We start from the raw sequence: 72089 nt of genomic DNA on the forward strand, positions 1-72089 counted from the left end.
CATTACTCCATGTACGATGGATAAGTTATTATAAATCTTAATGGTGAAACACACATACATAACACTGACGCTAAAATGCCATAAGGCAAATGATTTGAATTCCACTTATTTGTGGAACCGCCATTTAGGTCATGTTAGAAAGGAACGCATGAAGGAACTCCATGCAAATGGATTTTTGGAGTCATTCGATTTTTGAATCGTTTGGTGCTTGCAAATCTTTTCTAAAGAGAATGACTGAAATACCGTTCATAGGCCAAGAGTTGAATGGGCAACTAACTTAGTGGAAATATACATGATGATGTATGTGGTTCACTGGGCATAGTTGTGTGCGGGAGATTCTTCTACTTCATGAAAACTTCCAACAATAAATTGAGTATATAAATGTGGATATATTCGATAAGGAAGAAGTTTGAAACATTTGAATGGATTCAAATAAAATTCAGCATGAAGTGGAAATCATCGTATAGAAAAGTCAAATATCTATGATTGGATCATGGTGGAAAATATTTGAATTACGAGTTTTAGCGAACATCTAAGAGAGTTATGAAATTGTTCTACAACTCACGTTTCTTGGAGTATCATAATGATGATGGAGTATACAAGAGATGTATCCAAACCTTGTTGGATCAATGATGAGATAAAATATTGATGCCATTATATTTTTGTGAATTATGCTTTAGAGACTACCGCTTTTACACTGAATAGAGCATCATCATGATCCGTTGAAATGACACCATACGAGTTATGGCATGGGTATGAACCCTAATAGTCCTTTCTTAAATTTTGGAATGCATAAGCATAAAGTAAATAAGTTTACAACCAAAATCGGATGAATGTCTTTGTTGGTTATCCCAAAGAATTGATTGGGAATTCTTTTCACTATAAAGTAAAAGACAAAAGTGTTTGTTAATGTTACTTGCTTATTTCCAAGAAATTGTTTTCTAAGCGAAGTTTTTGAGTGGGAGGACAATAGAACTTGATAAGGTTTATGAACCTGAGCATAATGATCAGAGTAGCGCAGCATCGGAAATTGATTCCGGAAGCGGCCACGGCGATCATGGCTTCCATGACTACAAAGTGTTTTAGCCATGGAGATTGAAGTACATATTGAACCTTGTAGGTATGGTTTACTTTGTGATCAAATAAATGATTTGTGGACAAAGGATTGATTTTGAACAATGATAAACCAACTACAAACAAAGAAGTTATGATGGGCCCTGACTCCGTTAAAATGGCTATATGCCATGAAATCCAAGATAGATGAATACTTTTTGAAAGTAAATGGATCTATAAAATTGATGGACTTGGATGGAATATCCTTGAATAAGCTCGACTTGTCGAAAAGTTGTTTACGACAAAGTTCAAAGAGTTGACTACGATAAGATTAGATCTTCCGTAGCAATGCTTATAGTCTATGTGGATTATTCTAGTAATCACTAAATATTTCTTTTATGAGATATGTTAGTAGGATGGCAAAATATATTACTTAACAGAAGTGTGTATTAAAGGTGTATACAAGATACAACCAAGAGTTTTGCTAGTTCGTAAAATACTAGATAGGAATACAAACTTCAATTGGATGAAGTGAGTATTGCGGAGTTGGAATCTTCACAGGATGAAATGATCAAAGAGTTACGATTTCATCAGAGATGATGAAGAGGCTTGCATTTGCAAGAAATTAAGTGGGAGCGCTGAGACATATTTGTAATACTTTATGTAAGTGACATATCATTGATTATAAATAATGTAATTATATAATTGATTAAAAAGGTTTCATTGAGAATTAAACTTCAATGAAAGGATATGAACTGAAACATATTTAGTGTCAAGATCTATGAAGATGGATTGAAACACATAAAAGTTTAAGTTAAAAAGTACATAGAATGAATATTGAAGTAGTTCAATATAAAGAAGGTGTTCTTTTCATGTGAAGGTTTTACAAGACTTGAGTGTATTTGACACTCAATGAGTAAAAACACATGAGTGATTTTAGATCACGAATAATATGTACAATATCAGATGTCCTATGCTCTAAATGGTTAAGAGCATATACCAGAATAATTCATGTGATGATCATTGGATAAACAGTAAGAATATCCCTGAGTGCTTTAGAAGAACCAAGGATATATAGTTTTGTATGAATAATGACAAACAAATCGCTGTAAGGTGTTGCACCGATATTAGTTTGGTCACATATAAAAAATAAAATTTCAATCTCAAATTAGGCTAAGTGTTGTTTAAAAGGTAGCACAATGAGCTAGAAGTTGTCTATGCTAGATTTAGATGAGATCTAAATGTTGTGACGGATTCTACAAACGAAGGCAGAATATGTCATTGTTTTGACAATGACTGAGGATGTTAAGTCAAGAGGTTCTTTGAGAACTTGGTGTAGTTCCGATAGTGTCAGAACTTTGAAGCTATATTGTGTGTGACAATATTAGTGACATATTTCAGACCGCGGAATTAAGGTTCCACCAGAAGACCAAACATATTTAATGCCGACTCATTTGGAAATGAGTGATGCGTTGAGACGCAAATGAATTACAAAATACATACGTTTCTGAGAGTGTCAGATCCGTTGACTAAAACCTCTCCCGTGAGCAAAACATGATAAAGCACCGGAAGGCCAAGGTGTTATATCTTTACATATGTAAACTAGATTATTGACTCTAGTGCAAGTGGGAGACTGTTGGAGATATGCCCAAGAGGCAATAATAAAATGGTTATTATAATATATCTTTGTGTTTATGATAATGTTTACATACCATGCTATAATTGTATTAACCGAAACATTGATACATGTGTGTTATGTGAACAACAAGGAGTCCCTAGTAAACCTCTTGTATAAGTAGCTTGTTGATTAATAGATGATCATGGTTTCGTGATCATGTGGATGTTATTAATAACAAGGTTATGTCATTATATGAATGATGTAATGGACACACCCAATTAAGCGTAGCATAAGATCACGTCATTAAGTTATTTGCTATAAGATTTCGATACATAGTTACCTAGTCCTATTCGACCATGAGATCATGTAAATCACTTATACCGGAAAGGTACTTTGATTACATCAAACACCACTGCGTAAATGGGTGGTTATAAAGGTGGGATTAAGTATCCGGAAAGTATGAGTTGAGGCATATGGATCAACAGTGGGATTTGTCCATCCCGATGACGGATAGATATACTCTGGGCCCTCTCGGTGGAATGTCGTCTAATGTCTTGCAAGCATATGAATAAGTTCATAAGAGACCACATACCATGGTACGAGTAAAGAGTACTTGTCAGGAGACGAGGTTGAACAAGGTATAGAGTGATACCGATGATCAAACCTCGGACAAGTAAAATATCGCGTGACAAAGGGAATTGGTATCGTATGTGAATGGTTCATTCGATCACTAAGTCATCATTGAATATGTGGGAGCCATTATGGATCTCCAGATCCCGCTATTGGTTATTGGTCGGAGAGAGTACTCAACCATGTCCACATAGTTCACGAACCGTAGGGTGACACACTTAAGGTTTGATGTTGAAATGGTAGTATTTGAATATGGAATGGAGTTCAAAGATTTGTTCGAAGTCCCGGATGAGATCCCGGACATCACGAGGAGTTCCGGAATGGTCCGGAGAATAAGATTCATATATAGGAAGTCATTTTATGTGTTTGAAAATGATCTGGTGCATTTATGGAAGGTTCTAGAAGGTTCTAGAATATTCCGGAAGAAAGTCACTTTGGAAGGCGGAGTCCCGAAGGGACTCCACCACCATGGCCGGCCAACCCTAAGGGGTGGAGTCCCAGGTGGACTCCACCTAAGGTGGTCGGCCACCCCCTCCCAAGGGAAGGTGGGAATCCCACCTCTAGTGGGAGTCCTAGCTTGGGTAGGTTTCATGTCATATGGAAGGTTTTGATTTGGGGTCTTATTCGAAGACTTGTAGACCAACTCTTGGGTGTTCCACCTATATAATGAGGACCAAGGGGAGGGGGCCGGCCACCCTAACACAACAAGGTGGCCGCACCACCTAGATGGCCGGCGCCCCCCTCTCCCCAAACCCTAGCCGCCCCACTCCTCCTTCTTCCCCGCACGCTTAGCGAAGCTCCGCCGGGATTCTCCACCGCCACCGACACCACGCCGTCGTGATGTCGGATTCAAGAGGAGCTACTACTTCTGCTGCCCGCTGGAACGGGAGGTGGACGTCGTCTTCATCAACAACCGAACGTGTGACCGAGTACGGAGGTGCTGCCCGTTCGTGGCGCCGTGATCAAGATCTTGTACGCGCTTTTGCAAGCGGCAAGTGAACGTCTGCCGCAGCAACAAGAGCCTCATCTTGTAGGCTTTGGAAATCTTCAAGGGTGAGTCTCGATCATCCCCTCATTGCTACCGTCTTCTAGATTGCATCTTGGCTTGGATTGCGTGTTCGAGGTAGGATTTTTTTTGTTTTATATGCAACGTTATCCTACAGGAGGCGTAAAAAAGTAAAAACAGGAAGTGTAGGATAACGTTGCATAGAAAACAAAATTTTTCCTACCGCGAACACGCAATCCAAGCCAAGATGCAATCTAGAAGACGGTAGCAACGAGGGGGTATCGAGTCTCACCCTTGAAGAGATTCCAAAGCCTACAAGATGAGGCTCTTGTTGCTGCGGTAGACGTTCACTTGCCGCTTGCAAAAGCGCGTAGAAGATCTTGATCACGATCGGTTCCGGCGCCACGAACGGGCAGCACCTCCGTACTCGGTCACACGTTCGGTTGTTGATGAAGACGACGTCCACCTCCCCGTTCCAGCGGGCAGCGGAAGTAGTAGCTCCTCTTGAATCCGACAGCACGACGGCGTGGTGTCGGTGGCGGTGGAGAACTCTGGCGGAGCTTCGCTAAAGCTACGCGGGAGATATGGAGGAGAGGGGGGCGGTTAGGGTTTGGGAGGGGGTGGCCGGCCTCAAGGGGGTGCGGCCAACTTGTGGCTTTGTGGTGGCAGGCCCCCTCCCCTATGCCCCTCATTATATAGGTGGATCCCCAAGTGTTGGTGTCCAAGTCTTCGAATAAGACCCGAACCAAAAACCTTCCATATGAGGGGGAAACCTAGCCAAGCTAGGACTCCCACTAGAGGTGGGAGTTCCACCTCCCATATGGGGGGGTTGGCCGGCCCCCTAAGGGGGAGTCCACTTGGGACTCCTCCCCCACTAGGGTTGGCCGGCCATGGAGGTGGAGTCCCATGTGGACTCCACCTTCCTTGGTGGTTTCTTCCGGACTTTTCTAGAACCTTCTAGAACCTTCCATAGAACCTTCCGCGGCATTTTAATTCACATAAAATGACATTCTATATATGAATCTTATTCTCCGGACCATTCCGGAACTCCTCGTGATGTCCGGGATCTCATCCGGGACTCCGAACAAATATTCGAACTCCATTCCATATTCAAGTTCTACCATTTCAACATCCAACTTTAAGTGTGTCACCCTACGGTTCGTGAACTATGCGGACATGGTTGAGTACTCACTTCGACCAATAACCAATAGCGGGATCTGGAGATCCATAATGGCTCCCACATATTCAACGATGACTTTAGTGATCGAATGAACCATTCACATACGATACCAATTCCCTTTGTCTCGCGATATTTTACTTGTCCGAGGTTTGATCTTCGGTATCACTCTATACCTTGTTCAACCTCGTCTCCTGACAAGTACTCTTTACTCGTACCGTGGTATGTGGTCTCTTATGAACTCATTCATATGCTTGCAAGACTTTAGACGACATTCCACCGAGAGGGCCCAGAGTATATCTATCCGTCATCGGGATGGACAAATCCCACTGTTGATCCATATGCCTCAACTCATACTTTCCGGATACTTAATCCCTCCTTTATAGCCACCCATTTACGCAGTGGTATTTGGTGTAATCAAAGTACCTTTCCGGTATAAGTGATTTACATGATCTCATGGTCATAAGGACTAGGTAACTATGTATCGAAAACTTATAGAAAATAACTTAATGACGAGATTTTATGCTATGCTTAATTGGGTGTGTCCATTACATCATTCATATAATGATATAACCTTGTTATTAATAACATCCAATGTTCATGATTATGAAACTAATCATCCATTAATCAACAAGCTAGTTTAAGAGGCATACTAGGGACTTCTTGTTTGTCTACATATCACACATGTACTAATGTTTCGGTTAATACAATTATAGCATGATATATAAACATTTATCATAAACATAAAGATATAAATAATAACAACTTTATTATTGCCTCTAGGGCATATCTCCTTCAGTCTCCCACTTGCACTAGAGTCAATAATCTAGTTTACATTTGTAAAGATATAACACCTTGGCCTTATGGAGCTTTATCATGTATTGCTCACGGGAGAGGTTTTTAGTCAACGGATCTGACACGCTCAGAAACGTATGTATTTTGTAATTCATTTGCGTCTCAACGCATCACTCATTTCCAAATGAGTCGGCATTTAAATATGTTTGGTCTTCTGGTGGAACCTTAATTCCGCGGTCTGAAATATGTCACTAATATTGTCACACACAATATAGCTTCAAAGTTCTGACTCTGTCGGAACTACACCAAGTTCTCAAAGAACCTCTTGACTTAACATCCTTTGTCATTGTCAAAACAATGACATACTCTGCCTTCTTTTGTAGAATCCATCACAATATTTAGAACTCTTCTAAATCTAACATAGACAACTTCTAGCTCATTGTGCTACCTTTTAAACAACACTTAGTCTAATTTGAGATTGAAATTATATTTTATATGTGACAAAAACAATATTGGTGTAACACCTTACAGCGATTTGTTTGTCATTTCTTCATACAAAAAAATATATATATATATCCTTAGTTCTTCTAAAGTACTCAAGGATATTCTTACTGTCGTCCAATGATCATCATATGAATCATTCTGGTAAATGCTCATAACACTTTATAGCACATGATATCTGATTGTGTACATATTATTCGTGATCTATAATCACTCATGTGTTTTTACTCTTTGAGTGTCAGATACACTCAAGTCTTGTTAAAACTTTACATGACAAGAACATCTTCTTAATATTTCTATATTGAACTATTTCAATATCCATTCTATGTACTTTGACTTAAACTTATTTTGTGTTTCAATCTATCTTCATAGATCTTGACACTAAATTTGTTTCAGTCATTATCTTTCCATTGAAGTTAATTTCTCAATGAAACCTTTTAATCAAGTATATAATTACATCATTTATAACCAACTATATGTCATCTACATAAGTATTATAAATATGTCTCAGCGCTCCCACTTAATTTCTTGCAAACGCAAGCCTCTTCATCGTCTCTGATGAAATCAAAAACTCTTTGACTATTTCATCTGGTGAAGATTCCAACTCCGCGATAATCACTTTATCCAATTGAAGTTTGTATACCTATCTAGTATTCCATGGATCAGCAAAACTCTTGGTTGTATCTAGTATACACCTTTAATACATACTTCTGATAAGTAATGTATTTTGCCATCCTACTAGCATATCTCATAAAAGAAATATGTAGTGATTACTAGAATAATCCACATAGACTATAAGCATTGTTACGGAAGATCTAATCTTATCGTAGTCAACTCTTTGAACTTTGTCGTAAACAATTTTTTTTTTCGACAAGTCGAGCTTCTTCAAGGATATTTCATCCAAGTCCATCAATATCATAGATCCATTTACTTTCAAAAAGTATTCATCTATCTTGGATTTCATGGCGTATAGCCATTTTAACGGAGTCAGGGCCCATCATAACTTCTTTGTTTGTAGTTGGTTTATCATTGTTCAAAATCAATCCTTTGTCCACAAATCATTTATTTGACCACAAAGTAAACCATACCTACAAGGTTCAATATGTACTTCAATCTTCATGGCTAAAAACACTTTGTAGTCATGAGAGCCATGATCGTCGCGGTCGCTTCCGGAACCAATTTCCGATGCTGCGCTACTCTGGTCATTATGCTCAGGTTCATAAACCTTATCAAGTTCTATTGTCCTCCCACTCAAATACTTCGCTAGAAACAATTTCTTGGAAATACGAAACATTGACAAACACTTTTGTCTTTGTCTCGTGGGAAGAATTCCCAATCAAATATCTGGGATAACCAACAAAGACATTCATCCGATTTTGGTTGTAAACTTATTTACTTATGCTATGCATACCAAAATTTAAGAAAAGACTATCAGGTTTCATACCCATGCCATAACTCGTATGGTGTCATTTCAACGGATCATGATGATGCTCTATTCAGTGTAAAAGCGGTAGTCACTAAAGCATAATCCACAAAAATATAATGGCATCAATATTTTATCTCATCATTGATCCAACAAAGTTTGGATATATCTCTTGGATACTTCATCGTCACTATGATACTCCAAGAAACGTAAGTTGTAGAACAATTTCATAACTCTCTTAGATGTTCGCTAAAACTCGTAATTCAAATATTTTCACCATGATCCAATCATAGATATTTGACTTTTCTATTACGATGATTTCCACTTCATGCTAAAATTTATTTGAAACCATTCAAATGTTTCAAAATTCTTTCTTATTGAATATATCCACATATATATACTCAATTCATTGTTGAAAGTTTTCATGAAGTAGAAGAATCTCCCGCACACAACTATGCCCAGTGAACCACATACATCATCATGTATTTTTCCACTAAGTTTGTTGCCCATTCAACTCTTGGCCTATGAACGGTATTTTAATCATTCTCTTTAGAAAAGATTTGCAAGCTCTAAATGATTCAAAAATCAAATGACTCCAAAAATCCATTTGCATGGAGTTCCTTCATGCGTTCCTTTCTAACATGACCTAAATGGAGGTTCCACAAATAAGTGGAATTCAAATCATTTGCCTTATGGCATTTTTAGCGTCAGTGTTATGTATGTGTGTTTCACCATTAAGATTTATAATAACTTATCCATCGTACATGGAGTAATGTCATAATTTGAACAACTCATTGTTTTCATTTGACCAGAGCAAAATAACAATTATTAAGTTCTTTATTATAAATTCTAAGGGCTAGATAGAATGCCAATGACGAACATAATAACACTTTATTTTTTTGTTCCAGACGTGCATTCCTATCATATTCCTTGTCAGTCACTTAGGCCATTGTATTCTTGTTGCGTTGTTTTGTATGACACTTCATACCAACCAATATAGTACTAATACCCAAGAATTTCATTGTGTGACTTAACTAGGAATACAACCATAACATGTATATCATTTATATACACCTGAGCTAGACTTTCTAGTCTTTTCTTATCTTTTTGCCAGAATATCTTTTGCAGTTTCTCTTTTAGCTTTCCTCATTATTCAGAAAAACACTTCAACATCAATAACTTCTAGGTTTGTTGGTCAAATACCAATAACCTTGAGGTTCTTACTTTGAAGTTGATCATCATATGACAAGTGTTCTAGATTTCACTTATTAGTAACTTTGTAATATGATGAACAATTTCACTCATAATTTTATCCATCAATTCATGACAACTTTTTGAGACCATGTCTGTACATGCTAGGCTCATAAAGTTTAACCTTAGTATTCGCATGTGCAAATCTGGCTTGCACCCGTTGTAAGCACACATAGAATCTATAACACCCGATCATCACGTGATGCTTCGAAACGACGAGTCTTAGCAACGGTGCATACTAAGGATGATAACTTTCATGGATATGCGAATATCATTAGTGCCCCAATAGTTGGAGGATTGTGACGCCTAGTGTCTTCAACCTTCATACATTCCCATAAAACTTATGAGTTTATGTAGTCTCACCAAATTATATTCTATCATCTTGCAATAAGGTCTTAGATATCACATATATCTCATACCTTGATTATTTCTGAAAACTAAATTTTCAGCTCCTTACTTTTCAAACAAATTTGAACTTCAAGTTTTACGGAGACAAGATAACTTTAGGTACTAATTGAAACCATAGCTCTTTGAATCAACAATGTGAGGTTTACTAAAAGTTTGCAATAGGATTTAATCAATTCTTGATTCTTTAACAATACGGTACCAGTCCGTAAAGTTTCTTGTCAGATTTTAACAGTATTTCTATCTCAATTATAAGACTAGCGCTTGGTAGAAAACGGATGCCAATACTACAAATTAATTCAAAATACTACTCAGACTATGTTTATGATAATTAGTTCATGTTTTAATCTAATTACTAATGAACTCCCACTTAATACAACATCCCTCATAGTTGTTAAGTGGTACACGATCCACATCCACTACACCAAAACCGATCATCACGTGAGATGATGTAGCTTCAATGGTGAACATCAACATGTTGATCATATCATCCATATGACTCGTGTTCAACCTTTCGGTTTCCATTGTCCCGAGGCCATGTCTGTACATGCTAGGCTCGTCAAGCAAACCCAAGTATTCCGCGTGTGCAACATGGCTTACACCCGTTGTATATGAACGTTGAATCTATCACATCCGATCATCACGAGATGCTTTGAAACGACGAACTTTGGCAACAGTGCATACGAGGGGAGAACACTTTATTATCTTCATATTAATGTGAGGGATCATCTTATAATGCTACCGTCGCGATCTAAGCAAAATAAGATGCATAAAAGGATTAACATCACATGCAGTTCATATGTGATATGATATGGCCCTTTAGTCTTTGCGCCTTTGATCTTCATCTCCAAAGCACGGACATGATCTCCATCGTCAACGGGCATGATCTCCATCATCGTCAGCGAAGCACCAAGGTCAATGGCGCCGTCTTCATGATTGTCCTCCATGTAGCAACTATTACAACTACTTTGAAAAACTACTCAACATGAAATTTAAAGACAACCATAAGGCTCCTGCCGGTTGCCACAATACAATAATGATTATCTCATACATAGTCATCATCACATTATGGCCATATCACATCACCAAACCCTGCAAAAACAAGTTAGACGTTCTCTAATTTGGTTTGCATATTTTACGTGGTTTAGGGTTTTCGAGTGAGATCCAATCTACCTACGAACATGAACCACAACGGTGATACTAGTGTTGTCAATAGAAGAGTAAATTGAATCTTTACTATAGTAGGAGAGACAGACACCCACAAAGCCTCTTATGCAATACAAGTTGCATGTCGAACGAGGAACAAGTCTCATGAACGCGGTCATGTAAAGTTAGTCCGAGCCGCTTCATCCCACTATGCCATAAAGATGCAAAGTACTCAACTAAAGATAACAAGAGCATCAATGCCCACAAAACCATTGTGTTCTACTCGTGCAACCATCTATGCATAGACACGGCTCTGATACCACTGTAGGATAACGTTGCATAGAAAACAAAAATTTTCCTACCGCGAACACGCAATCCAAGCCAAGATGCAATCTAGAAGACGGTAGCAACGAGGGGGTATCGAGTCTCACCCTTGAAGAGATTCCAAAGCCTACAAGATGAGGCTCTTGTTGCTGCGGTAGACGTTCACTTGCCGCTTGCAAAAGCGCGTAGAAGATCTTGATCACGATCGGTTCCGGCGCCACGAACGGGCAGCACCTCCGTACTCGGTCACACGTTCGGTTGTTGATGAAGACGACGTCCACCTCCCCGTTCCAGCGGGCAGCGGAAGTAGTAGCTCCTCTTGAATCCGACAGCACGACGGCGTGGTGTCGGTGGCGGTGGAGAACTCCGGCGGAGCTTCGCTAAAGCTACGCGGGAGATATGGAGGAGAGGGGGGCGGTTAGGGTTTGGGAGGGGGTGGCCGGCCTCAAGGGGGTGCGGCCAACTTGTGGCTTTGTGGTGGCCGGCCCCCTCCCCTATGCCCCTCATTATATAGGTGGATCCCCAAGTGTTGGTGTCCAAGTCTTCGAATAAGACCCGAACCAAAAACCTTCCATATGAGGGGGAAACCTAGCCAAGCTAGGACTCCCACTAGAGGTGGGAGTTCCACCTCCCATATGGGGGGTTGGCCGGCCCCCTAAGGGGGAGTCCACTTGGGACTCCTCCCCCACTAGGGTTGGCCGGCCATGGAGGTGGAGTCCCATGTGGACTCCACCTTCCTTGGTGGTTTCTTCCGGACTTTTCTAGAACCTTCTAGAACCTTCCATAGAACCTTCCGTGACATTTTAATTCACATAAAATGACATCCTATATATGAATCTTATTCTCCGGACCATTCCGGAACTCCTCGTGATGTCCGGGATCTCATCCGGGACTCCGAACAAATATTCGAACTCCATTCCATATTCAAGTTCTACCATTTCAACATCCAACTTTAAGTGTGTCACCCTACGGTTCGTGAACTATGCGGACATGGTTGAGTACTCACTTCGACCAATAACCAATAGCGGGATCTGGAGATCCATAATGGCTCCCACATATTCAACGATGACTTTAGTGATCGAATGAACCATTCACATACGATACCAATTCCCTTTGTCTCGCGATATTTTACTTGTCCGAGGTTTGATCTTCGGTATCACTCTATACCTTGTTCAACCTCGTCTCCTGACAAGTACTCTTTACTCGTACCGTGGTATGTGGTCTCTTATGAACTCATTCATATGCTTGCAAGACTTTAGACAACATTCCACCGAGAGGGCCCAGAGTATATCTATCCGTCATCGGGATGGACAAATCCCACTGTTGATCCATATGCCTCAACTCATACTTTCCGGATACTTAATCCCACCTTTATAGCCACCCATTTACGCAGTGGTGTTTGGTGTAATCAAAGTACCTTTCCGGTATAAGTGATTTACATGATCTCATGGTCATAAGGACTAGGTAACTATGTATCGAAAGCTTATAGCAAATAACTTAATGACGAGATCTTATGCTATGCTTAATTGGGTGTGTCCATTACATCATTCATATAATGATATAACCTTGTTATTAATAACATCCAATGTTCATGATTATGAAACTAATCATCCATTAATCAACAAGCTAGTTTAAGAGGCATACTAGGGACTTCTTGTTTGTCTACATATCACACATGTACTAATGTTTCGGTTAATACAATTATAGCATGATATATAAATATTTATCATAAACATAAAGATATAAATAATAACAACTTTATTATTGCCTCTAGGGCATATCTCCTTCAGGAAGGCCCCCTATTTATGTCGTAAAAGTTGAGGCGAGATCGTGGCCATAACTCCAGAAACGACGTGGGAGGTGGAGCAGATCTGGTTGTACACGTGGCGCTTAAAGAAGGAACGAAACCGGCGGCCCATTATTCCCACGTCGCGCGAAAATCGAGGAGACGCCTCGGTTGCTGCGCATGCACTGGTCAAATCCTAAAAACTGCCCGCGCAGAACTAGGGTGGGCCCGTTGGGTCAAGTCTTGTAAATCAGGCCACAGCAGTAGCACGTCATCAGTGACATCATGGATGCTGTCGAAGGCAGTCGAAGGAATAAAAATATATCGGATGGTGAACTTGAGTCTATGCACAGATTGCAAGCATCCGCGCCTAGATTCGGGGGCTACTCCCATCGGGAGCGCTGACACGCACCCGACAGAAGAAGAACTTGAAGAAAAAAGGCCTTGAAGGAAGAGATAATTGCTCGACTCGAGTCTGCACTCGGTTGCAAGCACCCGTGCCCAGACTCGGGGGCTACTCCCATCGGGAGCGCTGGACGCACACCCGACAGAAACTTTTTTGCACTCCAGGATCATGCCCGGGGACTTGATTCTGTGTAGGGTAACATTGTTTTGCCATCGGCAGTTAACCAGCAAAAGTTGGGCATGTTACTCATTATCCCTTGCATGAGTAAAATATTGGATGAACTACGAAGACTTACGAAAAAACTTCGGCAGAGCAAAATGTTCGAGTGGTACAACTTGAGTCTACGCACGGATTGCAAGCATCCGTACCTAGACTCGGGGGCTACTCCCATCGGGAGCGCTGACGCGCACCCGATAGAAGAAGATGATGCAGATTCAGGAAGGACAAGAACAATCAAGGAGAAGAACATTCGGTGAGGGCATGCTTTAGTCTCTACCCGAATTATCTTCGGCTAGACACTCGGGGGCTACTAACGTGGGCATTACCCTTCGGGTAACCGATGTTGCCCTATCCTATATTTCCTAGTTGGAGGCCCATGAAGGCACTTGGAGGCAAGGCGGCCCAACCGGATGGCACACCAGAAGATTCCTTGGTAAGCAAGGCAAAGAAGCAGCCGAACAAGGAAAGATTAGATCTAAAATTACTGTAAACCTAGTCGTACTCGATTAGACCTCTTGAGACCTGGCCTCCTATATAAAGGCCAGGAGAGGGGCTGTCGAGGGGGACAATCAATCTTAGCAATCTTAGCCAACATAAACTTAGAGCTAGGTCGTCATAGTACTTAGCCATCTCGACGAGATCTCAGCCGAACTATTCGGCACCCCATTGTAACCCATTGTCATCATAATCAAGAACAGACAAGCATGATGTAAGGGTTTTACCTCATCGAGGGCCCCGAACTTGGGTAAATCGCTCTCCCCGCTTGTCTGTGAACCGATGTCTCGTGTCAGCTTGCAGGATTCCATCAACCCTAAGCCCCTATCGGAGGGCATTGCCGAGGAACACCCTCGACAGCCGCCCTTCGAACCCATGAGAGGATGTCATCATGTGGTGATGGTCATCAAGTTTGACAAGGGCAAGTTCATGATAAGCATCTACTGATCATCACGTGTGTGAACCTTGCCGTCCATTTGATGATAATTGACTAGTGAAGATGTGCCTTAATGAAGCTATCCCATATTGGTGTATGGGGGAACTAATTGCGAGTCTTCACGAAGCAACAATGATCAAGTGGCGCTTTCCAGCTTGAATTAAGCATCATCATCAAGATCAAGCGGGATGTGCAAGCCAAAGCTATGGCCTTGCTAGGTTTTTCTTTTGCCGGTCTCAAGGTGGTTGTTCGGAGACCGTGTTATAGGGTAGATAGCCGCACTATCCAGAGGTGTTGGAGATATGCCCAAGAGGCAATAATAAAATGGTTATTATAATATATCTTTGTGTTTATGATAATGTTTGCATACCATGCTATAATTGTATTAACCGAAATATTGATACATGTGTGTTATGTAAACAACAAGGAGTCCCTAGTAAGCCTCTTGAATAACTAGCTTGTTGATTAATAGATGATCATGGTTTCGTGATCATGAACATTGGATGTTATTAATAACAAGGTTATGTCATTGATGAATGATGTAATGGACACACCCAATTAAGCGTAGTATAAGATCACGTCATTAAGTTCATTTGCTATAAGCTTTCAATACATAGTTACCTAGTCCTTCGACCATGAGATCATGTAAATCACTTATGCCGGAAGGGTACTTTGATTACATCAAACGCCACTGTGTAAATGGGTGGTTATAAAGGTGGGATTAAGTATTCGGAAAGTATGAGTTGAGGCATATGGATCAAGAGTGGGATATTGTCCATCCCGATGACGGATAGATATACTCTGGGCCCTCTCGGTGGAATGTCGTCTAATTAGCTTGCAAGCATATGCATGGTTCATAAGAGACCACATACCACGGTACGAGTAAAGAGTACTTGTCAGGAGACGAGGTTGAACGAGGTATAGAGATACCGATGATCAAACCTCGGACAAGTAAAATATCACGTGACAAAGGGAATCGGTATCGTATGTAAATGGTTCAATCGATCACTAAGTCATCGTTGAATATGTGGGAGCCATTATAGATCTCTAGATCCTGCTATTGGTTATTGGTCGGAGAGAGGTCTCAACCATGTCTGCATAGTTCGCGAACCGTAGGGTGACACACTTAAGGTTTGATGTCGTTTAAGTAGATATGGAATATGGAATGGAGTTCGAAGTTTTGTTCGGAGTCTCGGATTGGATCCAGGACATCACGAGGATTTCCGGAATGGTCCGGAGAATAAGATTCATGTATAGGAAGTCATTTTCCAAGTTTGAAAATGATCCGGTGCATTTTTGGAAGGTTCTAGAAGGTTCTGGAAAAGTCTGGAAGAAATCACCATGGAAGGTGGAGTCCCAGGTGGACTCCACCTTGCATGGCCGGCCAACCCTAAGGAGGAGGAGTCCCAGGTGGACTCCACCATGGGGGTCGGCCAACCCCCCCAAGGAAAGGTGGGAGTAGGTTTCGTGCTTATGGCAAGTTTTGGTTTCGGGTCTTATTCAAAGACTTGTAGTCTAACTCTTGGGGGTGTCCACCTATAAAAAGAGGAGCAAGGGGAGGGGGCCGGCCACTCTAGCCTCCAACCTTGGCCGCCTCCCTAGTGGCCGGCGCCCAAGCCTCCCTCACCCCAAACCCTAGCACCCCTCCTCCACATACTACTCCCGCAGCGCATATGCGAAGCCCTGCCGGAGTTCTCCACCACCACCGCCACCACGCCGTCGTGCTGCCGGGATTCCGAGGAGGATCTACTACTTCCGCTGCCCGCTGGAACGGGAAGGTGGATGTCGTCTTCATCAACACCGAATGTGTGACCGAGTACGGAGGTGCTGCCCGATTGTGGCACCGTCAAGATCTTCTACGCGCTTTTGAAAGCGGCAAGTGATCATCTTCTGCAACAACGAGATCTAATCTCGTAGGCTTTGGAAATCTTCAAGGGTTAGTCTCGTGATGCCCTCGTTGCTACCATCTTCTAGATTGCATCTTGGCTTGGTTTTCATTCTTGCGGTAGGAAATTTTTTGTTTTCTATGCTACGAATCCCATCAGTGGTATCAGAGTCGTGTCTATGCATAGATTGGTTGCACGAGTAGAACACAATTGTTTTGTGGGCGTTGATGCTTTGTTGTCTTTAGTTCGTGTACTTTGCATCTTGCGGCATGGTGGGATGAAGCGGCCCGGGCTAACTTTACATGACCGCGTTCATGAGACTTGCTCCACGTTTGACATGCAACTTGTATTGCATAAGTGGCTTTGCGGGTGTCTGTCTCTCTCACCATAGTGAAGATTCAATTTACTCTTTCTATTGACAACATTAGTATCACCATTGTGGTTCATGTTCGTAGGTAGATTGGATCTTACTCGAAAACCCTAAACCACGTAAAATTTGCAAACCATATTAGAGGCGTCTAACTTGTTTTTGCAGGGTTTGGTGATGTGATATGGCCATGATGTGATGATGAATATGTATGAGATGATCATTATTGTATTGTGGCAACCGGCAGGAGCCTTATGGTTGTCTTTATATTTCATGTTGAGTATTATTTCAAAGTAGTTGTAATAGTTGCTACATGTGGTGAACAACCATGAAGACGGCGCCATGGACCTTGACGCTACGCCGACGATGATGGAGATCATGCCCGTTGATGATGGAGATCATGTCCGTGCTTTGGAGATGAAGATCAAAGGCACAAAGACTAAAGGGCCATATCATATCACATTATGAATTGCATGTGATGTTAATCCTTTATGCATCTTATTTTGCTTAGATCGCGACGGTAGCATTATAAGATGATCCCTCACATTAATATCAAGATAATAAAGTGTTCTCCCCTCGTATGCACCGTTGCTACAGTTCATCATTTTGAAGCATCTCGTGATGATCAGATGTGATAGGTTCTACGTTCACATACAACGGGTGTAAGCCATGTTTGCACACGCGGAATACTTGGGTTTGCTTGGCGAGCCTAGCATGTACAGACATGGCCTCGGGACACAGGAAACCGAAAGGTTGAACACGAGTCATATGGATGATATGATCAACATGTTGATGTTCACCATTGAAGCTACATCATCTCACGTGATGATCGGTTTTGGTGTAGTGGATTTGGATCGTGTACCACTTAACAACTATGAGGGATGTTGTATTAAGTGGGAGTTTATTAGTAATTAGATTAAAACATGAACTAATTATCACGAACATAGTCTGAATAGTATTTTGAATTAAATTTGTAGAATTGGCATCCGTTTTCTACCATGCGCTAGTCTTGTAATTGAGATAGAAATACTGTTAAGTCTGACGAGAAACTTTACGGACTTGTACCGTATTGTTAAAGAATCAAGAAATGATTAAGTCCTATTGCAAACTTTTAGTAAACCTCACATTATTGATTCAAAGAGCTATGGTTTCAATTAGTACCTAAAGTTATCTTGTCTCTGTGAAACTTGAAGTTCAAATCTGTTTGAGAAGGAAGGAGCTGAAAATTTTGTTTTCAGAAATAAGAAAGGTATGAGATATATGTGATATCTAAGACCTTATTGCAAGGTGATAGAATATAATTTGTCGAGACTACATAAACTCATAAGTTTTATGGGAATGTACGAAGGTTGAAGACGTCAGGCGTCCCAATCCTCCAATTATTTGGGCACTAATGATATTCGCATATCCATGAAGAGATCGTCCTTAGTATGCACTGTTGCTAAGACTCGTCGTTTCGAAGCATCACGTGATGATCGGGTGTTATAGATTCTACGTGTGCATACAACGGGTGCAAGCCAGATTTGCACATACGAATACTGAGGTTAAACTTTACGAGCCTAGCATGTACAGACATGGTCTCGGAAAGTCGTCATGAATTGATGGATAAAATTATGAGTGGAATTGTTCATCATATTACAAAGTTACTAATAGTGAAATCTGGAACACTTGTCATATGATGATCAAATTCAAAGTAAGAACCTCAAGGTTATTGGTATTTGACCAATGGACCTAGAAGTTATTGAAGGTGAAGTGTTTTCTGAGAATGAGGAAAACTAAAAGAGAAACTACAGAAGATATTTTGGTAGAAAGAAAGAAAAGACTAGAAAGTCTAGCTCAGGTGTATATAAATGATATACATGTTATGAATGTATTCCTAGTTTGGTCACACAATGAAATTCTTGGGTATCTGTACCATATTGGTCAGTATGAAGTGTCATACAAAACAACGCAATACAAGAATACAATGGCCTAAGTGACTGACAAGGAATATGATAGGAATGCACGTCTAAAACAAAAATAAAGTGTTATTATGTTCATCGTTGGCATTCTATCTAGCCCTTAAAATTTATAATAAAGAACTTAATAATTGTTATTTTGCTCTGGTCAAATGAAAACAATGAGTTGTTCAAATTATGACATTACTCCATGTACGATGGATAAGTTATTATAAATCTTAATGGTGAAACACACATGCATAACACTGACGCTAAAATGCCATAAGACAAATGATTTGAATTCCACTTATTTGTGGAACCGCCATTTAGGTCATGTTAGAAAGGAATGCATGAAGGAACTCCATGCAAATGGATTTTCGGACTCATTCGATTTTTGAATCGTCTGGCGCTTGCAAATCTTTTCTAAAGAGAATGACTAAAATACCGTTCATAGGCCAAGAGTTGAACGGGCAACTAACTTAGTGGAAACATATATAATGATGTATGTGGTTCACTGGGCATAGTTGTGTGCGGGAGATTCTTCTACTTCATGAAAACTTCCAACAATGAATTGAGTATATATATGTGGATATATTCAATAAGGAAGAAGTTTGAAACATTTGAATGGATTCAAATAAATTTCAGCATGAAGTGGAAATCATTGTAATAGAAAAGTCAAATATCTATGATAGGATCATGGTGGAAATATTTGAATTACGAGTTTTAGCGAACATCTAAGAGAGGTATGAAATTGTTCTACAACTCACATTTCTTGGAGTATCATAGTGATGATGTAGTATCCGAGAGATGTATCCAAACCTTGTTGGGTTAAATGATGAGATAAAATGATGCCATTATATTTTTGTGGATTATGCTTTAGTGACTACCACTTTTACACTGAATAGAGCATCATCATGATCCGTTGAAATGACACCATACGAGTTATGGCATGGGTATGAACCCTAATAGTCTTTTCTTAAATTTTGGTATGCATAGCATAAGTAAATAAGTTTACAACCAAAATCGGATGAATGTGTTTGTTGGTTATCCCAGAGTCTTGATTGGGAATTCTTTCCACTATGGAGACAAAGACAAAAATGTTTGTCAATGTTTCTTATTTCCAAGAATTTGTTTCTAGCGAAGTATTTGAGTAGGAGGAGAATAGAACTTGATAAGGTTTATGAATCTGAGCATAATGATCAGAGTAGCGCAACATCGGAAATGGTTCCGGAAGCGGCCACGAAGATCATAGATCCCATGTCTACAAAATGTTATAGTCATGGAGATCAAAGTATCTATTGAACCTTGTAGATATGGTTTACTTTGTGATCAAATAAATGATTTGTGGACAAAGGATTAGTTATGAACAATGATAAACCAACTACATACAAAGAAGTTATGATGGGCCCTGATGGCGCGTGATGCACACGTCCGTTGGGAACCCCAAGAGGAAGGTGTGATGCGCACAGCAGTAAGTTTTCCCTCATAAAGAAACCAAGGTTATCGAACCAGTAGGAGATGAAGGCCACGTGAAGGTTGTTGGTGGAGGAGTGTAGTGCGGCGCAACACCAGGGATTCCGGCGCCAACGTGGAACCTGCACAACACAATCACAATACTTTGCCCCAACTTAACAGTGAGGTTGTCAATCTCATCGGCTTGTTGTAAACAAATGATTAAACGTATGGTGTGGAGAATGATGTTTGTTTGCGAAGAACAACAGAGAACAGAGATTGCAGTAGATTGTATTTCAGATGTAAAAGAATGGACCGGGGTCCACAGTTCACTAGTGGTGTCTCTCCAATAAAATAAATAACATGTTGGGTGAACAAATTACAGTTGGGCAATTGACAAATAGAGATGCATATACATATCATGATGACTACTATGAGATTTACTTAGGGAATTACGACAAAGAACATAGACCGCTATCCAGCATGCATCTATGCCTAAAAAGTCCACCTTCGGGTTGGCATCCGCACCCCTTCCAGTATTAAGTTGCAAACAACAGACAATTGCATTAAGTACTGTGCGTAATGTAATCAACACAAATATCCTTAGACAAAGCATCGATGTTTTATCCCTAGTGGCAACAGCACATCCATAACCTTAGAACTTTCTGTCACTGTCCCAAATTCAATGGAGGCATGAACCCACTATCGAGCATAAATACTCCCTCTTGGAGTCACAAGTATCAACTTGGCCAGAGCCTCTACTAGCAACAGAGAGCATGCAAGATCATAAACAACACATATATGATAGATCAATAATCAACTTGACATAGTATTCAATATTCATCGGATCCCAACAAACACAACATGTAGCATTACAAATAGACGATCTTGATCATGATAGGCAGCTCACAAGATCTAAACATGATAGCACAAGAGGAGAAGACAACCATCTAGCTACTGCTATGGACCCATAGTCCAAGGATGAACTACTCACGCATCAATCCGGAGGCGGGCATGATGATGTAGAGTCCTCTGGTGATGATTCCCCTCTCCGGCAGGGTGCCGGAGGCGATCTCCTGAATCCCCCGAGATGGGATTGGCGGCGGCATCACAGTAACTTTTCTCGTATCGTGGCTCTCGGTGATAGGGTTTTCGCGACGGAGAGAATATATAGGCGAAGGGGCAGAGTCGGGGGACGCTCGAGGGGCCCACCCCATAGGGCGGCGCGCCCAGAGGTGGGGCCGCGCCCCCCTAGGGTGTGGCCGCCACGTCGCCCCTGTTCGTCTCCTCTTCGGACTTCTGGAAGGCTCCGTGCAAAATAAGACTGTGGGATTTTGTTTCGTCCAATTCCGAGAATATTTCCTGTGTAGGATTTCTGAAACCAAAAACAGCAGAAAACAGGAACTGGCGCTTCGGCATCTTGTTAATAGGTTAGTGCTGGAAAATGCATCAAAACGATGTAAAGTGTATATAAAACATGTGAGTATTGTCATAAAACTAGCATGGAACATAAGAAATTATAGATACGTTTGAGACGTATCAACATCCCCAAGCTTAGTTCCTACTCGCCCTCGAGTAGGTAAACGATAACAAGGATAATTTCTGAAGTGACATGCTACTATCATAATCTTGATCAATACTATTGTAAAGGATATGAGATGAATGAAGTGATTCGAAGCAATAGTAAAGATAATGACTAAACAACTGAATCATATAGCAAAGACTTTTCATGAATAGTACTTTCAAGACAAGCATCAATAAGTCTTGCATAAGAGTTAACTCATAAAGCAATAGATTCTTAATAGAAGGTTTTGAAGCAACACAAAGGATGATAAAGTTTAAGCAATTGCTTTCAACTTGTAACATGTATATCTCATGGATAGTTGTCAACATAAAGCAATATAACAAGTGCAATAAGTAAACATGTAAGAATCAATGCGCACAGTTGACACAAGTGTTTGCTTCTAAGATAGAAAGAAGTAGGTAAACTGACTCAACATAAAGTAAAAGAAAGGCCCTTCACAGAGGGAAGAATGGATTACTCATGTGCTAGAGCTTTTTATTTTGAAAACATGGAAACAATTTTGTCAACGGTAGTAATAATTCATATGTGTTATGCATAAAACCTCCTATAAGTTGCAAGCCTCATGCATCGAATACCAATAGTGCTCGCACCTTGTCCTAATTAGCTCGGATTTCCATGGATTATCATTGCATTACATATGTTTCAACCAAGTGTCACAAAGGGGTACCTCTATGCCACCTGTACAAAGGTCCAAGGAGATAGATCGCATTTGATTTCTCAGTTTTGATAGATCTCAACTTAAGGACATCCATATCAGGACAACATAGAAAACAGATAATGGACTCCTCTTTTTAATGCTTAAGCATTCAACAACAGATAATATTCTCATAAGAGATTGAGGATTAATGTCCAAGCTGAAACTTCCACCATGATACATGGCTTTGGTTGGCGGCCCAATGTTCTTTTCTAACAATATGCATACTCAAACCATTTAATCATGATAAATCACCCTTACTTCAGACAAGACAAACATGCATAGCAACTCACATGATATTAAACAAAGGTGTAACAGGTTGATGGCGTCCCCAGAAACATGGTTACCGCTCAACAAGCAACTTATAAGAAATAAGATACATAAGCAACATATTCAATACCACAATAGTTTTTAAGCTATTTTCCCATGAGCTATGTATTGCAAAGACAAGGAATGAAATTTTAAAGGTAGCACACAAGCAATTTACTTTGGAATGGCAGAGAAATACCACATAGTAGGTAGTTATGGTGGACACAAATGGCATGAGTTTTGGCTCAAGGTTTTTGGATGCACGAGAAGCATTTCCTCTCAGTACAAGGCTTTGGCTAGCAAGGTTGTTTGAAGCAAACACAAGTATGAACCTGCAAAGAAACTTGCATAAGAACATATTGCAAGCATTATAAGACTCTACACTGTCTCCTTGTTGCTCAAACACTTTTACCAGAAAATATCTAGACTGTAGAGAGATCAATCATGCAATCCAAATTTCAACAAGATCTACGGTAGTTCTCCACTAATAGGTTTAAACTACATGATGCAAGAGCTTAAACATGATCTATGAGAGCTCAAAACAATTGCCAAGTATCAAATTATTCAAGACAATATACCATTTACCACATGAAACATTTTCTGTTTCCAACCAAATAGCAATCAACGAAGCGGTTTTCAACTCCACCATGAACATTAAAATAAAGCTAAGAACACCATTGTTCATATGAAAAAGCAGAGCGTGTCTTTCTCCAACACAAGGAGTGCTAGGATCCGATTTTATTCAAACAAAAACAAAAACAAAAACAAAAACAAACAGACGCTTCAAGTAAAGAACATAAGATGTGACGAAATAAAAATATAGTTTCACTAGAGGTGACCTGATAAGTTGTCGATGAAGAAGGGGATGCCTTGGGCATCCCCAAGCTTAGATGCTTGAGTCTTCTTAAAATATGCAGGGTTGAACCACGGGGGCATCCCCAAGCTTAGACTTTTCACTCTTCTTGATCATATTATATCTACCTCCTCTCTTGACCCTTGAAAACTTCCTCCACACCAAACTCAAAACAAACTCATTAGAGGGTTAGTGCATAATCAAAAATTCACATGTTCAGAGAGGACACAATCATTATTAACACTTCTGGACATTACCCGAAGCTACTGAAAGTTAATGGAAAAAAGAAATCCACTCAACACAGTAAAAGAGGCAATGCGAAATAAAAGGCAGAATCTGTCAAAACAGAACAGTCCGTAAAGATGAATTTTTTCGAGGCACTTAACAGGCTCAGATGAAAAAGCTCAAATTTAATGAAAGTTGCGTACATATCTGAGGATCACGCATGAATTTTTTCAGCATTTTACGAGTTTCCTACAGAGAGATCTACTCAAATTCGTGACAGGTAAAAATCTGTTTCTGCGCAGGAATCCAAATCTAGTATCAACTTTACTATCAAAGACTTTACTTGGCACAACAACATGATAAGGAGAGGTTGCTACAGTAGTAACAACTTCCAAGACACAACAAAACATTAGTAAAATAAAAATATCATGGGTTATCTTCCAAGAAGTGCTTTTCTTTAACGCCTTTCAGCTAGGCGCAGAAAGTGCAAATCAAGCAACATCAAGAGAAGAAGCATCAACATCATAATTTGTTCTAATAATAGAATCAAAAGGCAACTTCATTCTCTTTCTAGGGAAGTGTTCCATACCTTTCTTGAGAGGGAATTGATACTTAATATTTCCTTCCTTCATATTAATAATAGCACCAACAGTTCGAAGAAAGGGTCTTCCCAAATAATAGGAAAAGATGCATTGCATTCAATATCCAAGACAACAAAATCAACGGGGACAAGGTTATTGTTAACTGTAATGTGAACATTATCAATCCTCCCCAAAGGTTTCTTTATAGAATTATCAGCAAGATTAACATCCAAATAACAATTTTTCAATGGTGGCAAGTCAAGCATATCATAGAGTTTCTTAGGCATAACAGAAATACTTGCACCAAGATCACATAAAGCATTACAATCAAAATCATTTACCTTCATTTTAATGATGGGCTCCCAACCATCTTCCAACTTCCTAGGAATAGAAGCTTCAAGTTTTAATTTCTCTTCTCTAGCTTTAATGAGAGCATTTGTAATATGTTTTGTAAAGACCAAATTTATAGCACTAGCATTAGGACTTCTAGCAAGTTTTTGTAAGAACTTAATAACTTCAGAGATATGACAACTATCAAAATCTAAACCATTATGATCTACAACATTCTGAAAAATTTCAGCACTTTTATCACAAACAAGCCAAGTTTAAGCTTTGTGCAATTTTGCACGCTTTGGACTAGGAGTAGAAACATTGCCAACACCAATTATTTTACCATTGATAGTAGGAGGTTTAGCAACATGTGAAGCATCAACATTACTAGTGGTGGTAATAGTCCAAACTTTAGCTACATTATTCTCTTTAGCAAGTTTTTCTCTTTCTTCTCTTTCCCACCTAGCATGCAATTCAGCCATCGATCTAATATTGTCATTAATTCGAACTTGGATAGCGTTTGCTGTAGCAAATGACTTAATATCTTTATCTTCATTAGGCATAACTTTCAATTTTAAAAGATCAACATCAGCAGCAAGACTATCAACCTTAGAAGCAAGAACATCAATTTTACCAAGCTTTTCTTCAACAGATTTATTAAAAGAAGTTTGTGTACTAATAAATTCTTTAAGCATGACTTCAAGACCAGAGGGTACACTCCTACTATTGTTGTAAGGATTACCATAAGAATTACCATAACCATTACCATTATTAGAAGGATATGGCCTATAGTTGTTACCAAAATTATTCCTATAAGCATTGTTGTTGAAATTATTATTTTTAATGAAGTTCACATCAACATGCTCTTCTTGAGCAACCAATGAAGCTAAAGGAACATTATTAGGATCAACATTAGATCTACCATTAACAAGCATAGACATAATCACATCAATCTGTTGGAGATATGCCCAAGAGGCAATAATAAAGTGGTTATTATATATCTTTGTGTTTATGATAAATGTTTATATACCATGCTATAATTGTATTAACCGAAACATTGATACATGTGTGTTATGTAAACAACAAGGAGTCCCTAGTAAGCCTCTTGTATAACTAGCTTGTTGATTAATAGATGATCATAGTTTCGTGATCATGAACATTGGATGTTATTAAATAACAAGGTTATGTCATTATGTGAATGATGTAATGGACACACCCAATTAAGCGTAGCATAAGATCACGTCATTAAGTTCATTCGCTATAAGCTTTCGATACATAGTTACCTAGTCCTTTCGACCATGAGATCATGTAAATCACTTATGCCGGAAGGGTACTTTGATTACATCAAACGCCACTGCGTAAATGGGTGGTTATAAAGGTGGGATTAGGTATCCGGAAAGTATGAGTTGAGGCATATGGATCAATAGTGGGATTTGTCCATCCCGATGACGGATAGATATACTCTGGGCCCTCTCGGTGGAATGTCGTCTAATTAGTTTGCAAACATATGAATGGTTCATAAGAGACCACATATCACGGTACGAGTAAAGAGTACTTGTCAGGAGACGAGGTTGACGAGGTATAGAGATACCGATGATCAAACCTCGGACAAGTAAAATATCGCGCAACAAAGGGAATCGGTATTGTATGTAGATGGTTCATTCGATCACTAAGTCATCGTTGAATATGTGGGAGCCATTATGGATCTCCAGATCCCGCTATTGGTTATTGGTCGGAGAGAAGTCTCGACCATGTCTGCATAGTTCGCGAACCGTAGGGTGACACACTTAAGGGTTGATGTCGTTTGAGTAGATATGGAATAAGGAATGGAGTTCGAAGTTTTGTTCGGAGTCTCGGATGGGATCCAGGACATCACGAGGAGTTCCAGAATGTTCTGGAGAATAAGATTCATATATAGGAAGTCATTTTACATGTTTGAAAATGATCCGGTGCATTTATGGAAGGTTCTAGAAGGTTCTAGAAAAGTCCGGAAGAAAGGCACCATGGAAGGAGGGACTCCACAAGCTTGGCCGGCCAACCCTAAGGGGAGGAGTCCCAGGTGGGCTCCACCTGTGGTGGCCGGCCACCCTCCCTCAAGGAAAGTTGGGAGTCCCACCTTGAGTAGGACTCCCATCTTGAGTAGGTTTCCCACCAAAGGTAGGTTTTGGTGTTGAGGTCTTATTCGAAGACTTCCACCTATATAATGAGGGGCATAGGGGAGGGGCCGGCCACACCCTTGGTCGCACCACCACAACCCCCTTGAGGCTGGCGCCCTAGCCCCCTCTCCCCAAACCCTAGCCGCCTCCTCCTCCACAAACAACTCCCGCAGCGCATAGGCGAAGCCCTGCCGGAGTACTCCACCACCACCGCCACCACGCCGTCGTGCTGCCGGGATTCCGAGGAGGATCTACTACTTCCGCTGCCCGCTGGAACGGGGAGAAGGATGTCGTCTTCATCAACACCGAACGTGTGACCGAGTACGGAGGTGCTGCCCGATTGTGGCACCATCAAGATCAAGATCTTCTACGCGCTTTTGCAAGCGGCACGTGATCGACTACATCCACCCCGAGATCTAATCTCGTTAAGCTTTGCGAATCTTCGAGGATTAGTCTCTTCATCTCCTCGTCGCTACCGTCTACTAGATTAGATCTTGGCTTGTGTTTCATTCTTGCGGTAGGAAATTTTTTGTTTTCTATGCTACGAATCCCATCAGTGGTATCAGAGCCGTGTCTATGCATAGATTGGTTGCACGAGTAGAACACAATTGTTTTGTGGGCATTGATGCTTTGTTGTCTTTAGTTCGAGTACTTTGCATCTTTGTGGCATAGTGGGATGAAGCGGCTCGGGCTAACTTTACATGACCGCGTTCATGAGATTTGCTCCACGCTCGACATGCAACTTGTATTGCATAAGTGGCTTTGTGGGTGTCTGTCTCTTCTACTATAGTGAAGATCCAATTTACTCTTTCTATTGACAACACTAGTATCACCGTTGTGGTTCATGTTCGTAGGTAGATTGGATCTTATGCGAAAACCCTAAACCACGTAAAATATGCAAACCAAATTAGAACCGTCTAACTTGTTTTTACAGGGTTTGGTGATCTGATATGGCCATAATGTGATGATGAATATGTATGAGATGATCATTATTGTATTGTGGCAACCGGCAGGAGCCTTATGGTTGTCTTTAAATTTCATGTTGAGTAGTATTTCAAAGAAGTTGTAATAGTTGCTACATGGGAGTACAATCATGAAGACGGCGCCATGGACCTTGACGCTACGCCGACGATGATGGAGATCATGTCCGTGCTTTGGAGATGAAGATCAAAGGCACAAAGACAAAGGGGCCATATCATATCACATATGAATTGCATGTGATGTTAATCCTTTAATGCATCTTATTTTGCTTAGATCGCGAAGGTAGCATTATAAGATGACCCCTCTCACTAAATATCAAGATAATAAAGTGTTCATCCTTAGTAGCACCGTTGCTAAGACTTGTCGTTTCGAAGCATCACGTGATGATCGGGTGTGATAGATTCTACATGTGCATACAATGGGTGCAAGCCAGATTTGCACACACGGATACTAAGGTTGCCTTGACGAGCCTAGCATGTACAGACATGGTCTCGGAACACGGGATACCGAAAGGTAGAGCATGAATCATATGATTGATATGATGAACACTTTGAGTGTTCGCCATTGAAATTACATCTTGTCTCGTGATGATCGGACTTGGTGTGGTGGATTTGGTTCGTGTGATCACTAAGACAATATGAGGGATATTGTTTTGAGTGGGAGTTCACCTAGTTTTTAATTTTGTTGAATTAAAATTTGAACTCAATTTATCATAAACTTAGTCTAAACTATTGCAAATATATGTTGTAGATCATGGCGTCCCCATCAATCAATTTTAACCAGTTCCTAGAGAAAGAAAATCTTAAAAGCAATGGTAGCAACTTCACCGACTGGTTCCGTCATGTGAGGATCTTCCTCAATGGCGGAAATCTGCAATTTGTGCTTGATGCACCGCTAGGTCCCCCACCACCCCCTGCAGTATTCGAGGATGAGAAAAATGTTTACGAGACTCGGGTGACTCGCTACTCTCAAGTTCAGTGTGCCATCCTATGCAGCCTAGAGGCAGAGCTCCAAAAGCGTTTTGAGCACCATGACCCTTGTGATATGATCAATGAGCTCAAAGTTATCTTTGAAACTCATGCGGCTGTGGAGAGCTATGAGGCCTCGAAACAGTTCTTTGGCTGTATGATGGAAGAGGGCAGCTCCGTTAGTGAGCACGTGTTTGCTATGTCCGCACACGCGAAGAAGCTTAGTGACTTGGGGATTATCATCCCCAGCCAGCTGGGTATTCATCGTGTTCTCCAATCACTGCTACCAAGTTACAAGAACTTCGTGATGAACTACAATATGCAGAACATGAACAAGGAGTTACCTGAACTCTTCTCCATGCTAAAATCTGCTGAGATTGAGATACAGAAAGAGCACCAAGTGTTGATGGTCAACAAGACCACCAGTTTCAAGAAGCAAGGCAAACCTAAGAAGGGCAATATCAAGAAGGGCGGCAAGAAAGTTGTCGCTCCTCCTGAGAAGCCTAAGGGTGGCCATAAACCTGATACTGAGTGCTATTACTGCAATGGAAAGGGGCACTGGAAGCGTAATTGCCCCAAGTACTTGGCTGATCTGAAGAGCGGCCTTGTCAAGAAGAAGAAAGGTATATCTGATATACATGTTATAGATGTTTATCTTACTGGTTCTCGTACTAGTGCCTGGGTATTTGATACTGGTTTGGTTGCTCACATTTGTATCTCGAAACAGGAACTACGGAATAAACGAAGCCTATCGAGGGATGAAGTGACGATGCGTGTTGGAAATGGATCCAAAGTCGATGTGATCGCTGTCGGCACGCTCCCTCTACATCTACCTTCGGGATTAGTTTTAAACCTCAATAATTGTTATTTAGTGCCTGCGTTGAGCATGAACATTATATCTGGATCTTGTTTAATGCAAGACGGTTATTCATTCAAGTCTGAGAATAATGGTTGTTCTATTTTTATGAATAATATCTTTTATGGTCATGCGCCTCAGAAGAATGGTTTATTTCTATTAAGTCTCGATAGTAGTGATACACATGTTCATAATATTGATGCTAAGCAAATTAAATTGAATGATAATTCTACTTATATGTGGCACTGTCGTCTTGGTCATATTGGAGTGAAACGCATGAAGAAACTCCATTCGATGGACTACTTGAGTCACTTGACTTTGAGTCACTTGACTTTGAGTCACTTGACAGATGCGAAGCATGTCTAATGGGAAAAATGACTAAGACTCCATTCTCTGGTATTATGGAGCGAGCTACAGACTTATTGGAAATCATACATACCGATGTGTGCAGACCAATGAGTGTAGCTTCGCGCGGTGGTTATCGTTATGTTCTAACCGTCACTGATGATCTGAGTAGATATGGGTATATCTATTTCATGAAACATAAATCCGAAACTTTCCAGAAGTTTAAGGAATTCCAAAGTGAAGTAGAAAATCAACGTAACAAGAAGATCAAGTTTCTGCGTTCTGATCGCGGAGGCGAATATCTGAGTTATGAGTTTGGCATGCATTTAAAGAAATGTGGTATACTTTCACAGTTGACACCGCCGGGAACACCACAGCGCAATGGTGTGTCGGAACGTCGTAATCGAACTCTCTTAGATATGGTTTGTTCTATGATGTCTCTTACTGATTTGCCGTTATCATTTTGGGGTTATGCATTAGAGACAGCTGCATTCACTTTAAATAGGGCACCATCTAAATCCGTTGCAACGACACCGTATGAATTATGGTTTAATAAGAAACCTAAGCTGTCGTTCCTTAAAGTTTGGGGTTGCGAAGCCTATGTAAAAAAGTTACAACCAGACAAGCTAGAACCCAAAGCGGACAAATGCGTCTTCATAGGATACCCTAAGGAAACTATAGGGTATACTTTCTATCACAAATCCGAAGGCAAAATCTTTGTTGCTAAGAACGGAACCTTTCTTGAGAAAGAATTTCTCACTAAAGAAGTGACTGGAAGAAAAGTAGAACTCGACGAGGTTACTGAACCTTCTCTCGTTGATCAGAGTAGCGCAGTACCGGAAGATGTTCCTGTACCGCCCGCACCGGTAATAGAGGAAGCTAATGATAATGATCATGAAACTTCGAGCGAGGTAGCTACTGAACCTCGCAGATCGACAAGGGAACGTACCACTCCAGACTGGTATGATCCTTGTCTAAATGTCATGATTGTGGACAACATTGATGAGGATCATGCGACGTATGAAGAAGCGATGATGATCCCAGATTCCAACAAATGGCAAGAAGCCATGAAATCCGAAATGGGATCCATGTATGATAACAAAGTGTGGACTTTGGTAGACTTACCTGATAGCCGAAAGGCTGTCGAGAATAAATGGATCTTCAAGAGAAAAAGAGATGTTTATGGTAATGTTACTGTCTATAAAGCTCGACTTGTCGCAAAGGGTTTCCGACAAATTCAAGGTGTTGACTATGATGAGACTTTCTCACCTGTAGCGAAGCTAAAATCTGTGAGGATTTTGTTAGCAATAGCTGCATTTTTTGATTATGAGATTTGGCAGATGAATGTCAAAACAGCATTCCTTAATGGTGACATTGAGGAAGAGTTGTATATGGTACAACCCAAAGGTTTTGTCGATCCTAAAAATTCTGACAAGGTGTGCAAACTTCAGCGTTCCATTTATGGACTGAAGCAAGCATCCAGGAGTTGGAACCGACGCTTTGATAAGGTGATCAAAGACTTCGGGTTTATACAGTGTCATGGAGAGGCCTGTATTTACAAGAAAGTGAGTGGGAGCTCTGTAGCATTCCTGATATTATATGTAGATGACATATTATTGATTGGGAATGATATAGAACTATTAAGCTGTGTAAAAGGTTATTTGAATAAATGTTTTTCAATAAAGGACCTTGGTGAAGCAGCGTACATTTTAGGCATCAAGATTTATAGAGATAGATCAAGACGCCTAATAGGGATTTCACAGAGTACATACCTGGACAAGATTCTAAAGAAGTTTAGAATGGATGAAAGTAAGAAAGGATTCTTACCGATGTTGCCAGGTAAGGTCTTGAGTAAGACTCAAGGTCCGGCTATGGCAGAAGAAAGAGAGAGGATGAATCAGATCCCCTATGCCTCGGCAGTAGGCTCTATCATGTATGCCATGCTGTGTACTAGACCGGATATAGCACATGCTGTTAGTTTGACTAGCAGATATAAAAGTGGGAACACTGGACAGCGGTCAAGAATATTCTGAAGTACTTGAAAAGAACTAAGGATATGTTTCTTTGTTATGGCGGTGACCAAGAGCTCGTTGTAACTAGTTACACCGATGCAAGTTGGAACACTGATCCTGATGACTCTAAGTCTCAGTCTGGGTACGTGTTTATATTGAATGGTGCTGCAGTAAGCTGGTGCAGCTCGAAGCAGTGCATGGTGGCGAAGTCTTCAACAGAATCAGAATACATAGCGGCTTCGGAGGCTTCATCAGAAGCGGTATGGATGAAGAGGTTCATTGTTGAGCTTGGTGTGGTTCCTAGTGCATTGGACCCACTAGTCATTTATTGTGACAACATGGGTGCAATCGCCAATGCACAAGAACCAAGGTCACACAAGAAGCTGAAGCATATCAAGCTGCGTTTTCATTCAATTCGCGAGTACATCGAAGATGGAGAAGTAAAGATTTGCAAAGTACACACTGATCTGAATGTAGCAGATCCGTTGACTAAAGCTCTCCCTAGGGCAAAGCATGACCAACACCAGAATGCCATGGGTGTTAGGTACCTTACAATGTAATCTAGATTATTGACTCTAGTGCAAGTGGGAGACTGTTGGAGATATGCCCAAGAGGCAATAATAAAGTGGTTATTATATATCTTTGTGTTTATGATAAATGTTTATATACCATGCTATAATTGTATTAACCAAAACATTGATACATGTGTGTTATGTAAACAACAAGGAGTCCCTAGTAAGCCTCTTGTATAACTAGCTCGTTGATTAATAGATGATCATAGTTTCGTGATCATGAACATTGGATGTTATTAAATAACAAGGTTAGGCCATTATTTGAATGATGTAATGGACACACCCAATTAAGCGTAGCATAAGATCACGTCATTAAGTTCATTTGCTATAAGCTTTCGATACATAGTTACCTAGTCCTTTCGACCATGAGATCATGTAAATCACTTATGCCGGAAGGGTACTTTGATTACATCAAACGCCACTGCGTAAATGGGTGGTTATAAAGGTGGGATTAGGTATCCAGAAAGTATGAGTTGAGGGATATGGATCAACAGTGGGATTTGTCCATCCCGATGACAGATAGATATACTCTGGGCCCTCTCGGTGGAATGTCGTCTAATTAGTTTGCAAACATATGAATGGTTCATAAGAGACCACATACCACGGTACGAGTAAAGAGTACTTGTCAGGAGACGAGGTTGAACGAGGTATAGAGATACCGATGATCAAACCTCAGACAAGTAAAATATCGCGTGACAAAGGGAATCGGTATTGTATGTAGATGGTTCATTCGATCATTAAGTCATCGTTGAATATGTGGGAGCCATTATGGATCTCCAGATCCCGCTATTGGTTATTGGTCGGAGAGAAGTCTCGACCATGTCTGCATAGTTCGCGAACCGTAGGGTGACACACTTAAGGGTTGATGTCGTTTGAGTAGATATGGAATAAGGAATGGAGTTCGAAGTTTTGTTCGGAGTCTCGGATGGGATCCAGGACATCACGAGGAGTTCCAGAATGGTCTGGAGAATAAGATTCATATATAGGAAGTCATTTTACATGTTTGAAAATGATCCGGTGCATTTATGGAAGGTTCTAGAAGGTTCTAGAAAAGTCCGGAAGAAAGGCACTATGGAAGGTGGGACTCCACAAGCTTGGCCGGCCAACACTAAGGGGAGGAGTCCTAGGTGGGCTCCACCTGTGGTGGCCGGCCACCCTCCCTGAAGGAAAGGTGCGAGTACCGCCTTGAGTAGGACTCCCATCTTGAGTAGGTTTCCCACCAAAGGTAGGTTTTGGTGTTGGGGTCTTATTCGAAGACTTTGACTACAACTCTTGGGGCTTCCACCTACTAGTTGAATGCCCGTGCGTTGCTACGGGCTATTAATTTTTTTATATAAAACATAAAATACATATAAAAACCCACTTCTATATATGAGATATTTCCATGTAAGTATCCTTCTTTTGTGATGTAAGGCCCGATTTGTTTTTCTAAAAACATCCACTTAGTACCTCTGTCACGTAAATATCCCTAACATACTACATAATTGTCATAATTTTTAAAATATGTGCAACATGAATCTATTTCAAAAATTATGGCCCCAAAAATATGTGAAACATAATTGTGATATCTGTCCTCGCTTCGCTCCCAGGGGCGGCTCGGGTGACCCAAACCCTAGCTCAGCCGCCACCCCTCTTTCCCCTCCACTTCCTCTTGCCGTTGTTGGAGGACACCGCCGAGCGAAGGTCACGCGGATGACGGTGGCGGCGGGCCTTCCACCTCTCGCTCGGGTGGTGTTGGGGAGGGGCTTCTCCCCATCGGGCGATTGGAGCTCCGGCCGGGGAAATATGAAAATAAGAGCTTCCGTTCGTAAAATTTGTACAAAATGTCGACTGATTCGTAGGCGTGGACGAATCAGAGTCATTTTCTCTAATCCGAAGCATAAACAAAGATAGGGGTAATGTTTCGAAAAAGAACTTTATACTCTCTAAATAAATAAATAAAGTACCTAAAGTACATGTGGAAATGGTCAAATTCCAAATAAAATAATTTGGAATAATTAAAGTAAAGGGTATATTTTACCCTAAAACGGATATCTTTGTATTTTTTTCTTTATTGTTATTTCTAACTCATATTTATGAGATAATAAAATGTGGCTCCGATCTTTCGCCTCCGCCTGTTGCGTTGAGGTGTGGTGTCGACCTGGTTGGTCGTCGACTCATGTGGAGTACAGCCTCAGTGCTGGTGTGTGGTGTTGTATTGTAACGGTTTTTCAGCCAGTTTTCCTCGTAGACGGGCCAACTCTTTTCTCCTATATCAGTGAAACGCAAAACTTTTGCCTCATTTCAATTTTTTTTGTTTTGCATGAAACGACGAATGTCGAGATGTACGTGCTACATTTTTTGTTGGAAATTTCTAAATCAGGAGCATATTCTGTATAGTGTAAAAGCGGCTTGTCTTACACGACTGATATTCTAAATAAAATCCTAGCACTTATTCGGTCAACAACACTGAACTGGCCAAAACACGGCAGGCCTTCGTCTTCCCCTAAATCACGCACTTTCCCATTTCCTTTCCTTTTTTGCTCAGATGTGCGGCCGCTCCAGCTCCCGCTGCGGTGCCCGTCCTCGATCTTGGCTTGGTGCTCTTCCATATCCCCTCCCTCCATAGACCACTCCGGCGAATCCTCCGACAACTCACTGCGGACCTCGATGTCACCGTGCCGTGCGCTCCGATGGCCGCCTCCGGTCTATCCCGCTGCCATATCCACGAGGCAGAGCAGCTGCGCTCCTCTCCCGGCTCCGGCCACCAGCGCCGGCCCTGCAGCGCGCTATCGTCCTCTTCACTGCGGCCATATGTTTGTCTGATTCGTTGTGCCAGGCGGGGAAGGAGCAGGTTTTGGAAGGGGAAAAGCATGCGGCTGGTCTGGGATACTGTGAGTCAAGCATTTTGCTCCTTCAATTGTTGTAGTGTTTTTCTATATAGCTTGATTTACGAACTTTGGTACTGTACAACTTGAATTGTATGATGCTCTTGTAGTTAAAATTGCATCGGCACAATTTAATCTCCAGAAATATTATCCATATGATTGAGCAAAACTCTTTTTTTGTTTGCCCAGGACACTCTAATGGACAGGTTTTCAACTAACCGTTGCATCTGAAGTTTTGAATTCTGACACAACTTAGGCAGTCTTGAACAACACTTGCTTACTCTTCTGGTACCAAGAACATGGTTTTGATTTTGGAGTGGAACACTTGGTTAATGAAAACAAGGTATGTTCATATCTGCTAATTTTCCCTGTTTTGACTTATCATATTTCTTTTTTAGATGAATAATTTTCTGAGACATTTTTAACATAAGAATTATCAGTAAGAACAAAAATGTTGCGGGATAAGGAGCTGTGGCATGACAACAAAAATGTTATAGTATTTAGCAACACTTTAAAATGCCCACATATCAAATACTTTTACAGCCATCATAACTTCAAATCTGCTCGAATCTGGTCCAGCGAGTTCAAGTGCTAAGAACTTCCTTGTAGACTATATTCAGCGTGGTCGTTACTAAGGACTCGGTTCTTTTTCTTTTCTTTGAATTATTGGTCTTGTCCTTTCCATTGTCCTTGATGGCGAGGATCTTGATGTTACTTTTAGCGGTTGCTCTGGACAACGCGACATACAGCTGGCCATGAGAGAATACCGGCTCTGGTAGGTACACGCCCACAGTCGGGATAGTCTGTCCTTGCGCCTTGTTGATTGTCATGGAAAAACTGAGCCTGATCGGGAACTGCTTCCTCTTGAATCTAAACGGGAACATGTCGTCGTCGGATGGGCATAGAGGTACCCGAGGAAGAAACACCCTCTCCCCTGCGTGTTGTCCCACGACGATCTCTGCGTCGATGGCGTTACTCTGGAACCCACGAACCACAAGCCTCGTGCCGTTACATAGCCCGTTAGTTGGGTCGATATTCCTCAACAATATAACTGGGCAATTTATCTTTAGTTTAAGCGTGTGCGGGGGAAGCCCATTAGGAGTTAGGTCATTCATGAACTCTTGAGGATAGTAGCCGTGTGGATCGTCCTCGGCGCTATCGAAGCTATAGTAGATCATCTCCTCGCCCTGAAAACGCTCAATCATGTGCATGTTTATTCCATTGACACTGTCGTTCCTTGTAGAGAGGATCGCTCGAGAAGTCATGTAATGAGGATTTTCCATGTTGCGGTCTAGGGCAGGAAACACGTGGTCGATCAGCTTCTTTATATCTGCCGCGTCATTGCCTGTAGACGACACACATATATCTTCGGGAAGCCGGATGTTTCCGTCATCGTCGGTTTCCTCGGTGCCGTTACCCACCCTCAGGAGGTAATCCGTGAACCATCGGTCGTTTTGCGCCCTCATGTTCTTGACGAGCTTTAGCTGGCGCATGCCCTTCCAGAGTTTTGAGCTCCGCAGACTTGCGTCTATTATCTGACCTCGTGACCCTTTCCTCACTACAGGAAGCACCTGCCTGAAGTCCCCACCGAACACGATAGTCTTTCCCCCAAAAGGTCGGTCTGGGCATTCCATGATGTCTCGCATGCTTATGTCTAACGCCTCAATTGTCTGCCGTTTTGTCATGGTTGCCTCATCCCATAGAATGAGCGAAGCCATTCTCAAGAGCTTGGCTGTCCCACTCTGCTTAGTGAAGCTGCATGATTTTCCTTCTTCAAGGTTTAGTGGTATCTTGAACCTCGAGTGGGCTGTCCTTCCTCCTGGCATGATTGAAGCAGCGACTCCTGACGTTGCTGTGGCCAACGCGATCTTTCTCTTACCTCGAACCCTAGCGAGCAGTGCCCTGTAAAGGTAGGTCTTTCATGTGCCTCCTGGACCATCCACGAAGAATACGCCCCCATTTCCGCCATCAACCGCCGCAAGTATTTCGTCGTAGGCAAGCCTCTGCTCGTGGTTTAGTGATGTCGCTAGAGAAGCGTCTTCCTTGTCTACTTGGATATTGGTTTCCTCGATGACCTCCCTAGCCTCTCCATCTGTGTTGTCATAGGTCTCGTCGATGTCTGGTAGAGGGAACGATTTTATGTCTTTGCCCATGGGCTGCAGCATGCCCCTGATATCAAGCAACACCTTCTGCTCCACTGTTTTTGGGCATGTATGTTTGCACCGGTAGTCGTCAGACATCGCCTCAAGGTGCCTATCCCAAAGGCCGCGCGCATCTCCAGGCTCGCAAAATACCAATATTGTTGCATCGAGCCTCCTAAGTGAGGCTGGCATGGCAAACTGCTCTGACTCGGTAAGACACTCATCGAGCGTGTTGTCAGCCTCGATGAGACCCCTCCTCTCGGCGGCTTCACGAAAGCTATCACATATCACACCATTCACTGTTTTGAGATCTTCAAAGGACCTTGAGCCTGGTACGTGATTTAGAAGCACCCTTAGGAAGTATCTCTCCCCCTCGGCAGGATGGGCTGATACGATTCGACCTACTTGTTGGCCCTTGTCCCTTTTCTTCCAGTACTTTGTTGTTTGCCATGTGAAACTTCTCGGAAAATCTTTGTAAAGAATATCCCGAGCCCACGCGTGCTTCTCGTTAGCCACAAAATACTCCGTTAGCATGGATGGGTTCTCTCGGGCGACGACGTTGTTTAGGTTGTCTCCCGCTTTGAATGTGACCATTTGCATATTTTCGAGATGAAGCGGCAACGGTAGGACCGACGGGTGGTTCTCACATAGCTTGAAGCCGAATATCCTCCACATGGCCTTGGTGGAGTAACCCACCTTGCATCAACGAATCTCTTAATCTCATCTATGTTACCATCAGCATCGGGCTTCTCGATATTGAATGAAGTTTGATCGTGGCCCTTATATACGTACTTATATAGGTACTTGACGGCCTTTATGCTGGAGCACACCTCCACGTTGATGTGGCAGTCAAACATCCGCAAGAGGTATGGGTTGTAAGGCACAACCCATCTATTGTCTAGCATCTGGCCTCGGACCTTCGCACAACGGCCGTCCTTCCGTCTCCGATAAATGGGGTATGAGTCTTTCCCTTGTACGGTGGTCTCGTTGAACGCCCGCGGGTACCTACACTTGCACGACCCATCTTGCATGCACATGTTGTTTGGCTTGAGGACACCACATGGGCCGTGCATCATATGCTTCACGACTATGGCGTATAGCTCCGGGTACTTATTCTTGTCCGGGAGCTCGGCGGATATGACGCGGTCGTACTGCTCTGGCACAATGAGCTTATATTTTGAATCCATGATCAACAGAAAATGGCCGTGTGGGAGGCCCCTCTTCTGGAACTCGACCACATAGACGTAGGCCTTCACAACGCCTAGGATATGCTTCTTGGTCAGCATCTCTTTCATCGTCTCCAGCTTGGACCTAAACACTCGGACCACAATGTCTGGTCGGTCCTGTGGGGTTTGTCCTGGAAGCAGTGCATCCTATATCTCCTGCCAATTTGGGTTACATGTCATCGTTAGAAAGATGTCAGGCTTACCGTACGTTTGCACCAACGCCATGGCGTCCATATGTCTGCGCTTCATGTCTCGGAAGCACCCTTGGAACTTCCACGGGAGAACAATCCTAGTCCCAATAGCGCTTGCACGAGTCTCTCCAGCCGTGATGCTATCCACAATGCCTTTATATAGATCGGCACGTATCTCGTCGGTGCTCCTCTGAACCAACTCAACCTACAACCCTCAATCTTTATGTACATGTCGACCGCAACCGTTGGAAGAGACGCCCTCCATGTAGTATGGGGTTGAATATAGCCAGACGCGTCTGTAGTCGGTAACAGTAGTAGTCCCTTACGGAGACGCATATATTGGCACCTCCATCTGTGTGAATGACAATTAAAAGAAGGTTAGGTGAAGTACAAAAAGGATAGACAAAAAATGCAGAACTATCTTGAACAACCGAACCTTCGTCCCCGCGGTTCTCTCTTGATAGTTGCGCAACGTGCCAAGGCGTATCACGTTTAGGGAGATTTGGATGCCAACCGAGCTCCCCCTTGGGGAAGAAGAGGGGGTACGAGAGTGGGTCATAGCATCCTTGGGTGGCTTGTATACTATACCTCTCATTGTTATTTCCGTATAGGGTAATGCTGCGCTTGAACCTATTTGCCAGGTCGCTTCCCTCGACCCAGATCGCAGCCACCTCGGACGACACCGGTAAATTATATCTCCGTTGATCTAGCTTCTTGTCGGTATTCAGTTCTATACGGTAGTCCTGGAGGTTTTCCTTGTGGGCGCCCAAACTCCTGAACTTCTCAGAGTAGGGGTTTCCTTTTAGTATGTCCACTACCTTCCGCACGACCTCTTGGTCCAGGTCTTTGGTGGCTTCCTTGTGATGTACCAGACTTGGATCATCGTCGTAGAAGTAGAGCTGTAGATGTTCCGGGCGAGAGTTCGGCCCGAATGAATGCATGTTGTGGTACATCTTGCCTTGAGCTCGGAATGTGTACACCCCGGACCTCATGTTTGTGCAGTCATTGTCTAGGCTGACGCCAAGAGTTGTGAATGAGAAGTGGCCGTTGAAGAATCGTATGCTCTCCCGAAAATGTCGAGAGTCTGCATCTGCGCTAGACCATAACCTCATTAGCTCCGGGATAGGCTCTGGTTCAGCCAGCTTTATAGTTCCATTTCGACAACAGAAACCATCGGTCTCACGCTCAAACTTCTTGGCATGGCAGTGTTCGCAGTTCGGTTCTTGCTTTAGAATGTGTGTGCTGTTTGGGAGGTTCGAGTACACAAAGTCAAAAGGATCGATAGATTCCGCGCCGGATGAGTGTGTCGGTGTATCAATGTCCATGTCATCAGCGTCGTAACCTACATATGCATAGAATTTCATATCAGTATGTTCATCTTAAACCGTATAACAGAGAGGGCTGATAGAAAGGTTGGCATAAATACCTTCACGGGTATAGCACTGCTCGTCCATGAGGTCAACAGAGATGGCATCCTCGTCCATGATACTACTTAGGAAGCTCTCCATGTCTCCTACAACATTATGGATTCGGTAACTATGTAGCTTTAATGTGCCAAGATGTAAATAATAAATGTAGTAAAGATGGGTATGTTACCCTCGGTCCCAATGGTATACGCCGGCATGCTTGTTGAAGGGGAAGCGGGAGCTGAATTATTTTCCTCTCTGGCGGGTAATTTGTATGTGCTTGCATGCATGTTTATTGTAGGCAAAGTTGCTGCAGTTGGGCACGGCATAGCGATTGATTCAGCGCATGGGGTGTTCCTTCTAGCTTCAGTTAGCTTGCTCACTGAGCTAGCAATGCTACACTCTCCTCTTCAGTTTTGTTTTGCCTAGATATGCGTCGTCTTGCATTCAACTCCTGCTGTTCTTCTTTGGATTTATTTTGCCTGCTAGCCCTTTTCTGTATGTTCATCTCATCGACCGACTTGTTTTGCTCGAGTGCTCTTCTACGTGCATTAATCTCCTTCCTTTTATCATCTGTCAAACTATTTCGCCGAGCTCTATCATTATCACGTCTTGCTTGATTTATAAACTCTGAAATATTTTTAATTGGTTGATGGTTAGTTGTTCATATTGTATATTGTTTTTGCAAATGTACGGGTATTGTAAAAAAATAGAGAATTACCTTTAATCATGACTTCTGGCTGCTTTGGAGTTTGTATGTCACCGTTGCTCCTTTTCATCATGGTTATTATGAGATCGATAGCTTCGGCATGTTCATCATCACTGCTGAATGGTTTTGCTGCGGCATCTTTGTCTTTGCTAGGTGGACACAATGGGTAGTATATGCCTTTCCATGAAATTTTGTTAGTTTTATAAATAGACGCATGTTTTTTGAATGTATATGTATTGTATGAAATTTAAAATATTACCGTTAATCATAACTTGTGGTTGTTGTAAGGGTGTGTCTTGTTGGGATGATACTGATCTAGTTTTCCTCTGTTTTGCTGAGAACTCTTCGCTTCGACGATGTAGCAATGTTTGTCGTTCTCCCAGCGTCACATGATTTCTTTGTCTCACATGTAAGGTAGATGTATCACCTTCCTGCTGTGTTGCGATATATGACGGGTTGACCATCGCAATTGATTCTTTGCTTGTCATGTTGCGCTTGCTGGCCTCTTTAATTTTTTTGCTTTGCTGATAGGCTTCACGGCGTTTTTTCAGTTTTTCCTGCTTTTCTTCATCTGTCATACGTGCATGCCGCTCTCTATCTTTTTTCCGTCTTTGTTCCTTTGCATCCATGATTTTAGATTGCAGCCAAAATGGCTTGCCTGGATGAGATTTGTATAGTAAGTATTTTGTGAAGCTAATTAGAGCATGTACTATCTCTTGTTGCAGTAAATCTATGGCAGTTGCTATCCAGGATCATAGAACTTGACAGGGTAAACCTAAGTAAGCACACTCCTAAACTTTTCTTGGCATTCTGTAATGCTTGTCATGGTTTAAGATCTGATCAGTACACTATTTGAATTTTCATCTCAGTTCATATTCAAAGATCTGATCAGTACACTATTTGAATTTTCATCTCAGTTCATATTCAACCTATGTCATATTCGAATTTCATCTCAGTTCATATTCAACATATACCGAAACTTGAAAAGTAGTACATCTCATCTAATTGCTATTTGGTGCACAGTGAAGAGGGCATAACCCCCCGACTATTTAATACCAAAGAATTCTTTGCAGGATTTTATTGGTTTTCTACATATTACATTGGCAAAGTCTGATATTCAAATGACAGATGTCTCGATTGAGCAAAGTAGTTTGCTCCTTGATGGTATGAATTTTTCTGGTTTATTTCATCATCAAATTAGTCCTACAGGCTACAGGGATCAGGGGCACCAATGATATGTACTGAACATATGTGACAGTAGATTTCATATATATGGTTTGAACATATGTGACAGTATTGTTACCTTTTGACAGGTGTCTGGCAAATTGGTAGCAAGCGTGGAGGATGGGTGATTTGACAGTTGGACTTCCGGCGAACAGCAATTTCGAGGACGGAGGGTGAAATCGATTTTGAGCACACAGGGGGGAAATCGTGTCGAGTAGTCAGAACTTGTGGTGGTGCTTATGTGTGGCTTATTCTGTATGTTTATATAGGAGAACCTGAAGAACGATGTGATCCTGGTCGAACTTGGTTAGCTGTGTTCGATCAGGAGACGGTAAGTTTTTTATATGGTGGACACGGTCAGCTATGTGTTATGGGCCTTCAAATTTAACCTGAAGAAAGATGTGCTCCTGGTCGGAACTTGGTCAGTTGTGTTCGATCAGGAGACGGTAAGATTTTTTTATGGTGAACACGGTCAGCTATGTATTATGGGCCTTCAAATTTAGTTTTTGGCCCACATACCCTGATCGATTCCAAGCACAAGAGGTAGCGCTCGCGAGATCGGATCGTGACTCGTGAGACATTTGGTTTGCTGGTTGCCGGTCGGATCGTGACTCGTGAGACATTTGGTTTGCTGGTTGCCGGTCCGGTTTTTCTTTGTTTTTCCTGCTGGGGGCGCTCGCGGGATTGTATAGGCACGGTTTTTTTAGTACCAAAAGGTTTTATTACGTACGGACACCACCTATTCCCGTTTAATAGTAAAGATATAATGAGGGGCATAGGGGAGTGGCCGGCCACACCCTTGGCCGCACCACCACAACCCCCTTGAGGCCGGCGCCCTAGCCCCCTCTCCCCAAACCCTAGCCGCCTCCTCCACATACAACTCCCGCAGCGCATAGGCGAAGCCCTGCCGGAGTTCTCCACCGCCACCACGCCGTCGTGCTGCCGGGATTCCGAGGAGGATCTACTACTTCTGCTGCCCGCTGGAACGGCGAGAAGGACGTCGTCTTCATCAACACCGAACGTGTGACCGAGTACGGAGGTGCTGCCCGATTGTGGCACCGTCAAGATCAAGATCTTCTACGCGCTTTTGCAAGCGGCAAGTGATCGACTACATCCACCCCGAGATCTAATCTCGTTAAGCTTTGCGAATCTTCGAGGGTTAGTCTCTTCATCTCCTCGTTCCTACCGTCTACTAGATTAGATCTTGGCTTGTGTTTCGTTCTTGCGGTAGGAATTTTTTTGTTTTCTATGCTACGAATCCCATCACAATCTTATCACTTAAGGAAGAGGTTTCTTCAACAGGATTTACCTTCTTACCTTGCGGAGTCCTTTCGGTGTGCCATTCAGAGTAATTGATCATCATATCATCAAGAAGTTTTGTTGCAGCACCCAAAGTGATGGACATAAAAGTACCTCCAGCAGCTGAATCCAATAGGTTCCTCGAAGAAAAATTTAATCCTGCATAGAAGGTTTGGATGATCATCCAAGTAGTTAGTCCATGGGTAGGGCAATTCTTCACCAAAGATTTCATTCTTTCCCATGCTTGGGCAACATGTTCATTATCCAATTGCTTAAAATTCATAATGCTACTTCTCAAAGATATAATTTTAGCAGGAGGATAATATCTACCAATGAAAGCATCTTTACATTTAGTCCATGAATCAATAATATTCTTAGGCAAAGATAGTAACCAATCTTTAGCTCTTCCTCTTAAGGAGAAAGGAAACAATTTCAGTTTTATAATATCCCCATCTACATCCTTATACTTTTGCATTTCACAAAGTTCAACAAAATTATTAAGATGGGCAGCAACATCATCAGTATTAACACCAGAAAATTGCTCTCTCATAACAAGATTTAGTAAAGCAGGTTTAATTTCATAAAATTCTGCTGTAGTAGCAGGCGGAGCAATAGGAGTGCATATAAAATCATTATTATTGGTGTTAGTGAAATCACACAACTTAGTGTTCTCAGGAGTATTCATTTTAACAGTAAATAAAAAAACAAGTAAAGCAAACTAAATTAAGTAAAGTAAAACAAGTAACTAATTTTTTTGTGTTTTTGATATAAAGAAAGCAAACAAAACAGAAAATAAAATAAAGTAAAGCAAGACAATAAACAAAGTAAAGAGATTGAATGTGGGAGACTCCCCTTGCAGCGTGTCTTGATCTCCCCGGCAACGGCGCCAGAAAACAGTCTTGATGGCGCGTGATGCACACGTCCGTTGGGAACCCCAAGAGGAAGGTGTGATGCGCACAGCAGTAAGTTTTCCCTCATAAAGAAACCAAGGTTATCGAACCAGTAGGATATGAAGGCCACGTGAAGGTTGTTGGTGGAGGAGTGTACTGCGGCGCAATACCAGGGATTCCGGCGCCAACGTGGAACCTGCACAACACAATCACAATACTTTGCCCCAACTTAACAGTGAGGTTGTCAATCTCACCGGCTTGCTGTAAACAAATGATTAAACGTATGGTGTGGAGAATGATGTTTGTTTGCGAAGAACAACAGAGAACAAATATTGCAGTAGATTGTATTTCAGATGTAAAAGAATGGACCGGGGTCCACAGTTCACTAGTGGTGTCTCTCCAATAAGATAAATAACATGTTGGGTGAACAAATTACAGTTGGGCAATTCACAAATAGAGATGCATATACATATCATGATGACTACTATGAGATTTACTTAGGGAATTACGACAAAGAACATAGACCGCTATCCAGCATGCATCTATGCCTAAAAAGTCCACCTTCGGGTTAGCATCCGCACCCCTTCCAGTATTAAGTTGCAAACAACAGACAATTGCATTAAGTACTGTGCATAATGTAATCAACACAAATATCCTTAGACAAAGCATCGATGTTTTATCCCTAGTGGCAACAGCACATCCATAACCTTAGAACTTTCACACATGTCCCAGATTCAATGGAGGCATGAACCCACTATCGAGCATAAATACTCCCTCTTGGAGTCACAAGTATCAACTTGGCCAGAGCCTCTACTAGCAACGGAGAGCATGCAAGATCATAAACAACACATATATGATAGATCAATAGTCAACTTGACATAGTATTCAATATTCATCGGATCCCAACAAACACAACATGTAGCATTACAAATAGACAATCTTGATCATGATAGGCAGCTCACAAGATCTAAACATGATAGCACAAGAGGAGAAGACAACCATCTAGCTACTGCTATGGACCCATAGTCCAAGGATGAACTACTCACGCATCAATCCGGAGGCGGGCATGATGATGTAGAGTCCTCCGGTGATGATTCCCCTCTCCGGCAGGGTGCCGGAGGCGATCTCCTGAATCCCCCGAGATGGGATTGGCGGCGGCGGCGTCACAGTAACTTTTCTCGTATCGTGGCTCTCGGTGATAGGGTTTTCGCGACAGAGAGAATATATAGGCGAAGGGGCAGAGTCGGGGGACGCTCGAGGGGCCCACCCCATAGGGCGGCGCGCCCAGAGGTGGGTCCGCGCCCCCCTAGGGTGTGGCCGCCTCGTCGCCCTCTTCGTCTCCTCTTCGGACTTCTGGAAGGCTCCGTGCAAAATAAGACCGTGGGCTTTTGTTTCGTCCAATTCCGAGAATATTTCCTGTGTAGGATTTCTGAAACCAAAAACAGCAGAAAACAGGAACTGGCGCTTCGGCATCTTGTTAATAGGTTAGTGCCGGAAAATGCATCAAAACGATGTAAAGTGTATATAAAACATGTGAGTATTATCATAAAACTAGCATGGAACATAAGAAATTATAGATACGTTTGAGACGTATCAGGCTCTGACTCCGTTAAAATGGCTATGCGCCATGAAATTCAAGATAGATGAATACTTTTTGAAAGTAAATGGATCTATATAATTGATGGACTTGGATGAAATATCCTTGAAGAAGCTCGACTTGTCGAAAAATTATTTACGACAAAGTTCAAAGAGTTGACTACGATAAGATTAGATCTTCCGTAGCAATGCTTATAGTCTATGTGGATTATTCTAGTAATCACTACATATTTTTTTATGAGATATGCTAGTAGGATGGCAAAATACATTACTTAACAAAAGTGTGTATTAAAGGTGTATACAAGATACAACCAAGAGTTTTGTTAGTCCGTGGAATACTAGATAGGTATACGAACTTCAAATGGATGAAGTAAGTATCACGGAGTTGGAATCTTCACCGGATGAAATAGTCAAAGAGTTTTTGATTTCATCAGAAACGATTAAGATGCTTGCATTTGCAAGAAATTAAGTTGGAGCGCTGAGACATATTTATAGTACTTTATGTAGATCACATATAGTTGGTTATAAATGATGTAATTATATACTTGATTAAAAGGTTTCATTGAGAATTAACTTCAATGAAAGGAAATGGACTAAAACATATTTAGTGTCAAGATCTATGAAGATAGATTGAAACACATAATAAGTTTAAGTCAAAGTACAGAGAATGGATATTGAAGTAGTTCAATATAGAAATATTAAGAAAATGTTCGTTTCATGTGAAAAGTTTAACAAGACTTGAGTGTATTTGACATTCAATGAGTAAAAACACATGAGTGATTATAGATCACAAATAATATGTACACAATCAGATGTACTGTGCTCTAAAGTGTTATGAGCATGTACCAGCATGATTCATGTGATGATCATTGGACGATAGTAAGAATATCCTTGAGTACTTTAGAAGAACCAATGATATAAATATATATATATATAGTTTTGTATGAGGTAATGACAAACAAATCGCTATAAGATGTTGCACCGATATTAGTTTGGTCACATATAAAAATAAATTTCAATCTCAATTAGGATAAGTGTTGATTAAAAGGTAGCACAATGAGCTAGAAGAAATCTATGATGAGTTCTGAATATTGTGACGAATTCTACAAACGAATGCATAGTATGTCATTGTTTTGACAATGATTGAGGATGTTAAGTCTAAAAGTCCTTTGAGAACTTGGTGTAGTTCCGATAGTGTCAGAACTTTGAAGCTATATTGTGTATGACAATATTAGTGACATATTTCAGACCGCGGAATTAAGGTTCCACCAGAAGACTGAACATATATGATTATGCCGACTCATTTGGAAAATGAGTGATGCATTGAGACGCAAATGAATTGCAAAATACATACGTTTCTGAGCGTATCAGATCCGTTGACTAAAACCTCTCCCGTGAGCAAAACATGATAAAGCACCGGAAGGCCAAGGTGTTATATCTTTACAAATGTAAACTAGATTATTGACTCTAGTGCAAGTGGGAGACTGTTGGAGATATGCCCAAGAGGCAATAATAAAATGGTTATTATAATATATCTTTGTGTTTATGATAATGTTTGCATACCATGCTATGATTGTATTAACCGAAACATTGATACATGTGTGTTATGTAAACAACAAGGAGTCCCTAGTAAGCCTCTTGTATAACTAGCTTGTTGATTAATAGATGATCATGGTTTCGTGATCATGATCATTGGATGTTATTAATAACAAGGTTATGTCATTGATGAATGATGTAATGGACACACCCAATTAAGCGTAGCATAAGATCACGTCATTAAGTTCATTTGCTATAAGCTTTCAATACATAGTTACCTAGTCCTTCGACCATGAGATCATGTAAATCACTTATGCCGGAAGGGTACTTTGATTACATCAAACGCCACTGCGTAAATGGGTGGTTATAAAGGTGGGATTAAGTATTCGGAAAGTATGAGTTGAGGCATATGGATCAAGAGTGGGATATTGTCCATCCCGATGACGGATAGATATACTCTGGGCCCTCTCGGTGGAATGTCGTCTAATTAGCTTGCAAGCATATGAATGGTTCATAATAGACCACATACCACGGTACGAGTAAAGAGTACTTGTCAGGAGACGAGGTTGAACGAGGTATAGAGATACCGATGATCAAACCTCGGACAAGTAAAATATCGCGTGACAAAGGGAATCAGTATCGTATGTAAATGGTTCAATCGATCACTAAGTCATCGTTCAATATGTGGGATCCATTATGGATCTCCAGATCCCGCTATTGGTTATTGGTCAGAGAGAGGTCTCAACCATGTCTGCATAGTTCGCGAACCGTAGGGTGACACACTTAAGGTTTGATGTCGTTTAGGTAGACATGGAATATGGAATGGAGTTAGAAGTTTTGTTCGGAGTCTCGGATTGGATCCAGGATATCACGAGGATTTCCGAAATGGTCCGGAGAATAAGATTAATGTATAGGAAGTCATTTTCCAAGTTTGAAAATGATCCGGTGCATTTCTGGAAGGTTCTAGAAAAGTCTGGAAGAAATCACCATGGAAGGTGGAGTCCCAGGTGGACTCCACCTGGCATGGCCGGCCAACCCTAAGGGGGAGGAGTCCCAGGTGGACTCCACCATGGGGGCCGGCCAACCCCCCCCAAGGAAAGGTGGGAGTCCCACCTTGAGTAGGACTCCCATCTTGAGTAGGTTTCGTGCTTATGGCAAGTTTTGGTTTCGGGTCTTATTCGAAGACTTGTAGTCTAACTCTTGGGGGTGTCCACCTATAAAAAGAGGAGGAAGGGGAGGGGGCCAGCCACTCTAGCCTCCAACCTTGGCCGCCCCCCTAGTGGCCGGCGCCCAAGCCTCCCTCTCCCCAAACCCTAGCGCCCCTCCTCCACATACTACTCCCGCAACGCATAGGCGAAGCCCTGCCGGAGTTCTCCACCACCACCGCCACCACGCCGTCGTGCTGCCGGGATTCCGAGGAGGATCTACTACTTCCGCTGCCCGCTAGAACGGGAAGGTGGACGTCGTCTTCATCAACACCGAACGTGTGATCGAGTACGGAGGTGCTGCCCGATTGTGGCACCGTCAAGATCTTCTACGCGCTTTTGAAAGCGGCAAGTGATCATCTTCTGCAACAACGAGATCTAATCTCGTAGGCTTTGGAAATCTTCAAGGGTTAGTCTCGTGATCCCCTCGTTGCTACCATCTTCTAGATTGCATCTTGGCTTGGTTTTCATTCTTGCGGTAGGAAATTTTTTGTTTTCTATGCTACAAATCCCATCAAGAGGGACTTTCGGTTGGGTAACTTGATCGCATTGTCTTAGGAAGATCAATCCATTGCATAATTTGCATCCCTGTTCCCGTTTCTTCTTGGTGTTTCTTTGTGTGAGGTTCTTGAGCTTGTTGCTAGCTTCTCAAAAATCCCTAGTTCATCGAAACCGAAATTCGTATGCATCTTCTAGTGTGTTTTTGAGGTTGGAGCATTTATCTGTTCTACGTTTTGGGAGGTTTCTCTCCTCACCACTCTTGACATTTAATGTCTTGCTCATTCTTGGGTTTTATAGTCTCCATTAGATAGATCTTGTTCGTATCTTTCCAAAAAGCCCAAATTCATAAAATCGGAGTCCAGACGCAAAATTTGTCCCTATTTTCATTTCTCTATTTTCTATCGGTGGGCAATCTGGTTCACCTGGTTGTGTACTGGATCGTCCGATCTTCACCGGTTCCCACACTAGAGCTCGCTGAAAGGAATGCAATAGCGTTTTTTTTAAAATGTCCGGTGTGGTTCTGGTACACATTCCACTGTGGGAGCCGGTGCACTTGGCTGGGGGACCGGGTATGTTGGTGTGGGAGTCGGTTTCATCGGCCCTGACGCTGACTCTGGTCGGGTTTGCCCTAAACGGTCATATCTGCTTTTTCCTATAAAGTGGCATCTTCCCTAGCATTTTTTAGGGTTCTTGAGCATGTTTTTGGTCACCATTGTTGATCCTCTTGAGTTTGCTTCCTCTTCATTCCCTCCTATGATTCTTGCATCTTCTTCAGGACTTTTGAAGAGGAGATCTAGATCTACAATCCCAACCAAACAAATCCTCTTCTAAGTGATGGAAACTCCTTGGATCTAGATCTCGTAGTCATTAATTGACCTTCACCATTGTTCTTCATCTCTCGTTCCTCCATAGAATTTGTTGCTTTGGTGAGATTTGAGAGAGAAGAATTTGAGCACTTTTATTGGTGTTCTTGCTTTGCATCCTTGCATAGTGTTGAACTTTCCATTACGATTAGTTCGAGTGAGAGACCGTGAGTGACAAGATATTAACTTGTCAATGCCTACAAGTTGTAGACTAGGGTTTCGCGGAAAGTAGAGGGCAAGTAGATCTCGAAGGTTTCAGCCGAAAAGGTGCTCGACTACTAAAAAGTAGGGTTGTGTTGACAATGAATCGATCCCCTTTTTCTCCCTCGACTCCTCCTTATATAAGAGGCGGAACCGAGGGTTTCGTGTCGTACAAGTTACAATCAGCGAGAGACTCTTTGAGTTCGTCCCGTACAATTACAAATCTCTTTATTCCTAATCTATCTCTATCTTCCATATCGACGCTTTATTGGGCTTCCGGGCTTTGTAATCTTCGGGACATGGGCCTTTAGTAATCCCCGGGTACCTTCTTCAGCAGGCCCGTTCGGGATGCCTATGTCAGTATCCCCCGATATTTTGCTTGAATCACATAATCGAGTAAAATATCCATCGTTAGAATTGACTCATAATTTCTTCGAGTTTACCAAATATTTTCTCTAAAATATTTATATGTTGCGCAGGGATAATGGTAGATGGGCTGGTTCATCTGATGGATCAAGTACCAGTTAACTGCTCTCGTGGCAAACTCGCAAAAACGTACTTCAAGGTCAAGTCCCTGGACTCGACCTCGGTATACTGGCGTAATTCGATATGTGCCGCTTAAGGTCTTATCATGAACCGAATTTCAGTCATATTTTATCGAGTACCTAACGCGTCTGCTAGGATTTTTCTTCGCGTCTGTTGACACAGAAAAAATAGTAGAGTGCATTCGGGTGCGATACCACGCCACACAGGACGCATCTTGGGGACTTACCTTCGTAAAATATTACGGCATCCAGAATTTTCATCGCGACGGACGCACTCTGGGAATATATTGTCGAATGCCCTTTTCGGCTGTTGGAATTGCCAATTTCTTAGACATGATAATGATAATATCTTGATCTCCCGACGGGAGTACATGGCGAGTTATATGTAACTCGAAGATGTACGACAATGATTTCTCATTTTGACTTTTGTCTTGCCACCTGGTTTTTCTTTCTTTTTCTTATGTTCTATCAGGTGCGCAACAAGCATTCCCGATAGGAGTAGCCCCCGAGGCTACAGTCGAGTGCTTGCACTTGGATGTAGGCTCAACTTGTAATGTTTTATACCTTCTGGACTTGCCGCTATGTTTATTTCTTTTTATTTTCATCGGGTGCGCGACCAGCGCTCCCGACGGGAGTAGCCCCCGAGGCTACATGCAAGTATTTATACTTGTCTGTAGGCTCAACCTTTGCTACCATAATCATCTCTATATTTTGACTTCCAGTTTAATCTCTTATCAGAAACTTGAACAATTCTTCTGATAAGAGTAGCCCCTGAGCATATGAACAAATCCTCGGACTTAGTCATAAGCTCCCGAAGTTTCATTATTAAATGACCTAATTTTTTTGTCACTATATTGGATGAAACCACTCAAAGTTTTCTATTTTGACGACGTCATTGCTGACGATTGCCACGATCATCTTCTTGGGAAACCACGGCTCCTATCACTTCTCTGAAATGTGGGTCCAAAGTTCTGCACGATCGACACGTTTCGCAAGTGGGGGACACACGTTCTCCGTAATTTTTGGCACGCGCGTAGTAACCCCTGTCCAGTAACTTCACGCTAAAAAGACCATTGTACCCCTGTTGACACGCGTAAGGCTCAAGATCCATTTCCTTTTCAACCAACGGCGCGGCGGGTCGACTCCTCACTATAAAGCCACCACATCTTCTACCCTTTTTCCCCTTTGCCGCGCCGCACATCGTCTTCCTCTCTCTGCCTCCGCCATTGGGTTCCTCTAAGCTTTGCAAGCCATTTCTCTCTTTCACGCCGCTGCTCCACCAAAACGCTCCCCTATGCCGCCGCACACGAAGCTGACGAGGCATATAGCTCCAGGCACAAACGTCGCCATGGACAAGGTCAAAGTTTCTGGGTGGGAGCGCTCCAAGATCTCCAACCAGGACACAAGGATGCTCAAGAAGCTTGGCCTGCTGAAGAAGCAGGACTCGCTGATCTTCCCTGGCGACGAGAGCTTCCCGCGCCCTCCAATCGGGTATCGGGTAACTTTTATCGACCATCTCATTCACGGCCCCTCTACCCCTATCCACGAATTCCTTCGTGGTCTTCTTTTTATTTACGGGATCCAGCTACACCAGCTGACCCCAAACTCCATCCTCCACATCTCGATTTTCATCACTTTGTGCGAGTGCTTCCTCGGCACCCATCCTCATTGGGGCCTATGGAAGCACATTTTCTATCTCCGGCGCAATAACTCCCACAACGTTGTCTACAATGTTGGCGGCGTTTGGCATCTGCATTCGACCCGACGTTGACTACTTCGACGTCAAATTTCCCGACTCCGTCCAACGGTGGCGCAAAAGATGGCTGTACATCCAAGATGAATGTGTCAATTCTCAGGAGTACGACATTGCTCCCTTCGAAGCTGCCGAAGAAATTCTCAGGCGCCGATCTTGGGACGCCGAGGCCACTGCTGAAGAAAACACGGCTACCGACGCCCTGATGAAGCGCATCCATCAGCTCCAGAACACCCACGGGAAGGAACTTTCGGGTGTTCAGATAACTGCTTATTTCCTTAGGATAAGGGTGCAACCACTGCAGGCTCACAAAAATCCCCTCTGGTTGTACTCTGGCGAGAAAGATGTTGATCGCTTGTCCAAGGACCTCTCACTGAAGGATTTGGAAAGGCTCATTGATGTCTACGGGTGCTTCTATTCTTGTAGACAGTGGATCACCCAAGGTTTATAGAACTCAGGGAGGAAGAGGTCAAAGATATCCCTCTCAAGCAACCCTGCAATCACGATACAAGAAGTCTCTTGTGTCCCCAACACACCTAATACACTTGTCAGATGTATAGGTGCACTAGTTCGGCGAAGAGATAGTGAAATACAAGTGGTATGAATGAATATGAGCAGTAGTAACGGCGCCAGAAAAGTGCTTGCTGGCGTGCAGTTGATGGTAGTAATATTGCAGGAGGTAAAGATGCAGTAAAACAGTAAACAAGCGATGATTGCAGTATTTGGAAACAAGGCCTAGGGATCATACTTTCACTAGTGGACACTCTCAACATTGATCACATAAATAAATAAGTTCTCTTCCTTTGTGCTACATATACTCTTGTTTGATAATGAGCACCATTCGTTGTCTATGAAGGGGGAATAAATCACATCAATACTATCATAGTAATAATTAACTCCACAACCTACAAGAGATTATGATCATAGCCTACGCCAAGTACTACACGATGCACACACTGTCACCATTACACCGTGAAGGAGGAATAGACTACTTTAATAATATCACAAGAGTAGCACATAGACTAGTAGTGATACAAAGCTCATATGAATCTCAATCATGTAAGGCAGCTCATGAGATCATTGTATTGAAGTACATAGGAGAGAGATTAACCACATAGCTACCGGTATAGCCCTTAGCCTCGATGGAGAACTACTCCCTCCTCATGGGAGACAGCAGCGGTAATGAAGATGGCGGTGGTGTTGATGGAGAAGCCTTCCGGGGGCACTTCCCCGTCCCGGCGGCGTGCCGGAACAGAGAATCCTGTCCCCAGATCTTGGCTTCGCGATGGCGGCGGCTCTGGAAGGTTTCTCGTACCGTGGCTTTTTCGTATCGAAGATTTAGGTCGAGGAGGCTTAAAGAGGCGAAGAGGCGGAGTCGGAAGGCTGACGGGGCCACCACACAGTAGGGCGGCGCGCCTGGCTTCTTGGCCGCACCGCCACCATGTGTGGGCCCCCCCAGGGCTCTCCTCTAGTGGCTCTCGGGTGTTCTGGAAGCTTCGTGGAATTCTAAGATGCTGGCCGTTGATTTCGTCCGATTCCGAGAATATTTCCTTACTAGGATTTCTGAAACCAAAAACAGCAGAAAACAGGAACTGGCACTTCGGCATCTCGTCAATAGGTTAGTTCCGGAAAATGCATCAAAACGATATAAAGTGTGAACAAAACATGTAGGTATTGTCATAAAACTAGCATGGAACATAAGAAATTATAGATACGTTTGAGACCTATCAAGCATCCCCAAGCTTAGTTCCTACTCGCCCTCGAGTAGGTAAACGATAACAAAGATAATTTCTTAAGTGACATGCTACCAACATGATCTTGATCAATACTATTGTAAAGCATATGAAGTGAATGAAGTGATAGTAAAGATAATGACTAAACAACTGAATCATATAGCAAAGACTTTTCATGAATAGTACTTTCAAGACAAGCATCAATAAGACTTGCATAAGAGTTACTCATAAGCAATAAATTCAAGGTAGAAGGCATTGAAGCAACACAAAGGATGATTAAGTTTCAGCAATTGCTTTCAACTTGTAACATGTATATCTCATGTATAATTGTCAACATAAAGCAATATAACAAGTGCAATAGGTAAACATGTAAGAATCAATGCACAGTTGACACAAGTGTTTGCTTCTAAGATGGAAAGAAGTAGGTAAACTGACTCAACATAAAGTAAAAGAATGGCCCTTCGCAAAGGGAAGCATGGATTACTATTTTTGTGCTAGAGCTTTTCATTTTGAAAACAGAGAAACAATTTTGTCAACGGTAGTAATAAAGCATACGAGTTATGTATAAGATATCCTATAAGTTGCAAGCCTCATGCATAGATTACCAATAGTGCTCGCACCTTGTCCTAATTAGCTTGGATTAACATGGATTATCATTGCATAGCATATGTTTCAACCAAGTGTCACAAAGGGGTACCTCTATGCCGCCTGTACAAAGGTCTAAGGAGAAAGTTCGCATTGGATTTCTCGCTTTTGATTATTCTCAACTTAGACATCCATACCGGGACAACATAGACAACAGATAATGGACTCCTCTTTAATGCATAAGCATTTCAACAACAGATAATATTCTCATAAGAGATTGAGGATTTGTGTCCAAACTGAAACTTCCACCATGATTCATGGCTTTAGTTAGCGGCCCAATGTTCTTCTCTAACAATATGCATACTCAAACCATTTGATCATGAAAATCGCCCTTACTTCAGACAAGACGAACATGCATAGCAACTCACATGATATTCAACAAAGGTGTAAAAGTTGATGGCGTCCCCAGAAACATGGTTACCGCTCAACAAGCAACTTATAAGAAATAAGATACATAGCAACATATTCAATATCACAATAGTTTTTAAGCTATTTTCCCATGAGCTATATATTGCAAAGATAAAGAATGAAATTTTAAAGGTAGCACTCAAGTAATTTACTTTGGAATGGCAGAGAAATACCATGTAGTAGGTAGATATGGTGGACACAAATGGCATAGTTTTTGGCTCAAGGATTTGGATGCACGAGAAGAATTCCTCTCAATACAAGGCTAGGCTAGCAAGGTTGTTTGAAGCAAACTCAAGTATAAAACGGTGCGGCAAGACTAAAATATGAACATATTGTAAGCATTATAAGACTTTACATCGTCTTCCTTGTTGTTCAAACACCTTAACCAGAAAATATCTAGACTCTAGAGACCAATCATGCAAAGCAAATTTTAACAAGCTCTATGCAGTTCTTCATTAATGGGTACAAAGTACATGATGCAAGAGCTTAAACATGATCTATATGAGCACAACAATTGCCAAGTATCAAATTATTCAAGACATTATACCAATTACCACATGTAGCATTTTCTGTTTCCAACCATATAACAATTAACGAAGCAGTTTCAACCTTCGCCATGAACATTAAAAGTAAAGCTAAGAACACATGTGTTCATATGAACCAGCGGAGCATGTCTCTCTCCCATACAAGCATGAATTTATTCAAACAAAACAAAAACAAACAGACGCTCCAAGTAAAGTACATAAGATGTGACCGAATAAAAATATAGTTTCAAGAGAAGAAACCTGATAAGTTGTCGATGAAGAAGGGGATGCCTTGGGCATCCCCAAGCTTAGACGCTTGGGTCTTCTTGAAATATGCAGGGATGAACCACGGGGGCATCCCCAAGCTTAGACTTTTCACTCTTCTTGATCATAGTATATCATCCTCCTCTCTTGACCCTTGAAAACTTCCTCCACACCAAACTCGAAAAAACTCATTAGAGGGTTAGTGCATAATCAAAATTTCACATGTTCAGAGGTGACACAATCATTCTTAACACTTCTGGACATTGCCCAAAGCTACTGGAAGTCAATGGAACAAAGAAATCCATCCAACACAGCAAAAGAGGCAACGCGAAATAAAAGGCAGAATCTGTCAAAACAGAATAGTCCGTAAAGACAAATTTTTTGGAGGCACTGGACTTGCTCAGATGAAAATGCTCAAATTGAATGAAAGTTGCGTACATATCTGAGGATCACGCACGTAAATTCGCAGATTTTTCTGAGTTACCTACAAAGAACCCTGCCCAAATTCGTGACAGACAGAAATCTGTTTCTGCGCAGTAATCCAAATCTAGTATCAACCCTACTATCAAATACTTTACTTGGCACAACAATACAATAAAATAAAGATAAGGAGAGGTTGCTACAGTAGTAACAACTTCCAAGACACAAATATAAAATAAAAGTGCTGTAGTAAAATAAACACATGGGTTATCTCCCAAGAAGTTCTTTCTTTATAGCCATTAAGATGGGCTCAGCAATTTCAATGATGCACTCCCAAGAAATAAGAGTTGAAGCAAAAGAGAGCATCCAAAAGCAAATTCAAAACACATTTAAGTCTAACATGCTTCCTATGCATAGGAATCTTGTAAATAAACAAGTTCATGAAGAGCAAAGTAACAGGCATAGGAAGATAAAACCAGTGTAACTTCAAAAATTTCAGCATATAGAGAGGTGTTTTAGTAACATGAAAATTTCTACAACCATATTTTCCTCTCTCATAATAACTTTCAGAAGCATCATGAACAAATTCAACAATATAACTATCACATAAAGCATTCTTATTCACATGCATAAAAGTATCATTACTCTCCACATAAGCATAATCAATTTTATTAGTTGTAGTGGGAGCAAATTCAACAAAGCAGCTATCATTATTATTCTCATCAAGTGTAGGAGGCATATTGTAATCATAATTAAATTTATCCTCCATAGTAGGCGGCACCAAAAGACCACTATCATTATAATCATCATAAATAGGAGGCATATCATAATCAACATAAACTTTCTCCTCAATACCCGGAGGGCTAAAGAGATCATTTTCATCAAAACCGACCTCCCCAAGCTTAGAATTTTCTATAGCATTAGCAACAATGGTGTTCAAAGCATTCATACTAATAACATTCCCATTAGCATGCATATAAAGTTTCATGGGTTTTTTAATTCTCTCTTCAAACACATCATGTCCTAATTCAAGATAAAGTTCATAAAGATCTCTCATTTTGTTGTTGTTTTCCATTAAGCCTTACTAGTGTTTAACAAGAAAAAAAAAGATGCAATTGCAGGATCTAAAGGAAATAGCTTCGAGCACACACACAACGGCAACAGAAAAGTACTTAGTTACCTGGGACCGGAGTATGAATGCCTTTTACCTTTCCTCCCCGGCAACGGCGCCAGAAAAGTGCTTGATGTCTACGGGTGCTTCTATTCTTGTAGACAGTGTTGGGCCTCCAAGAGCAGAGGTTTGTAGAACAGCAGCAAGTTTCCCTTAAGTAGATCACCCAAGGTTTATCGAACTCAGGGAGGAAGAGGTCAAAGATATCCCTCTCAAGCAATCCTGCAATCACGATACAAGAAGTCTCTTGTGTCCCCAACACACCTAATACACTTGTCAGATGTATAGGTGCACTAGTTCGGCGAAGAGATAGTGAAATACAAGTGGTATGAATGAATATGAGCAGTAGTAACGGCGCCAGAAAAGTGCTTGCTGGCGTGCGGTTGATGGTAGTAATATTGCAGGAAGTAAAGATGCAGTAAAACAGTAAACAAGCGATGATTGCAGTATTTGGAAACAAGGCCTAGGGATCATACTTTCACTAGTGGACACTCTCAACATTGATCACATAAATAAATAAGTTCTCTTCCTTTGTGCTACATATACTCTTGTTTGATAATGAACACCATTCGTTGTGTAGGGCTATAAGAGCACCTCAATGCCGGAGTTAACAAGCTCCACAACATTTGGCATTCATATTTAAGTAACCTTTAGAGCATAATAGATCTTTGCAATTTAAACCGAGTACTAACATAGCATACACACTGTCACCTTTACACTATGAAGGGGGAATAAATCACATCAATACTATCATAGTAATAATTAACTCCATAACCTAAAAGAGATTATGATCATAGCCTACGCCAAGTACTACACGATGCACACACTGTCACCATTACACCGTGAAGGAGGAATAAAATACTTTAATAACATCACAAGAGTAGCACATAGACTAGTAGTGATACAAAGCTCATATGAATCTCAATCATGTAAGGCAGCTCATGAGATCATTGTATTGAAGTACATAGGAGAGAGATTAACCACATAGCTACCGGTACAGCCCTTAGCCTCGATGGAGAACTACTCCCTCCTCATGGGAGACAGCAGCGGTGATGAAGATGGCGGTGGTGTTGATGGAGAAGCCTTCCGGGGGCACTTCCCCATCCCGGCGGCGTGCCGGAACAGAGACTCCTGTCCCCCAGATCTTGGCTTCGCGATGGCGGCGGCTCTGGAAGGTTTCTCGTACCGTGGCTTTTCCGTATCGAAGATTTAGGTCGAGGAGGCTTAAATAGGCGAAGAGGCGGAGTCGGAAGGCTGACGGGGCCACCACACAGTAGGGCGGCGCGCCTGGCTTCTTGGTCGCGCCGCCACCATGTGTGGGCCCCCCCAGGGCTCTCCTCTGGTGGCTCTCGGGTGTTCTGGAAGCTTCGTGGAATTCTAAGATGCTGGGCGTTGATTTCGTCCGATTCCGAGAATATTTCCTTACTAGGATTTCTGAAACCAAAAACAGCAGAAAACAGGAACTGGCACTTCGGCATCTCGTCAATAGGTTAGTTCCGGAAAATGCATCAAAACGATATAAAGTGTGAACAAAACATGTAGGTATTGTCATAAAACTAGCATGGAACATAAGAAATTATAGATACGTTTGAGACGTATCACTCATCCGATGTTTTTCCTCCTTGAGCAAAAAACACGAGGTTTCGTCCTCTTGCTGCGTGGAGCCATACAACGCCTCCCACGCTCTTCCCGAAGTAAGTATCTTTTTTGGTTTAAAGTGTATGTTTATTAACTGCTGTTGCATTTTCTCGTGTTCTTACTTTTCTTACTTTATCTTAATGCTGAACCACGAAATTCTTTCTTCTCTTCTCCCACTCCCTGAAGGTGGAGAGGTAGATGAGAGAGCTGTTGTCACCGACGACTCGCAAGAAACCTCTCGTCCTGAGAGTGAAGTAGCGGTTTCTCAAAAATCCGCAGCGTCCTCCGAAAAAGAGACCGAATCGGAACATTCTGATTCTGGCCACTCCCTTTCTCCTCCTCTCGCCGTTTCTCCTCGGTGCAAGAGGAAGAGAAATGATGCCGAAGATTCCGGCACCTCCAAACCGATTGACTCGGGTGCCGAAGAAGCTTCGCCTGAAGAAGAGGGCGCTTTTGACCCCTACGACGATGTTGGCGAAGTTAGCTCGTGAGTTTTTATTTTCATATTCTATCTCTCTTTTTTCTTCGGAATGCTCATTTTTCTGTATTGATAGCTCCGAGGAGGAAGAAGAAAAGGAAGAAACCGCGGTTCATGGTACGGCTCCAACTAGTACATCCAACACCATGGTTCTTTCCGAAGAACACCACGCTGACGAGGAATCTTCACCTCCCCCTCAACAGAACGTGGAAACACCGACTCCTACCAGCCCCCGAGCTCCCTCGCCGAAGAAAGCAAAGATTGAGGCTGGTGATAGTCATGATATTGTTGCGGGGAGTTCCTCGACTCCTTCTCTGGATGATGTAAGTCTTCTTTTTTTCTTTTGATTCGCTGTTTTGCTTTGCTAGTCTATCTTTCTTTTTTCACCGGTATTTTTGATCGTTTAACGAGTTGTGCCTCTTCTGAACTTGCTTCCTGACGCTTACTCCTTACAGCCTCTGATGAAGCAGCTCATCAAAATTGGAACCCAATCAGATCCCCACAGACGGCGCCAATTGACAAGGTATTAACTTGTCAATGCCTACAAGTTGTAGACTAGGGTTTCGCGGAAGTAGAGGGCAAGTAGATCTCGAAGGTTTCAGCCAAAAAGGTGCTCGACTACTAAAAACTAGGGTCGTGTTGACAATGAATCGATCCCCTTTTCTCCCTCGACTCCCCCTTATATAAGAGGCGGAGCCGAGGGTTTCGTGTCGTACAAGTTACAATCAGCGAGAGACTCTTTGAGTTCGTCCCGTCCAATTACATATCTCTGTATTCCTAATATATCTCTATCTTCCATACCGACGCTTTATTGGGCTTCCAGGCTTTGTATCTTCGGGACATGAGACTTCAGTAATCCCCGGGTACCTTCTTCGGCAGGTCCATTCGGGATGCCTATGTCAGTGAGTTTGTTACTCTAGGAGGGTGACCTCCTAGTTGGATTGACGGTTGGTGCTCCAATGACCTCTTCGTGGAAGATTATGAAGAGGCATGAGCTTCTCTTTCATGGAGCTTGTGAAGTGGTTGTGGAGCTTGCCATCTCCAGAGTGGAGGAGAAACTAGCCATAAGGGAAATGCCGTTGTCTTTCTTGGTATTGGCTTGAAGAAGAAGGTGAGCCTTCGTGGCGTTCGGGAGACCTCTGTGGTAGCCCGCATCTCTCCAACGTGATGTACCTTACTTCGTGTGAGTGAACATGGAAATACATCTTCGTCTCCGTATGTCTTGGTTATCTCTATACCTGAGTTCACTTTTCTTGTGATAGTCATCGTGCTTGAAGTACTTATATATATTGCTATTATTTGTATTACATATATCCTGTTTCTTTCTTGCTTAGCTTGACTTGTTGTTGTTGCACTTAGTTGAGCGTAGCATATTTAATTTTTTTTTATAAAAAAATGTTAGTTTAATTTCGTATTCTTACAAATCAAATCTGTAATAATTTTTAAAACGTCTATTCATCCTCTGTAGGAGACATCTCTTCCTTCAGAGAGAGAGGTCGCAGTAGTTACCTGCTCTTATACCATGCACAATTGATAAAACCGGGTTGTTGCTCGCAATGACTCGGCTAGCCATACGCCTCCTTTATGTATACAAATACATGGTATACAAGACTCGAAATATGGCCTGCACTGTGAGCGTGGGTTCCAATAAATTCTTCTTAACTTCTATCTAGTCGTTTCCTTCATTTGAACTGAGATAGTTAGCGCTGCCAAAAAGAGATACGTTTGCCAATTGCAGAATGTGTAGGTTTAAATCCCAAGTTTAACATCTGTGTGTCTCATAAAGGCGGAATATTCATTTAGTGTGAGACGATGTTCCCGTCGACACCGAGACGTCTATGATGATTTCGTCAGTTTCAATATTCAAACCGCCGGCTCAGTTTTTCGAAGGTGCTCATAGGGGTAAGGTGTGCGTATATGCGTTTATAGGGGTGAGTGTATGCACGTGTATGTGAGTGTCTACGTCTGTAGTGTGTTTCTAAAAGAAAGAATGTGTGGGTTCATTTCCCTGATAAGTTCACTAGTGCAGGTTTGCGCTCTGAACGCAGGACATGCCAACAAATAGTCAGCCTTCAAATTGGGAAAGTGGATTTCAGATAATACGCCTTTTATGTTTGCATTTTCACTGAACCTTCCTAGGTTGGCACGTAGAGCGGAAGACGCAGAGCAACTAGGGCGAAGCTGGAGGAGAAGATCATTGAATTGATCTCTACTAGTTATGTTGTGTTCTTGCACAAATGAACCAAGTGATTGACTAAATTACTGAAGGTTTGATGAAATCGTTTGGGTTTATCTGAACCCAACCCTTGTATACTAGAGAGCAACATGCTACAGGAGCACGACGGGAAACTCCTATTACATTAGTTTCGAGGGTTTATGAAACAACAAAATACATTATAGCTTTTTAAATAAAGAAAAATGATGCTACTATTACTGCTAAAGTAGCCCAACCATACTCTTATGTGATGATGATTACTTATATTGCGTCTTTTTTATTTTACCATTTGTATCGTTTGTGCGGTTGTGTGCATGTTCATGTAGAGGCGGAGTATAATGGATAAACCTATTAAATAATAAAGCATCATTCATAATAAAATAAAGTAGCCCAATCATTCAACCACCATAGTACTATGACATCGAAAACTCAGCTACTTAGATCTCGACTGATTTGCATCGTACTCATTTTATATATCCGTTAATTCTAACATGCCTTTGACCATGAGTATGATAGGAACACCAACTATATACTGGTTAGGCAATGACTATAATATTTTTTCTCGAAACTGATACAAAATCCTCATCACATTTTGTTAACCTAGGAGAAGTTTGTTGACTTGAATTGTAGAAAACCAAGTAAACCCCCAATATACACATGCACAAGGCCGCCATCTAGTGAGATTAAGTCTAGAATCCCGGTATGTATTATCACAACAACATAAACTTCCATCGGAAGATTCATCATCCATTGAGACCATATAAGAGTCACACTCAATAACTCGATATCTACTGCCTTCCGACTCAGCTACACCTTGGCGAATCACATGCTCATGCAGGATAAACCACAAAAGATCACTACGTTTTTTTTACATGAAAAGATCACCATGTTAGTAAAGAGAACTTCCATTTTAGGGAGTTCACTTGGTGAAAGACTGAAACATCGCCCAAGGTTTGCACCAACCAGTAGAACGAAGGTCGTAGCCTTCAACCCCCCACAGCCACCCCACCCACCATCCAAAAGAAAAAGAAGCTTGCATCACCATGAACCAATACACAAGAATGCCAATTCCGCACGCCAAACTTGAAGACATAATTTATATGCTTAACAAAAAAATAGGGTAACATGGGTGAGAGTGGTTTCAATCAGAATATATCTCTATTCTCAAAAAAAAATCAGAATATATCTCGATTTTGATTTGTAACGTGAACGAAAGCACAAGCACTAGGATACCATCGGGGTTAGTAGTACTATATCGTTAACTACAAGAAGTCCACGTGTCTGTATCGTGACCCACCGACGGACGAATCTAAAAAAGTCAGAACCGAACACGCAAGAAGAAGAAGAACTGACACGAACTCTCTTTATCGTCTCTCGACTTCTCTTATAAATCCAGCCCCCAGAAATCTCTCGCCTCACAAACCAGTCCTCCAGCTCTTCCCAAGTCCAACCCGACGACCATGGCGACCAAGCAGAGCCTCCTCGCCCTCGTCCTTCTCGCCGCCGCCGTCTGCGCCCTCGTCCCGTCGGCATCCGCCGTCACCAACTTCGAGACCTGCAGTGAGTAGCATCCTGCCCCCGGAAACCCTGGTTTTTGGAGCTGCTTCGGGTCCCCGGAGGTGAAATTTTCGCTAACGAACTTTTTGTGGTTTGCAGAGAAGGGCAAGGACTACCCGGTGAAGGTGACCGGGGTTGAGATCGTGCCGGATCCGGTCCAGCCCGGCAGCCCAGCCACCTTCAAGATCTCCGCCTCCACTGGTAAACCTTTCTCCGGGCGTAATTTCTTTATGCGTTTATTATTTCCTCGCTAGCTGGTTATTTTGTTCTTCCATGAATTCGTGTAGTAGTTAGGACGCTGGAAGAAATTAATCACTGGGAGTTAAAACTTTTTACTAGTATTGAACAGATTGGGAGAGTTACTACTTTGTAGATACAGGATTTTGCCTGTACTGTCATAGGCTATCCTTGCGTGAGGTTATTGGAACATAATAAATAAATTTATTTTGCTTGTTTGGTTTTACTGAAGATAGGGATTTCTGGCTTTGTTTCCTTGTCTCGTGGTTGCGACGGGTGAAGCAAGCTCTGTGTTTTAGCAAATGATTGCGTGATTTGGGGGTTTACTGTGTAGGATACAACGATTAGTGTGCTGTCTAGTGCTTCAGAGAAATTTACTTTGAAAGTCTTCTTAGTTTTCCTTCAGTAAGACCGTCTGCGGTTCATACTCCACAGCACCCTGAAGAATTGTAGCCGCTTAGGGGATGATAATCTCTCAACACCACGTCTGATAAACCAATTTGTTTTGTCCCATCTCTAAGGTTCTGAAGTTAGTGCTCTACCACAGCTGAATTTGTTTTTTTTGTTTCTTGAGCTGTGAGTTGAATTTGTGATTGAAACTTTCTGACATGTTGTTATATGTATGCTATCTCTATATACTCATTCAGAGTTTTATTAGAACTTCTAGAATATGTTTTCGGTGAACCGGTTTCATGAGAACTATGGGTGCAAAGAATATGTTTTCCTTCTCTAGTACATATCCAAGAGGTCGCTTGACACTAATATTTGCCCAAGATGAACGTTTTCTGTTATGAATAGCTCTCTCTAGATACCACATATTGGGAAAGGCATGTCAGTTGCTTCCTTCTACTTGCTTGTGGGAAGCAGTATTGGTTTCTCCGCTGTAAAAAAACAAGAACGTTGGACAGATAATGCAAACAATATTATGTACACATAGTATGGCTCAAGACTTCGATCTTTTTTTACTGTTCTCTGTCGAGTCCTGTAATGTGTTGGCCAGTACACATACACTTCAACCACTGATTGCACGTAAGAAGCAACTTTGTCTTACCTATACTGCAAAAGAAAACTTTCAGGTTTGAGAAACGTGCATCAAGGAAGACTGCTACTATTTCTGCTAGTCATTTGATCCTGGCAACTGGCTAGTATTGGCAAATATTTCCATTTATTCTAGTTATCTCTATGTTCACGGCCCTAATATTAACATGTTGAAGTGGCTAACTAAGTCCAGCATGTGGCACAACTATCTTCTCCTGACCATCCTTTTGTGACACCAAATCAGAATTCCACCTCGTGGCAAACTATAGTGCCATGGAAGGAATATTTGGTCATGAACCATCCAATCGTTGGGAATTGTATTATGTTCTCTGCCAGTCATGCCAACTGTAACTTTAACTTGGTTCCTTAACATTGATATGTTAGTGGTCGGTCTTAGGGTCTTCTTAGATCTTTAATTTGCCTGTTGGATGAAACCTTAGAAACTCACTGTCACGGATAATCAATCTTCACCTCTAGTGTTCTGTTCTGCCCACATGAGCTATGAATGGTTCTCTGCTGTCCAGCTTACATAGTAAGGTTATAATGCTTATCATGAGTTCATGACTCAAATTGGCAACACATGGTTTGTCTGTTCTCTTTCTCCATGTTGAACTATAGTTTCTAATTGCCTTTCCATGTCCTTCTGCAGATGAAACCATCACTAACGGGAAGCTGGTTGTTGATGTTAAATATTTTTTCTTCAATGTCTACTCTGAAACGGATGACATCTGTACAAAGACGACCTGTCCGGCAACTGCTGACTTCGAACTTGCTCACTCACAAACCTTACCATCATTCACCCCACCAGTAAGATTCCGTACATTGCACATTTGCTTCTGTTTCTAAATTATGATCTGCATATTCTCCAGTTTTGGGGCTTGTTGCAACCCTTCAGGAAATGACTGTTGTGCATCTAGGCCGCCTTCGATATTCTACTCACACACACAATCATTTTGTTCTGTCACAGGGTTCTTACACCATCACAATGAAGCTGCTGGGGGAGAACGATAAGGAACTGAGCTGCATCTCCTTTGGGTTCAGTATTGGCTTCCTCGCACCGATTGCCTTGAGCTGAACACCAGTTTCCGTGTGGAAATAGATACCTATGGATGTAAACTTTAGAAACCTCTTTACCACCTAGTATATTTTCTTTGTACACTCCGCAACACTGTGTTCGACTACGATGTTTTTATCAAGAGTTGGACATCACAATAAATTGAAAATCTGGTGTAATGAAGTATTAAACTCTGCTTGGTTCTGGCAACAGCTGCCACATGGATCTTGGTTTAGACCTACGTCGCTGTTTAGAAAATTCTCACTTGAATGGTGGGCTGTTGGCATGTCCAGGCGTCCGGCAAAAACGCTGTTTCGGGCGCCTGTTTTGGGCGTACGCGGGTGCTGTATCGGCGTAGATTTTTTTTAAAAGAAAAAAATTGATCCACACACCACCATTAGACTTCACTAGTTAAGTTCCCTTGTGTTGCTATGACTTCTCTAATTTTGTTTCTCACTACACAACTAAATATGATGCGTAAAAAAATAGTGAGTATAATATATATATAATAATCACATAATGTTTCAATGCATTATTCATGAACTACATAATCTCTCTTGAAACATGATTTTGCTCCGCTGTATAAATAAAACTAAGGGGAAATTTGCTACAGGACACCGTTATTTTCTGGCGTTTGTCAAAACACACTGCTCGATTGTGTTTTTACCAGATACCATTACAATTTCGTGGCACATTTGTCAGAACACACCACCTAAAAGCTAAACAGCTGAACCTATAAAGTGATGGGCCAACACCCTTACATAGCAGATCAGAGGTAAAAAAGAAGAACACAAGAATAACCAAAGTTGCCATTGAACCGATTGTCGAGACTGAGACAGTAATTGGGTTTCACCAGAGGCCGTAATCCGGAGAAAGTACCGACAATGGCGCCCCCAAAATGGTTAGGTAATTCCCCCAGAAAAAAACCTTCGCACGCTCCTTTTTTTTTTTTTTTTTGAGAGAAGATAATATATTCAAACTAAAAAGGAAATACAAAGATGACACGCGCACACACAGTCTGGAAACATCCCGACCACCTGTCCTGGAAAAAGAGCAAACAAGACCCTGGAGAAGAAGAAAATAACAAAGAAACCCTTTAGGATCCAGCTGCTCAACCGTCGCATCACTTGCCGCATCCAGCCTCCAGCGCCGCCGAAACTTCGCCGGAGAAGAAGAAGATGAGGCCAATCCACAGCCAACACCAAACGGGGCTTGATAGCAGCTATCTGCGTTGAGGCACCGCATGGGACATCCAGCATCGCCAGAATCGAAAACAGTGGAAGAACATCGGTGGGGAAAAGATCCCCAAGCCACCGTCGGCTCGTCGTCGCTGCCTCCGGGCCAAGCCAGAGGGAGAGACGAAGACACCAGCTTCCATCCGCTGACCCCCACCAGGCCAGATCTTCGAGAACACCAGAACTGAGCAAGCTCCTGGAACCAGCCTCACAAGCTTCACGGAGACGAGGGAGCCGTCGTCGCCGTAGCAGGGAAGAAGCCGGAGGACAAAAGTCCAAACTGTGGTCGCCGCCTCCGCCTCGCCGACCACAGCTAGACACCTCAACGCCATCGATTCCTCGCCGCCCCCACACGGAAGAGCACCGAGAAGAGGAGAACCGAGACGACCTTATTCGCCGACGCGCCGCCGTCGTCCCCATCCGAGCCGCGGCGCCTGACACCGAACTCCTACTATCTACACGCCGAGACAAAAGCACCGGGGTTCCTTCGCACGCTCCTGGTATTTCAAAACCGCCACTGTCCTTCAGAGAGAATGGTGGGACGGTGGTTGGCAACAAGACAACGCAAGGCACGGAGCTAGGCGTTATGTTGGGCTAGGCATAATATTAAAAGAACGGTTTTGCTATGTCTCAGTCTCAGTATGAGAATTCCTAAAGTCTCTGTCACTCACAAAAATGTACTTGAGTTGCACTTTACTGTCATAAAAATGCAATTGCACTTTTCTACTAGAAAAGTGCAACTGATCCGAGTTGCATATTTTTTTGAACTGCAGTTGCACTTTTCTAAGGTGACTGAGACTTAAGATATTCTCAGTTGACTGAGACATAGACACACCCTTAAAAGAATTCTTGCCAAAAAGCTGGACGGGCCATGACCCAGTTCTGCCCCTACTAAGGTCCGCTAGTGTCGTCGATTTTGTCAAAACTGACCTATTTCTACTAACAACGCACAAAATAACCTGTCCCGGAAAAGATTTCACGAATTGACCCTTTTGCTTGGCACCGCACCAGGTGGAGCCAAGGTCAATACCATAACGCCATCCAGGACGGCGTTGTGCCAGCACGACGCCACGGTCAGTGGCGCTATGGCCACGCAGACATGGCGGTCAGCGGCTGTGGTGGGACCCGCAAGTAGGAAGCTTGGCTCCGTCCCGGACGGCGCCATTGTCAACACCCGGATTTTTACGTCCAGATGCCTGTTATGCCATACATCGCAATCCCAGGAATATTGTTGTTGCGAGACATAACAGTTGAATATCATAAGTCATCATTCATTACATACCATAGTCGTCTTACAAATAGAGATCACCTGATCCATCTTACACAAATAGCTGATCTATTGATCAACATACACACAGATCATAGTTTCATAGCGGAAGCGTAACGTAGAAGGGACTCTTGAGTCCACAGGCCAACGTCTGACGTCAGAAGGCTCCCTAGTTGTCGTGGGCGTCCTGCGGGTCGTCTTCCTCATACTGTTGTTCTGCTTCAGAATCTGGCCATTTGAATAGCCAGGGACACAGCCGTGAGTACTTTAAGTACTCGCAAACTAATACTAAGGTAAGTGTTAACAATTCTAGTAAGGGGGTGCTAAGCTCTAGTTTATTTTGCATAAAGCTAATTTTGTTTCACAACCAGTTTTTGTAAACAACTCTTCATGTGCTAACCAACTCAAGTGGGAACATTAGTGTCATTCCCACAACTAGGTTGTGATTCCAAGTCAAAGTCTCCATTCAAGTTCAAAATCATAAATCACCCTTCACCATTCATAGTTTTCAAAAAGTTCTGATGACGGAACAGTATGGCCTTTCCAACTGTCCATAACCGAGGACGCGGCTATTCGAATAGGTTTAACTCTGCAGAGGTTGTACACTTGTGCCACAACAATTGCAATAGCTCGTCAGGGGTAACTGGCCCTGATTTATCGTACGCAGTACGCGAACTACCAATCATAACCTTTCATTTACATACCCTAGTATAGGCACCTCTCCCCATGAGCTTGGCCTCCCAGTGAAGACCAACTGTCAACCTGGGAACTGCACAGTGGCTTGGGCCGGACATTCACCTCATCGCGCATCATATCGTATCATCTCAGTTGTTGTGGTAGAGGCAGCTTTCGGCATAACCCCGATGATGCTTGTTTAGAGGGAACCCATACTAAGACACACAAACTTCCAGTTAAGCCCTACCCAGATTCAGGTATTGTGGGGGTACGGTAAAATTGGAATGGTATCGCATCCGAACCCAACCATCAGTGTTTTTGTAAAAATTCACCAATTCATTCACCAGTCATATTCACCTTCAAAAATCATTCAATGGAAGGCATCCTCGTTCCAAGGTTTCAAAACTCCTTCAAAATCTTTCAATAGAATGACTCGTCATTCCAAGGTTTTCGAAATCATTTCAGTACCCAGTTCCCAAATGGAGTAGTCACTTTCAATAACAGCACCAGCATCTATGTATGAGGGTGCTAAGTATCTTGTTTTGCTTCTAGGCTAAGTTTGATACTCTTGTACTAATCCAATACTAACCAAGTGAAATCATGAATCAAAAAGTACTTTGATAAAACAAAAGTAGATAAAGCTTGTAAAGGAGAAACTGGAAAATAGGATCATAAGTATAAAAGTAGATAAGGTAATGCCTTGCTCATAGTGAGCTTTGCAAGTTGCAAGGTTAACATCTTGCCTCGGGGTCAACTTGCAAAGGTCTAATTTGGATTGGTAACCGCTGGCTAACTTGGTTAGGCTATTAACCAACTTGTACTTTGACCAAAGTTATCAATAAAAGCAACTGGTTTAGAAAACAAGTAAGAATTTGTAAAGTCAAAACTTGGAATGGGTTCACATAAGAAAAGATAAGCAACCTGGTGCCGTGCCCAAAAGGGGGCTTTGCACTTTGCAAGAATAGTAGCTGGCAACATATTTATCTTGCATTGGTATTGGCTTGCAAAAGGATAGTTTCTATCAGTGTTAGCTTGCCTTGGTATGAAGTGAGGGTCTAAGTTCTCTTCTCCGCCTTTGTCGTAGAAGTCCTCCTCTTCCTGATGATCTCCGGGACTAGCGTCTAAAATACGAATACGGGGCATACAATCATCATACCAAATTTACATACTAAACTAATCACACACAAGCTTCACACAACTTAACTAGCATCCACACTACTATTAAGTGGGTGGATGTGTTCCTCTTATTCAAGAAAATAATTTCCTCTCATACTAACTTAGGTGTTACTTTTAATTACTTAGAGAAATAATTTCCTCTCATTACCTTATTAAGATTTAATTTCTCTTATGAACACAATATGACCTAGGTTGACTAAGGTCAACCTCTTCATACTCCTCATTTGAGAAAATGATTTAAATGAGGTTTCATACCTCTTACAATTTAATACTAACAGGGTAGTGATTTAATGTCACCAAATACTCAACATAAGATTATATAGACCATGGCCCATAACTCATGTTGAAATACTTGAGACCAAGATTTAAATGAGAGGACAACCTCTCATAAGATTTAACACATAGTTGTAGCTAGGTTAACAACTACCATTGAGGTGATTTCTCATCCTCCACAATTCATTGGCTATTCTAACATTAAGTGTAATTACACCCATTTATTCTATTCACACAAAAACTACACTTAGGGTGCATTGGTTGTAAGGCTTGAGGAAAATAATTTCTTCTCCCTACATGGAAATGATAATTTCCATCTAGGGTTGGAGAAACACTTCTCTCTTATTGAAAACTTCTTAGGATTTAATTTCTCAAATAATCATGCATGAAATCCTGTTGACCCAAGTCAACCATTCATCATTATTATTTGAGAAATAGATTTAAATGAGGTAAAATACCTCATACTATTTAATAACACTACATATGATTTAAGTCTCTAAGGAATTCATATAAGTGAGTTTGGCCAGGGGTCCAAACATCACATGAGTTCCTTTGAGACAAGATTTAAATGAAGTATAAACTTCATATGAATTACTTAATAGTTTTTGGACAATATCAACTAGTTAAACTAGCCATATTGCACATTTCTTAAACTAGGGCATGATCATGCAAAGTGACCCCACCATTTTATTTCATAAACAATTAGTGCAAGTCAAATGTGAGCTAAAGGAGTTGGAATTTACTCAATAGCTATTTTGGTTGATTTTTAAGAATTATTCTAAGGCAGAAAAGTCCCTGACTTGTTATTTTTGTCAGATTAATTCTACACAGAGATTGACCATGAGGCCAGTGGCATCGGATAGATCTTTTCCTAAGCTTTCCAACGGTATAAAATTTGCTAGATTTGGTTTAGCCAAATTGAAATGGTTAAATTTCAAAGTGGAGGCAGTATTACAATTATTTGAAAAAGTTTAAATCCAATTTGAACTAGCTGGGCTGGCGGGAAAACAGAATGGGCTGAAAGATTTAAACACGGCCCAAGCCAGCCCAGTAACGTTTTGGGCCAGCTGACAAAGGGGCCCGCGCGTCAGTGACGGTGGCTTACCGAATCGGTACGCGCGAGTGGTGGCCGTAGGATTAGATGGCGA

The 72089-nt window shown here is 41.9% G+C and overlaps 1 protein-coding gene and 1 long non-coding RNA gene across 2 annotated transcripts; both read left to right on the top strand.

The window, feature by feature from the left end:
• The first annotated feature begins 35246 nt into the window (after positions 1 to 35246).
• On the top strand, positions 35247 to 43046 carry LOC127333828 (uncharacterized). Its single transcript, XR_007871545.2, has 5 exons — positions 35247 to 35653; positions 35837 to 35990; positions 42046 to 42099; positions 42394 to 42484; positions 42634 to 43046. It is a non-coding gene; the product is annotated as an uncharacterized lncRNA (long non-coding RNA).
• Positions 43047 to 63807: 20761 nt separating this feature from the next.
• Positions 63808 to 66506, top strand: LOC127333827 (uncharacterized). Its single transcript, XM_051360263.2, has 4 exons — positions 63808 to 63989; positions 64086 to 64187; positions 65911 to 66068; positions 66229 to 66506. The coding sequence occupies exons 1-4, from the start codon at positions 63890 to 63892 to the stop codon at positions 66334 to 66336; spliced, it is 468 nt and encodes a 155-aa protein (XP_051216223.1). The 5' UTR covers positions 63808 to 63889; the 3' UTR covers positions 66337 to 66506.
• The last annotated feature ends 5583 nt before the right edge of the window (positions 66507 to 72089 follow it).

This window comes from Lolium perenne, chromosome 2, assembly GCF_019359855.2.
Source record: "Lolium perenne isolate Kyuss_39 chromosome 2, Kyuss_2.0, whole genome shotgun sequence".
Classification (NCBI taxonomy): domain Eukaryota; kingdom Viridiplantae; phylum Streptophyta; class Magnoliopsida; order Poales; family Poaceae; genus Lolium; species Lolium perenne.

What these genes read in the sequence shown, in the direction of transcription:
- LOC127333827 (XM_051360263.2), top strand. Translation starts at nt 63,890, where the DNA reads ATGGCGACCAAGCAGAGCCTCCTCGCCCTCGTCCTTCTCGCCGCCGCC. An exon ending in CAAGATCTCCGCCTCCACTG is followed by an intron (nt 64,188 to 65,910) that starts GTAAACCTTTCT and finishes GTCCTTCTGCAG; the next exon opens with ATGAAACCATCACTAACGGG. An exon ending in TACCATCATTCACCCCACCA is followed by an intron (nt 66,069 to 66,228) that starts GTAAGATTCCGT and finishes GTTCTGTCACAG; the next exon opens with GGTTCTTACACCATCACAAT.